Here is a 72,089-nt window from a genome sequence, read left to right as displayed (position 1 = left end):
CAAACTTTCAAACAGCTAGACTTGCTCTGTCCAAAGGTAACAAAATCCACCTACCAGCATCTTTAGGGGTCAATAGTTAACACGTTATATCTCATTTAGCACATACAAAAAAACTAAGTTTACAACTTCCTGGAGACTACTCTGGTTGTCTGGCAATTAAACACATATGTAACAGGGCTAGCCGTTTCCCCCCGTTTTTAGTGTTTATGCTAAGCTAACTAGCAGGGGGCCCCAGCTAAATACTTAGCACGCAGACATGAGAGTGGTTGTCTGGTCGTCGGTTTTAAATGTTAAATTGAAATCAATGGAGTAACTAACTATGAATCAAGTGTGTAACATGATACAGTTTTTACTTTGTCACTTTGTCATTGTGGGACATTTCCTGTAGATGTGTGATAATATGTCAGTTCATCTATGTGTATTTTTAAGTCCCATCACAACAACCTGCACAAAAGTCAAAGGCATATGGATATATTGCACTGTAACATGCTGACTACCAGTGCCAGAAATGGGCCGAAATTTAACAGTAGGCTACTGAGTACCGGTACTTCTTCTTTTTGTCCACGAGTAGCGTTACTTCTTACTGAGTACCACCACTTTCTGGCGGTGAGTAGGTACACTTATAGTAGTAGTAGTAGTAGTAGTAGTAGTAGTAGAGTACTAGGACTTATAAAACTAAGGAGACCGTTTTGGGCTTTAGTAGAAAGGGGGGAGGGACTGAGAAGCTGTTGATGTTCCCATTTGTTGGCTAAGTCCTGGATCTTCCCAAGCCTACCTACAGCACCTTTAATATGGATAATTTTATTGGATAAACATGTTATTGTAACCCTGATTGCTGGAACTACCGCCCGACACAGGAGGACACCTGTGATCCAGTACACAGCCCACGGCCGGAGCATGATCCGTCCGCCCAGACAGGCACCTAATCCCACACACCAGACTAGCAAGCCGCAGCATTGTGGCGAGTTCAGCCGAGGCAAGGGTTGCTTTTGTGGCAGAAAAACATTTTGACAAGAGGATTGTCAAAAAAGTAGACATTGTGCGCAGAAAGTCCGTTTCTCGTCACCTGCTGACTCCGCTTGAGCGATGTGCAAGTGTGTGCTCCAAAACACCTATGTGTTCAATTAATCTTGTCCACCCCTGCACCACTTATGCAATAAGATGCTATAGACCCTTTGCACGCGACGTCATGCTCCACTCGCGCGAATTATGAACGCCATGACAGACGGCAGAAGAGCTATGCTGTAGACAAGCTAAACGCGTACATTTTCGTTCGTTTGTGTTCTCACATTCCCAATCTGCAGAGTAATCCTCGCCAACACAAGCATGCAGAGTAATCCTCACCAACACAAGCATGTGTATGTATTGCCTTTCTGTTTTAAATGAGTGATAAATAAAATTATCCTCAACCAGCTAGCTAGCTGCCGTGCTAACCAGCTGTTCCTGCTTACAGGTCCAACCCGATGATGACCCACATAACTAACATCGGTTATTCACTGACCTAGCTACATATCCCAAAAAGAAAGCTGTTCCCTTGATCATTTAACTTAACACACATACAAAAAAATATCGGTTAAATTAAAGATGACATGGCACGGAAACTAGCTCCATAAATGCCAAAAAAACCCGAGTTAAATGCGGGTCTGCGGAGCTCCTACCCCGGCTAGCTGACAAGCTAGCTGCAGCTAGCTTTGGACTGCTAGCTAGCTGCTGCCCATCGCGACCGACCATGTCCTCTAAAAACATGAGCTACGTGTTATATACATTTTTACTTAAGTAAAGAATAGATGTTAATACAAAATAAACTAGATAAATAGATTGATGTCTTATCTTTGCCATTATGAGGTACCTCCCCCCGCCGTTAGCATAGCATTGCGTACCTGTAAGCCAGCCAGCTACAAATAACTGGTAAGCATCCAGACTTTTAAAAGTTTGAGATCAGCACCAGTATATGAGGATACCCCGTTTACCACATAGTGTTACAGATCGTGTGGACTACAGTCGGGCAGACTCGGTGATTTAAATGAGGTCCGTAAAAACGGACTCAAAACTCCCTCATTACCACCACTGAGGTGCCCTTGAGTAAGGCCCTTAACCCCAACCGCTCCAGTGGAGCTGCTCAGTGGCCAGCAGATCAGACTGTGGTTGTGCTGGGCAGCTTCCAGGTGTGAATGTGTAACTGTGTGAATGTTACACATTACACAGGCAGCCTCTTTTTTTCCTGCAAAAAAGAGGCTGCCTCTCAGTGAACCTCCCCTGAATAAATAAAGGTTAAATAAAAAAAAAAAAAAAAAAAGAATTAAGGGTCGGTATCTAATCCTGCTATCTCCAACTTCTCCATACTGCTCTTTGTGAGCACCTACCAGATGCCCTACCTCGACCGATTACGGCACGACAACTTGTTCAATAGATGAAGCCATGAAGCCATAAATACAGTTTATTTAGTGTTATGTATTTCAAACTGATTGAAACTATGAATCTTTCCGCTCGTCTACTACTGTTTACCCTGTGCTTCCGCCGTCCTTCATGGCGTCGTCAGGTGGTCGTGGTAACGTGTTTGCAAAGGGTCTGTAGGCATACTCTTTCAATGTCTGTGTGTTAATCGGTTGCATGTTTCCACATAAAAAGGAGCTTTACACAGAACCTTATCACAGCTGAATATTTCATCAGTGTTAGAGCCTACATTTTATGTAGTCTTGATTTAGGTTATTTTAGCTACATTTGAAAGGGTTGTCAATGTAGTTCTTCAAGTAATTTGCAGCAAACCACAGTCAACTTGAATCAAATAAACCTATAATAATAAAATTTCCCTCAAAATAGTGGCTAGTAAAAATGCTGCCTCACTGTGGAATACCACTATAGTGTGCGGCTTGTAAGCAAAAAAGTTAACGTCAAGCCCTGAATGTACAGTATGTAATGAAATAAAAATACATTTTAAGTGATATATTACCAAGACATGCGTATGAATATGAATATATCCAAGCCGCATGCTATTATCATGTCATGCAACTGCTGAATTAGAGTAATGGCACCTTTTTTGGTCCAATTCAGGCACTGCTGACTACACTGCATGCTAACATTGTTGCTCACTGTATGCACCGCATAACAGAAATAGCAAGCAAATTGCATCAAATGTGTTGCTTTTACATACGTATATTTGTTATTAAATCTAAAAATACACAAGGACACCGCCTGGGAAAGTTAAGTATTTGTGTGCAATCACACCAAAGCAGCAACTACCAAACTTTGTACCTTTCACCTTATCACATTATCACCAATTTACCACTTACTCTTTTTCCATCAAAATGTTTCAGCCATAACCTTTTGAAAGATTGAAATCAAAATGTCTGCTGTAGTGACACTGACAGCAATTATGTGATTTTGCCTGACTCGCACACTTAAATACAAAAGGTGTGGGTCTTTTTTCAGAGTGGGTCCTTTTCAGATTAGACTGGCTGTTTCATCAATGCATGCAGGGCACAAGAGAACCTAAACTGATTTATCTGGTAAATGCAAGGATGCCGTTTTCTCTGGGCCCTGACATTTAAGGAACTTAAGTGTTTATCAAGACTATATCTTTGTTATTAGTGCTGCAGGTAAAAACACTGCTTTAAAATGCTGGGCCTGCTGCTGGCGTAGACAGCTAGATGTGCAGGGAAAGTTGGGAGAACTTTGTTTTTAGCAAAAAAAAGCTTTGATTACCCCACTGTACACTTCCTGACCAGTACCAAACGGCAGACAGACAAAGTTAGCATCTAGCTGTGTAGGGGCGGGGCTAGAAGGGGGACACGGGGTGGCACCGCCCCCCCCCCCCAAAATATGATTATAAAAATATGATAAAATAAATGTGAACTTAATCATGAATGTGATGTTTTATTTAGCAGAATTACATTGTGTTGTTCTATCCTATCCAATACTTCCCATATTTCTAAGCAGATTTTCTATGCTGCCCCCCCCCCCCGACTGATTATTGGTCCCCCCTCTGCCACCCCACTTAAAAAATCCTGGAATCGCCCCTGTAGCTGTGGAGCATTTTCATCAGGAGTTGGTGAAGATAAAAAGAGAGCAAGAAGGAGAGTAAAAATTGGACATTTTGTCAGGTGGCCAGGGACACAACTTACAATAAATGATAATTAATCTGTTTCTGCTGGATGTGTAAAATAGGCAACTGCTGGCCAACATGTTAGCCATATCAAGTTTAAGGCTGCAATATCAATCAATCAATCAAATATTTAGCCTATGGAAGAGTTCTCCCTCAACTGGACAAAATAAATAAAATAAAATACTTAGTGCTGCTTTAAAAAGGAGGAATATGAATTAAAGGGTCAGTTCACAACTAAAATCGTTGAGTAAGTGGAACTGTATGGAGAAATAAGCCCCTCTGTGGGCTCTGGATAATACACTGATCTCACGGTCAACAGTGACAACGATACAGACAGTCTGTTCACAGATCTTTGGATTATCTAGAGAGTTTCTGGTGAGAAACATTGTAATTGAGTTTTCAAATCAATTGACCTTGTTTAGTTTGTTAAAGGCCCTTCAACTGAACTGCATATAGTGTTTTGAATATAGCTGCATCATGTGTTACAGGGCTATATGAGTAAACCTGACTTGACACAACAATAACTATGGCAACTTTTATTTTGACATTTTTTGCAAGACATTACATTACACAACGTTTCAGGCTGCCCTGCCAAAGTGATCTATTCACCTTCAAAATTGTTGGTTTGTTTATTGTATTCCCTAAAAAGCTGTCAATTTTTGCAAAAGGACACACAAACGTTGACTCAGTTATTTGGCTAAAAGAGCTGAAAGTAGAGTGGTAGCTTTTCCCTACACAATAACACTACAGAGAGAAGTGGGGCAATCAGAAAAAGAAAAAACGAAGAGAAGTGGTTAATAGAAATGAGGTCAATGAGTATGTATTCACCTCTGCCTTAAAATGGTATGGGCACAAAGAGGGCTAGGGTTATTAGGGGAGATGGTGACAGAGTTTTATACCTCTATCTCTAATAAAATCACTGGTCCATTTTTGGACAGCGTGGCTAAAGTGCCAGTCACCCGCATCGGGAAGTGCGAGAAGACAACCACTGCTGTGCTCACTTCATTAAAATTTCCATTTCTGCAACGGCAGGAGTCACAATGAGCCATGCTCTCGTGGCCTGCAGAGCAAACACATATATATATATGTGTGTGTGTGTGTGTGTGTGTGTGTGTGTGTGTGTGTGTGTTCATGCCTGCATCAGTATGGAGCTGGTTGTTTGAAAATGACTGAACAGTGACCCATAGGGGTGTGTGTGGGTGTGTGTGTGTGTGTGTGTGTGTGTGTGTGTGTGTGCGCGCGCGCGCATGCAGCATGATAGCAAGTGTTTGACAAGCCCAGATCGTTATGAAATATTTTACCTTCTTAAGTCAGGTACATATAACTGCTGTAAACAGAACATTAATACAGCGGTCAAGCGTGAGGCTGCTCTGTCGGTCACTCTATTTCCCTCTCTCCTAACTGTTATAGTCAGCATTGTGGAAGAGCCGCAGATTTGAAAAGATGATATGCGTTAGACAATTTTTTTTGCCATTACCAGCAGGGCCAACACAATTAACCCACTTCATATGTTTCATCTGAGGCCAAAAAAAAACAACAAAACAAGTTAATATGTCCCAAGCTGCAGGGACCTCACTTTATTAGTGCCAACGCAAACAAAGGAAGTTGGAAACCCATGCTCAAACGGTGCTTTATTGCCTTCCCTTTTCCAATTAGTGGCTGTCATCTTGAATCTTAACAGGTTCTGAAAGTATGGGCTGATTACCTATGCAAATGAGTGGAAAGCTATAATAAAGCTGTCAACAGAAATAAATGGGTTTAACAGAGGAGAGCATTGCAATCTTGAGCATTGCCCGCTGGGCTAAACAAAGAGCTACAACACTCCTGAGATGCTTAAAGTTAGAATGGGACAAAGTGACCATATGATTATAGCTTTGGAGTGGAGTTTGGCCAGGACTCAATTTACCCAGGACTAATAAGTGTACTTAAATGTAATCTAGTTTCTTGTTGTCGTTCGGGAGCATGCTTGGAGCAAAGTTTCCTCTTTGTTTTAGTTATTTAAAAGTGCCTCTTTTGCTAAATAAAGAGAAGAAAATAAACGTTGCAGTAATAATTGGAATCACTATCAATCATTCACTTATGTAGGCGACATATGGACCATAACCAATTACAGATTCTAATTTTAGTATTTAAATTTAATTTCATTGTATTATGTGATTGTAATTGCTGACAATAAACAAGACTAATAATGAAACCAGCAGAATATTTAACCTGCAATAACTGATTGTTTTGGCCACTTGGGAACAGCGCAAACAAGTTGTGAACACAACATTGACATATCATTGCCTTTTAAGTTGATATGCACAGTCGTTAGCCAACAGTTGACCATTTCCAAATCAAGAAGATATAGAGAGACATCATTTATTTGGATATTCAATTTTGAGTCCAATATTCACTCTTTTAGGTCTGTTTTTAGTCTCCACTATCTTTTTGTCTGTCTGCTGTTTAGTGCTGCACAGGTAGTGTACTTAAACAATGAGCTCACTAAAGCTGCAGATTCATGTAAAGTTCTCTGTAGGTTCATAACTACACGGTGAGTCCTTTGCCACTTGTCTTCACATTGTCATTTGATGCAGTCCCGTGCACCTTAAAAAACTCGAGTGAAGATAATTACCTCTTCTTTTTACCTTTATTTTTTTTTTTTTTTTAAATCACACTGTCCTCCTTAGCTGCTAGCAACTGCATCGAGGAGGGGTGGGGGCACGTGCGCGATCACATAAAGGCTTGTATCATGTGGACGCGCCGACAGTGTTGTTGTGAGCCTGCTAATGATACTCAGCGTAAATTCTTTCAGGAAGACTTCTATTCTTCACATTTCTCTATCTCCCAACCTAATCAGCTGCATTGTCATCAGCTGAATGTGGGCGTTTCCTCTTTCAGTTAAACCAACCAGATTTGCCGCAATCTCCATGAGCTATTCTGCCCTACAAAGCAAAAAGGCAGTAACTACGCAGAGTGCAGAACTGAGAAAAATGACTTTAAAGTTATCCTGTCATCCAGCTAAGTAGTTGTAGGTAGATTATTGGACATGGGCTGTTTTTGTTACTTTATATTAGCTTATTCTTTGTACATATCAATCCTCATATTTAATTTGATATTTTACCCCTATTTTGCAGTTACTGTATTCTTGCTTTGTATTACTTACCAAAAACGTGGCACCATACCAAGGTAAAAGGCAGTAACTAGAGATTCTCCAAAAACTATTTTGCCACAACTTGGGCTCTGGGTGTGTTAGATACACTGTATTTAAAATAATTGGAACCATTTGTTTTCCTGAACATGGATATACCAAAACCAAAACTAATTTGACCATTTTAGGGCAATATTTTCCACCCGGAAGCTGTTCTGGTGCTGAAACAGCTGCTTAAAGTCTCACATTGCTAAGCTGTATCAAGTTATCCTGTCATCCAGCTAAGTAGTTGTAGGTAGATTATTGGACATGTGGATTGATATGTACAAAGAATAAGCTAATATAAAGTAACAATACTTTATATTAGCTTATTCTTTGTACATATCAATCCTCATATTTAATTTGATAAGTTACCCCTATTTTGCAGTTACTGTATTCATGCTTTGTTTCACTAGGGCTTTTTGCAGTTACTGTACAAATGACTACCATTTTTCTCCAAAACGACACACATTTGAGATAAGATGTTTTGTCACATAACAAAGGATGCCTTGAATGTCATGAAAATGATAACTCATTTTTGACCAAAAATGCAGTTACTGCCTTTTTGTTTTGTAGGGCAGTATTGCATTGTTGCATTCAAACTTTAAATCTGTTCTACTCTCTGCTGCTGTCAATTGTCATTTCAGGCTAAATCAATGCAAGCCTCCTCCACCCCATTCACCTCCAGTTCTCATCATATCCAGCACCAAGGGTTCCTCCATCAGAAGCCCCCCTTCACATCACATCCATAGAGATCTTCAGGCTTCCTTTATCCCTTCATCACCTCCACCAGTGTCTAGACTCCATCGGGGGGATATTCCTCTATATCCACGGCCTCCATACCCCTTATAAACTTACATTGCGATGGAGTCTAATCAGCAAAGACTCTAACATATCAACCTATTATGCACCATGTGCATTAAACTTATTTCACTCTTAAATGAAGTCTCTCCTAAATAAATTGCACTGGCTGACAAGTATCTTCATGAACATGGGCTCTGTTGTTATTTTGAGTTGATCCCACATGATCCGTCCTGCTTTGAATACTCACTACAGCACCAAATTTGAATCTGAAAACCATCCCCAACAAATAGACTGAAGCAATTTTGCAATAGTTTTCTGATTTAGTTGTTAAAATTTAGTTGGTTCAATGTTGGTTTCTAGCTTTAGTGATTATGATGTCTATGATGAATTCTGTATTTACTTACCTTAAAGAACAATTCCAGCGCAAAACGAACCTAGGGGTTAATAACAGATGTGTACCCACTCTGTCGCTCTCTGGGACATGTTATCATGGTAATTGATTGTGTTTGGAGCTTGAACGAAGCTAGTGTGGACTGCTGGTTAGCTTACAACGCTAGTATTCGAGGCACAGGGAAAGTAAAAACAAATCGCTATTTATACCACTATAAAGGCTCAAAATATCACCAAACTTCAATGGTAGCATAGTGAGGGTCCCTGCATGTTAACCGAAGTATTGAGAACTTTGTAAGTGTACCGACAGTTTATTGAACGAAGAGCTGTGGGAGCTCCGTGAAAGGGCTACAAGAGAGAGAGCTATGGCAATGAGTACTAGCCAATCAGAGGCAGAGTAGGGCAGGACATTCATTTGCCTTCCTAGGAAATGCAAATTCGCACCCTGAACAAACTGGTACACAAAACTGGTAAAATGTTACATATTGAAATTGAAGTGTATGTAAGGGTTGGTGGTTCAATTTAGATCCTTCTTGCCAGCATTTTGAAGTGTTCTTGGCCAACCCCAAAATGCCAGACCGTTGAACAGAACGTTGCCTGGCAGTTCTTTTTGCCAAAGCTATGTATGCATGGGTGAATATGAGACTCCGTAAAGCGATTTGTACTGCTTTCACATTAAAAAGCGCTATAAAAAAGTGTAGTCCATTTATCAGCCCTTTATTTTATTTAAAATAAAAGGCTTGAGGAGGTGGGCTGCCCACTCTCTATTAATACAATGAAATGATTTACTGTTGTGTAGATGACTTCCTTCAGTCAAGCTGAGCCAATCCCAGACATTCAGAGACATGTTGTGAGAATACGGGGGACAAAAATCACTTCATATTCAGAAATGAAATAACCTTCTCCAGTCTGCCAGGGGGCACATGTTTTTACTTTGGTCTGAAAAAAAAAAATTGAACTTATTGGATTAACATGTTTGCTTTCATCAGGAATTTAATTTCTTTCAAGTTTGTCTGTCTGTGTGAGAGAACACTGCCTCAGTAGATGTGCTGTCAGTGGGAGGCTTATATTAGTGTTTTTGCAAAGTACATTCACACCTTCAAGGGAAGTGTTATGCTAAAAATCATATGTAGCTTATATCTATACCTCTAAGGCATGTATGCATCCATGAAGACACACACACACACACACACACACACACACACACACACACACACACACACACACACACACACACACACACACACACACACACACACACACACACACACACACACACACACACACACACACACACACACACACACACACACACACAGCTTTAGTTAGGCACATTGCATTACTTTTAAATGAGAATAAGCAAAACATAATCCCTACCTATGTTGGGATTGAAATGAATGTGTGCTTATGTGCAATGACAAGGTATAAATTGTGTGTTAATTATCATAATCATTTTATTGGTTGACTTTAAATGCACTGTGTTCACTGTAGGGCTGAAACGATTCCAGAGTAACTCAAAGAATTCGATTACTAAAAATCCTCGATGCAAAATTATTTGCCTCAAATATTTGTTTAATCAATGTAACTAACGTTGTATGCTCACTGTGTTTCCACATGGATGATTATTACAAGCGCACAACGGGCTGACACTGGACACAAGACTGACGCATGGATGTATTAAGAGAACAGATTGACGGCGCAGATTACAATGAAGTAAGGCAACGAAAATAGAGAAGAGACAGGCAAGCGAAAACAAAAGAAAGTTTGGGATCATTTAAGCTGCAAAAAAACTCTGCACAGTGAGTTTATTGTAAAATGAACTAGCTTACCACAATAGCAGGACCTCAATGCTACATCATCATCATCCCAGTTGAAAACATCCAGTCTACTCCTCCATTCCACGGAGCGAACCCGACTCACGTCTGCTGCTCTCGTCCACTGCGCTGTTTTACACAACCAGCCTACAGCATGCTACTCTGCATATAGCAATGTTTTACAAACAAGCTAAAACAAAAGCTGTCAGTTTGTGGTCTAACTGTTTATTAGTTTGCTACTAATCTTGAAATTTGGACAAATTCTTGTAAATTTAGCTGCTGCCGGAAACAAACCAGCCCCTCCCCGCTGGAGTGTTAACCTCATGGCTACTTAATATGCATGTGAATGACGTCATTGGACCATGCCGGTGATGTCTGCATTCTTTATTCTTTCTCCTCACTCAGTATTAGCCTTCTTAAAATGTGTCCCCCTGATGTGTAGTTGAATAGCCCTGCTGTAAGCTTTGTACAGTCACATTTACCCGGGCTTAGTGAACAGCTCTTTTGCATATCCAGTGTAAAGAGCCAGAGGCAAGAAGGGGGAGGGGACAAAAAAGATTTACATTTGGGCCAATAAAAATGTACTTTTGCCAACAGAATAAGGGGCTTGGTGGCCCATGCGGCCAGTGCTTAAAAATATTAGCATCTATCCCTGTTATTGTATGCAATTTAGGCAATAAAAATGTTGCTTTTTCTAAAAAAGGAAACCTCTCTTTTGTATATTTTCTGCTGCTGTTCACTATAAAGCAAAAGTATTTCTTATCCGATTATTTGATTAATCAATGAAATAATCGGTAGAATACTCCAATACTAAAATAATCGATAGCTGCAGCCCTAGTTTACTGACATGTAACTTTAGACTGTAGTGAGACAGGACAACAGGCGGACATGGGTAGACCGAAACGCCACTTCTGCAGTGTCAGACGAGAGGCTCCAATACTATGTCTATGGTCATTTGTTCACTTTTGACCTCCGCCTACAGTAAGATAGCTGAAAAAGACACCAGAGTAGCGAGAGAAACATATTGCTCATAACCTTAATGTTAGGAGGTTATTTAAAAAGGTGTAACCAGAATACTGTATGTAAGCAGAAAGAGAACAATACAGTAGAAAGTCACTATGGATTTTAAGATGCTGAACCGTATGCATCTCCCGGTACCATGTGTTCAAATAAAGCTGCATCTAATTTGAAGACATCTGTCATCTTTCAAGTCTCCTCATTCCACAACCCGATATCTCCACCTGCTCAAATTGCATCATGCAATTCCCAGAGATGACAGATAAGCACTGTACCAGATGATTAAACGCTTCAAGAGAGACAGGGGAGTTGAACATGCGCTGTACGCCATGATGTGGAATAGCATGGTGCAAAAACAATGACACTTAGCTGGATGGTTAGGCGATTGGGTGATTCGTTAGATTCAAAAAGAGGGAAAGGAGGGAGGGAGGGAGGGAAAATTGGGAGCTGAGGTGTGAAAGAAGAAACAGGTGATGGAGAATATGTGCAAGCAGAGAGGTAGCTGCAAAGTAGAAGGGGGGGTAAGAAAGAGAGAAGTGAGAGAAATTGTGATGCATGGAATAACAAGAACAAGGTGAGAGAAAGTGAGTCAGGGTAGCTGCGAGAGATGAAGTATGGAAAGGTAGAGTGAGGCGGAGAAGACAAGTGAGATGGAGAAAGAATCTAGTAAATCTACTTGACATGTTTGTCTCTCTATGCTTTTAAGGTGTGTGTGTGTGTGTGTGTGTGTGTGTGTGTGTGTGTGTGTGTGTGTTAGAGCTGTCAATCTTCCTCTTCTTTAATAATATTCAAATATTTATGCTCAAATGCAGGCATGTTATAATATGTACTACACTACTCAGGATTATGCACTGTCAATGCCATTATCAGAATGTGGTTGTTGTTACACGTTCTGTCCACTGAAGGACCTTCCAACATTAGCCTGGCCTTGAAGAGGATCTAAGTCATGGCGCATTGCATTTCTGGCACGCCGCTCTGTTTACATTTTCCACCATGAACACACAGCGACAAACCAAAATCAACAGAGAACTCTGTAATGTAACATTATCTAACAAGTGTATTGAAGAGGCTCTGTTTATTAAGGCTAACGGTGCTCGGTTAGCACAATGACATCATGTTAGAAAGCACAGCCGAAACAATTTGTCATAAACTAATTAATAGTGTTAGCCACAATGTTAACGGCATTAATAACTAGCTAAGCAAACGGTCACTATTTTAATGATTTATAAGCAACCTGTTTCTTGCAGATTGTCACGTTACTGAGACTACAGCTGTTAGAAGGAAACGTTAATATATGAAGTCAAAGCTAACTCTGACAGCTGTAGGGCAGCTAACATTTAACTTAACTTTAACTGTCTCCATGAAGCTCCCAGCTAAGCTAACGTTACTATAACTTGCGACGCAGTTGGGAAACAAGAACGAACTAACTAATGATAACGTAAGCATGGCTCGGTGGATGTCGATATTTCCCATCGTTCTTCCGATTTACAGCCGCAGCTTGTAACCACCACCCCCACCGAATAGTAATTTCAGCATTCGAATAGTATTGATTTTTTTACTATTCAAATTATATTCGACTTTCGGAATTCATTCCAACAGCCCTTGTGTGTGTGGGAGTTCAGTTTCTCTGTGCTTGCAGTGTATTTGAGAATAAATGTGTTTTTGTGTTTGTGTGAATCCATGTATTGTAGGATACCCGCGTGGATTTGGTCATGCTGTTGTGTTTTACAGGACAAGGTCCTACGAGCTGGTGGACAAATTGTTGATAGTAGCAGATTGCAAACTGTGATTGTCATTTTAAAGCATTATGAGGCAAGGTGACTGTGACCTACAGCAGGCCTCATCTTTGCTGACCAAAAGGAAATGCTGTGGGCAAGGGACACATGGGATACAAAACACTGTATGGAGTTAAAGGGATTTTCTGTTTCATACAACCAGGGTAATATGTTCTTAGTTTCCTATCCGCAATTAACTCTGCGAGTACAATGTTATTATTACGAAGATCTGGGAATGCTGTAACATTGCTACACAGAAGTCAGACATTGCAAGAAACACAAGCTGTTAGCATTGGCGATTTTAGACCATTTTTAGGGGGGCTCAAGGGGGGTTAACACTTTTGCAAGGCACTGTATCCGTGTCACATTCTCATAAGGGGCTGAGCCCTCCTAAAAGTCTGATCCTAGAATCGCCCCTGGCTGTTAGACAGGTTTAGCCAAATGTATTTATTTTAAACTGTAATTAACCAGAATTTATCTTTAAACGCACAGAATGTGATTTCTGCCACTAGGGGTCTCTCAATTAAAACAAAAGATGGACTTTAGCGTCGTGGAGTAGGGAGGGATCATGGGAGTTGTCTTCATTGTTAAACAACCTGCTTATCGTGACTCCGACAGAAATGATATGTTCACGGACAAGTTAATGTATAGACTTTTTATTCAAGCTACATTTAGTCACTTTTATTCATGTTATGTCATTTCAGTCTGATGAAATGGCCGCAAGCCACGTTAGATAACGTAAAATTTACTTGCTAAATTATTAGATGAGTCAAATACCCATACAGCTACTGTAGCTAATGTTATGTGGCAAATTCAAATGTGGGGTAGCCCAGCGTTGTTATCTGTGGTCAAAAACATTCATACTAAAAATAAATTCATGAGTGTGTTGAAGGTTGTAACATTACCGTATGCATTAGCTTGGTGGCTGGCATTAGCCACTTTGTCACCACGTCATAGTAGCACACCGTAATAAGCTGGATCGATATTGAAATATATAAATAAATTAGGTCTTTACTGGGTTTAAAAATGATGCTGAATGGTAGAAAAATGCTGTATTAGTTAGTGAGTATAATTCTGTGACATTTTATGATTTACAATTACTTTCTGACGTATCATCTGGTGTTTCCCATGTTTCCCTGGAAGTTAAATTAACTATAGGGGTCAAAAGGTTATATGACGTCATAGACAGGAGAACAAATGAAAAGCACCGTTACCTTGAATAACATTCCAAATTTCTCTGGGTTTGAACATTGTTGGAAACATTTTGGGGAAAATGTAAGTACACAACTCAACTAAAAATAGTATTTTTTAGACCTTTTTTAAATGTTACATATTATACTTTTAACAGAAGCAACACACACAATCTCCAGTGAAGAGAAAATATTTTCAGCACTGAATCAGTAACACCCAACCCTGGGCACTTCACCCCAGTTCTTCACTTTCACTCTTCCTTCCCATCATTCACATCAACACCTATTTAGATGCCACCCACAATACTGAAACAAAATACCCCCACTGGCTTTAGCACAGTGTCTCATCACCTCAGTGACTCCCATCCTGGCTACCTTTATCAGTGACAGACCTGCTCCTTGGTAAAAGTGCAACACTGAAGGAAGAAAAAAAATGTCAAGGCTGCCTTGGCTTTTCCTCCCCTTCACATTCTCCTTGCCAAGCTTATGCTCTGCCATTTCCATCCAAGCTGCCGACTCATAGCCCAGCCCACTACCATCTTTAGTGCCGGCCAGGAAAAGTAGATTACAGAAAGAACATGTCATAAACTCTATGGAGAGGAAGCATAGGTTGTCAATTATACATGTGCCACTGTGCTGCTATCTCTGACTCTCTTTCTCCACCCACTCCAAGTGACTTGGCCAAGGCTGGCGCACTCTCCGCCTCTCCATGCTATCTCTGTCTAGGTCTGACATCTGTCTTTTATCACATTGCCACATGCACACTCAAACATACACCATCCCACATGGTTGCCGGAGGAGTGACAGTTGCCACAACCAAACCCAAAATATTCTGACAGGTTAGAATCCAGCATGGTTGGAGCAGTGAGGGAATAGAGAGTTGTGTTGCAGGAGATGGAAGCATATATGTCTACATGCAGATGCCTCTAAAAATAAACAACCTCACAGGAACCCACAGAGAAAGATGAATCTAGTGCAAAGAGCATGGCTTTGCTTCTAATAAAAAGGCAGCTTCAGTAGGATTTCTTCAAGGACTTTTTTTTCAAAATCTAGACTGCTTTGGTTTGGTTTATCTGTGTAGTCATGAACAAAATAATGCATACAATAAATAAACACAATACATATACAGTGGTTAAAAGATCCCACAGGTCCCAATTTGGCAAGCTTCTCATTAGGTCTGTGAAAAAGGATGAATGCATTTTCACTAAATAAACTGTCAGTTATGCAAAAACAGTGTGTTCCTAGAAAAGGCTGCCAAGGGTGCAACTAAGCTAGCTTTAACATTTGAGCTAAGGTTTGGGAATGCTCGCTAGTTAAAAATAAGCACGCACTGAATAAAAAAGTGAATATGTTGTAGATAGACTGAAACCAGTCTCATATTGTAGGTGCAACAACAAAATAAACTTAAGATGTAAATGAATATACTTTTATTTCATAAGCTATAATAGCTAAGAAAAAGCCTACAGAACACACGATAAAAATACTACCAGAGATGCAGGAGGTCACATCATTTCTTTTTTTTCTTTAATAAGCAATGTAACCACAGAAATACACATACATATATCTATACTGCTAGAATCAATGCAACTTACTCCTTCCAGAGATGAGAAGATCTGCGACGTCCATCAAGGACAAACATCCATAAATCCATTTAGAACTCAATCAGACAAAAAGGGTGCTCCTTGTAACTTCAGATATGGTTCACGTAATCATCAGTTTTTCTAAAGGTGATTGTTTTCTGTGCAGTGCAATCAGGAACTGCTAGCAGCAGACTTTTCACGGTGCCGATTTGCAAAAAGGTCAAGGGAATAGAGGAAACAGGCATAGAAATACAGAGAGGTGTGGAGAGTTTTAAACAAGCAGGCCAGCAGAAAAAAAAGGTTGGCTGACAAAGACAAAAGCACAATAGTAAACTGACAGGGGACAGAGGGGAAATGGCCTGTATATACTGACGGAGTTGATTAAGGGGAATGGGGAACAGGTGTGTAGGAAGCTGGAGATCGGGATAGTGGAAGGATCGGAGGACAACTGTTGGAAGGTGAGAAGTAAAACGTGGCAGGTACACAGGCAATGGGCAAAAAAATCAAACTGATATTAAGAGCTGGTTGAACTTTTCAAAACAGCAGAGTTGTTGAGCAGTGCAGGATGAAGTTTGAATTATGTTGCACAGGTGTTTATGTTTTACCTCATGTTGTATGTACTGTTTTTGTCAATAGTTTTATTTATTTATGTATTTGTCATGAACACATACATATTATGTTTGCCTGGACATATTCCCATTGCACGCACAACCAATTTTATTTGTTTATGTATTTTGTGATGATATAACACAGCCCAATGAGTAAATATGGCATGTTTTTTTGTCATTAGCATAATAATTTCTTTATCACAAACACACAGATCAACTCTTCCATTATATACACACCTTACAGTTTTTTAGAGAAATATCACAAAATGGCCTAATGTGCAACTCTGACTTTTATTTACCACTGTTAAAACCTTATGTTTTATTCCCATTATTTATTTCACCCCCACCTTTCAGACTTACACATTTATACTTCCTTTATTTCTTTTTATAGAGGAAGATAGATCATGCTTTTTTTTTTTTGGATTAATATAGGTATATGGCTCAAATATTGTGTTGCTTAGTATATAGAATGTTGATGATGAATTTCCATCAACTTGCTGTGTTTATTGCTTACCACTTTCAGTGTAAATCTGATAACAGATAAGAATATAGATAGAAAGATGGACAGTTTTGTGAAATTAAAACTGAGCAATGATCAGAGTGTGTCTAAAAACAAGCAAAATATAGAATTCCTATATCCACCCAACTCTAATAAACTGAAGAATTGTGCAGGTATGTCTACTTTATCTTTTTTTCCCCGAAAAAGCACTCAGCATACAAATTAAGCTGCTTCACAACATTCCTCTTTGTCTGTTTGAGGTGTTATCAGAAAGGTCTAGTGATTGACACTGAGCGCTGAGAAGTCACTTCAACATGTTTCATAACAGCGTGCTACATTGATTGTGATAATTACACTGATTCAAGTGTAGCCAGATCTATTGTTGAGAAGTGACATGGAAAATAAATGTGCATTTCTATAAGAAATATAGAAATGTGCTCATGAGAATATGATAACATACACAATATGTTTTTCTCCCAGGTTTACTCTCCAGTATGTTTTTAAAGGCTGTTTTTTCACAGACATCCTAGGATCCAGCATTTTCTGTAGTTTAATTATCATCTGGGTTGTGTAGACCTTCTGCTTTACAGGGTAAAGGTTAACTTGCTGTGAAATCCATCTGCACACTAGGACACAGTAGTACACTGTCAAGATTTCTGTCTGTGAAGTTTATACAAATTAAAGGGCGCGGTCACGGAAGGCTTGTATCATGTGGATGCGCCAACAGTTTTGTTGTCATTACTAAGAATTCCTCATGGGGACAACAGAAACTACACACTATAGCTTTAAGGTTTGATTTATCACTTTCCGTTGACAGAAATGTGTCTAAAAACTTTTAAAAGGCCAAAATATCCTGACTTTTAGTCCTTAGTATGGGACAAGCTACAAAACACCAAATTCCACATTTACCATAATGCAGCCAACATCTTTTAGATAGAGCCTCCCTGTCTGGTCAATGGCCAAACTTTCAGTCTACAATTCAATTCAATTCAATTTTATTTATAGTATCAAATCATAACAACACTTTATAGATAGAGTAGGTCTAGACCGCACTCTATAATTTACCCTATACATTTTACTAATAATAATAATAATAATAATAATAATAATAATAATAATAAATTTACTCTATAAAGACTCAACAATTCCAATAATTACACCTAGAGCAAGCTTTTAGTGCAACAGTGGTGAGGAAAGACTTCCTTTTAGGCAGAAACCTCGGACAAACCCAGGCTCTTGGTGTTCGGTTGTCTTACGGTGCCGGCTGGGGGTACGATGAACAGTGGAAATTATAGTCACAATAAAGATAATGGAACTATGATTAGAAATAGTAGTTGGAGTAGTTCATGGCGTAGCAGGGCACTGCAGGGCGTAGCAGGGTGTAGCAGGGCGTAGCAGGGTGTTGAGCAGGACCACGGTGTCAGCTGCAACCATGATTTAGGTGCCACAGTAATCCAAGGAAAACTGCGGGTTTATCACAAAGCTTATTGTTAAATCCTGTATTGGATTATCCTGCAAAATGGTGGATTATGTTAAAAAAAAATGTGTTTTCAAAATCCTCACTTTCTACAATATCAGCGCATGACAACTATGGTTAAGGTTAGGGAAAGATCATAGTTATGGTTGACAAAAAGACAAATCAAGTTTGTGATGAGATGCAAACTCTAAATCTCCTCCATGTTAGTCAGACGTGCTACATGGTCATCTATTTGCCTAAATGACTACAACCTACAACAGTTACAGAGTCATATTACTACAGCAGGAAACTACAGCAAATATTTATCTGGCATTAAATCTCAATGCAGTGCAGAGTCAGGATGCTGTGGCTTCATTAATGTGGCAGGGCTCAGTACATCTGCAAACTGGTCGGTCATGCTTAGGAACCTTTTCTCACTGCTGTATATTTCCAACAGGTTACTGCGTTCTTTAAAAACTCTTTCCCTACTTATTACTCGCTCCACAATATTGTTAGCAAACCACAAATTATGAGCCATGTTTTCCTCTTTTTGTCATTTGATGCCACTGGTCAGCAGGTGTGACTAATTGTTACCATGGTGACAATAAACTTAGTTCTGAATAACCTGACTTTTGACTCTTTATTATTGTGAAACTGTTTAAATTGCATTAGACTGGCCAAACACTGCAGACGAGTCTAAATTCTCTTTGTGAAACTGGTCCCTAGCAATATGAGGCTGGTTAATTTTCTTAACCAGCCTCATATTGTCTTAATGTCTTCAAGCATGACATCATCAGTGTTACTGTCTCAGACTTTGGAAAACTCCTCGAGAGCTAAAAAAGACATTGTACACATTTGAGGAAGTGTTTTTACAGGCTGAGTAGTAGTTCCCTGAGTAGAGTTCCCCTTGAAGAAACTGCTATTCTACTACTGTTAAAGGATGTTGACCCACTATTATCATGATAAGGAAGAGTGGAGTAGATCCCATTGAAGATATCTTTATTTTCAAAACAAAAGATTAGAATAATAGATGAAATAGTACTACAGTATAAAAACATGCAATGTGAATTGAAAAAATGTTTTCTATTTCTTTGGGCTGTGGTTGTGGCTGGCAGTCTTATTTGCAGGATGTCTTTGTTAGAAGCAAAGCAGAACAGAGCAGAGCACAGAGGTTTAGGGCAAGCTAGATGGGGGAGATAGACAAGAGTGACAAAAAGAGCAGATCTCTGTATGCAACTCATCAGTGTAGCCATCTTTCTCTATTTACAAGTAAGTAGGACTAATTTGCCATGAATTCTGGGTACACTAAGAGTTTTTTCCAAACTAAAAACATGGCTGACTAAGCAACTGCGTCAAACCCCTGAGCTCAATTCACTCAAATGAAGAAAATTGTTGCCTTCTGAAAAAATCCAACCGTTACAGAATCATATTACCGGAAAACTACAGCAAATATTTATCTGGCATTAAATCTCAATGCAGTGCAGAGTCAGGATGCTGTGGCTTCTTAATGTGGCAGGGCTCAGTACATCTGCAAACTGGTCGGTCAGGCTTAGGAACCTTTTCTCACTGCTGTATATTTCCAACAGGTTATTGCGTTCTTTAAAAACTCTTTCCCTACTGATTACTCGCTCCACAATATTGTTAGCAAAGCACAAATTATGAGCCATGTTTTCCTCTTTTTGTCATTTGATGCCACTGGTCAGCAGGTGTGACTAATTGTTACCATGGAGACAATAAACTTAGTTCAGAATAACCTGACTTTTGACTCTTTGTTATTGTGAAACTGTTTAAATTGCATTAGACTGGCCAAACCCTGCAGACGAGTCTAAAATCTCTTCGTGAAACCGGTCCCTAGCAATATGAGGCTGGTTAATTTGAAGTCTTCAAGCATGACATCATCAGTGTTACTGTCCCAGACTTTAGAAAACTCCTTGAGAGCCAAAAAAGACATTGTACAAATTTGAGGAAGTGTTTTTACAGGCTGAGTAGTAGTCCCCTGAGTAGAGTTCCCCTTGAAGAAACTGCTATTCTACTACTGTTAAAGGATGTTGACCCACTATTATCATGATAAGGAAGAGTGGAGTAGATCTCATTGAAGATATCTTTATTTTCAAAACAAAAGATTAGAATAATAGATGAAATAGTACTACAGTATAAAAACATGTAATGTGAATTGAAAAAAATGTTTTCTATTTCTTTGGGCTGTGGTTGTGGCTGGCAGTCTTATTTGCAGGATGTCTTTGTTAGAAGCAAAGCAGAACAGAGCAGAGCACAGAGGTTTAGGGCAAGCTAAATGGGGGAGATAGACAAGAGTGACAAAAAGAGCAGATCTCTGTATGCAACTCATCAGTGTAGCCATCTTTCTCTATTTACAACATAGTGTGTGTGTGCAGGATTCCAGCTGTCAGTGAGTGATAGGTTTGCTTTACAAAAAAACCAAGCTCCTAAGTCTGTCAGGGTTTCGACTTCTTTTCACATCGCTCTTACATCTCGCATCTGACTGCTGAGCAAATGCCAGTGCAGTCAGAAGAGCCATACTGTATAGTGCACTGAAACAGATATTTTGCTGAACTAACTTCTGCAGGGACACTCGATAGTGAGAGATGTTCAACCGCTTGCGTTTTTTGTTTTACTGAACTCATCCAGTGATTTCACAGTAGAAGGAGCAAGATAACTGCTACAACATGGGGTGAATTCCTCATTATGGTTGGTGCTGGAGTGAATCACACGCCTACCTGTGTGTGTGTGTGTGTGTGTGTGTGTGTGTGTGTGGGTGGATGGGTGGGTGGATGTGTGTCCATTACAGTTTAGTAGATACACATCCTCTGTCTTCCCTGCAGCATGTACATAGTCTAACGATCTGTCACTCTGAAGCTGGAGCCAGCCCGTTCACTGGCCCGACCACGGTGACACGCTCATATGGATGATCTACTGTACTTCGCCCCTCCAGCCACACAATACACATGTACACACACGCACACACACTTAATAAATTGGACTACCACTACAGACACAAAGGCCCGATGTGATAAGCATTGATCGTGGTGTTCGGCTCATATTACTAATAGATGTACTATGGTCCAGTGTCGTTGTTTCCAAATGATCTCCCTGGTTATGACACTAAAGGGCCAGTCCAATACAAAACCACAGAGATAAATCCTTACCCCGCTATCCACTATTGGCCAACACTGGCATCATCTGTCATGGTGCTGCAGCTACGCCTCTATAATACCCTTTATACCTTCTGGAACGATTCCAGTTCCTAAAATAATGTCAGGGACTTGGATGAAGGTACGGTGCACTAAGAGAAAAGGAAACGAAGGGGAAGACAAGAGAGAATATGTAAGGGAGGAAAAATGTCTGCGGTAATGTGGGTAAAGAGAGCTCCTCTTAGGGCAGTGGAGGGAGAAATATTGGCCAGTGTAGCCCCGTACCATTTGTCCTCTTCAGGATCTTAAATAGAATCGGGATCAATTATTCATAGGGTCTATAACTGGCAATAAATGTTAGCTGTGACAGTGCAGCCTGGGCCAGAAGAGAGACAGAAAAGTGGGGTTAGAAGCAGTTAAAGAGGGCCAAGTTTAAAATTCTGGACAAAACAACTGAATAACCAATTATAGTTTAAAACTAGAAGTGACATTTAAAAGGCCTTTCGCTTGTTTGTTCCCCCTTCAACTGCATAATAATCTGTGAAAACACAATTCAGCCTTGAATCCAAAATAACCACAACATAGATTCAGCTAAGCATGGATAATACTGCTGAAGGCTAACAGTACCACACATACGCCTCAAAACTCATCATTTGGCTCAGGAGTAGTGCATTATGCCAGGTTAATGTACAGACTTCTGTGCTTTCTTGCAGTTTTATTGCAGCTTCATTTACACTTAAAAACATAGATGGAATAGGTGTGACATGTCAAGTTTGTACATTGTGATAAGAATGTAAAGTAGAGACCAAAATCACTCATTTGTCCTTGATGGATTACTAACATCACAAAAACAGTAGACATAAAAGAGTGTCATAAGCTGTGGACTTTTACAGCAACCGAAGGACCAAGGACACGTTCCTATGGATACCATACCAACTATCATAATTATTTGTAACCTCAACACAGTACAGCTGACCTGGTATTTCTCTTCATTGGCAATACAGTGGAATCAACAGTCAATCAGGTATCAGCTAATGACACAATGTATTAATGTCTTCTTACACTCGGTACAGAGAGCTACATGACGTACAGAACATTTAAACAAATATACCTCGGAGATACCTGGTTTGATTACATGTTCATCAGTGTTTACAAGTGGAGCATTGTAAATAGGAACGTCTCACATTTTTTGTATGGGTGTAAAACACCAGAAATTATTTTTAAATGTATAATTCTTATTTAATAAAATTAAAATAGTCTCAACTGAACATTCACTACTTTTTCTGAGCTTCGGCTGTGATCATGTGACTTTTGGATGTGTGATAACAGGTGTTCACATGTGTGAGGGAGATCCTAAAGCATGTCTATTTAGTGGCAGATATATAAATCAAACTCAAATATAATCCTTAAAGGGATGGTTCTGACTTTTTGAAGTGGGGTTGTATGAGGTACTTATCCATAGACAGTGTATTACGTACAGTAGATGGAGGTCGGCCCTTCCCCAGATTGGAGAAGCAGGCAGGAGTCCTGGCACAAAAGATAAGCAATGTACTGCTGTACGGGGGCAGCAGTTAAACGTATTTTAGCAAGCTAACAAAAATTAATATCAGTTTAAAACCAACAAAACTAACAAACAAACTAACCGATAGAGGCAGTGGTAGACCAGCATCTCCAACACATTCTCATCAACGGGTTACTATAGTATTGTAGGAAAACGTATGCCAACAATTCACATGATATCTTACAAATTTGCGGAGACTGGTCACCTTTAGGCCACCTGACAGTTAAGTTTAGCCAACAAAAAGTGATTTTGAAATGGCTACTGGTCACCGTTAGGTGACAGATGTGACAGCAGTCTTGACAGCTACATTTAGGCACCAAAACAACTATTATATAGCATTTTCAGGATTATACTTGCATTTTGTGTTAGTACTAGAACATGGTTACATGCTTTAATGTTAAAAAAAACCCACATTTTTTTCCATACTGCCCATGGCTGCTGCACCTGTATTCACCCTCTGTATGAGATGCTCTGTAGGAGCGCCTGTCTCTTTAAGCCCTCCTCCCAAAAAAGCCCAGTCTGCTCTGACTGGCCAGCAATAGTGGTGTGCAATACTGTGAAACTTGGTATTGATCCGATACCAAGTAAATACAGGTAGATACCGATACTTTTAATAACTAAGGTGGATTCATCATCAAATTGCTAAATTTGAATGAATTTTCATGACCTTTAAGTGTTGTTGTGATTTTTCCTGTGGATTATTAGTAAGTTAAAACCCAGGACAGAATTTTCATATGCTTGTATAAATTTGTTGTGTTAACACTGTATCTTACAGCCTTTTAAAAATGATACAGCTTGCCATTGTTTCATTTTTGGAACCACACAGCGCTCCTCTTCCTCTCTGCCATTCTTCTGCTCCGTCTCTGTCCTGCTTGTGTGTGTGCTGCTGCTGGCCGATGCCGGGCCTGGCTGCTTGCTTGCTTGTTTGCCTGGCGCCGCTGAGTCATGTGACGGTACAACATTAAATCACAAGAGGGTGGAGAGGGAGCAAAGTGCGCCTGCTCTGCGCTGTGACAGGAGCGGCACTCGAAAGCAGCGGCACTTACCAAGACATAGACAGCCAGGTTGCCTCTTTGATGAAACCGCAGCAGTGCACACTGGAGAGAAACTAACACTAAAGTATCAATCTTATTACACTGGTATTGATAAATATCAATACCAACGTTAGTATCGATATTATCGACTTTGTACTGTGAAAAATCACCAATAAAGTCTTCTAAACCAAATATTACACAACCAGACATGTCCCAGCAGTAAAGTGACCGGAATTTCGGGAGAAATGACCAGCATTGGCCAAGATTACAGCTATGTTGCGTTAGCATGTAGCTGCTTAATAGTTAGCAGTATGCTAACATTAGATTGTAGTGGAACGAAGCAGCACTTTCTACTATGAAAAATCGCAGATAAAGGCTTCTGAACCAAACACTACCCAATCGGACATGTTTCAGCAGTAATGCGACCCAGAATTGGGGAGAATTTACTAACATTGGCAGCCCAGATGACAATGTTTACTGCCGTTAGCCATGTAGCTACTATAGTTAGCAGTGGGCACTAGTAATAGAATATAGCAGCAATTTCTACAGTCAAAATCACAAATACAGTGAGGAAAATAAGTATTTGAACACCCTGCTATTTTGCAAGTTCTCCCATTTAGAAATCATGGAGGGGTCTGAAATTGTCATCATAGGTGCATGTCCACTGTGAGAGACATCTAAAAAAAAAAAAATCCAGAAATCACAATGTACGATTTTTTAACTATTTATTTGTATGATACAGCTGCAAATAAGTATTTGAACACCTGAGAAAATCAATGTTAATATTTCGTACAGTAGCCTTTGTTTGCAATTACAGAGGTCAAACGTTTCCTGTAGTTTTTCACCAGGTTTGCACACACTGCAGGAGGGATTTTGGCCCACTCCTCCACACAGATCTTCTCTAGATCAGTCAGGTTTCTGGGCTGTCGCTGAGAAACATGGAGTTTGAGGTCCCTCCAAAGATTCTCTATTGGGTTTAGGTCTGGAGACTGGCTAGGCCACGCCAGAACCTTGATATGCTTCTTACAGAGCCACTCCTTGGTTATCCTGGCTGTGTGCTTCGGGTCATTGTCATGTTGGAAGACCCAGCCTCGACCCATCTTCAATGCTCTAACAGAGGGAAGGAGGTTGTTCCCCAAAATCTCGCAATACATGGCCCCGGTCATCCTCTCCTTAATACAGTGCAGTCGCCCTGTCCCATGTGCAGAAAAACACCCCCAAAGCATGATGCTACCACCCCCATGCTTCACAGTAGGGATGGTGTTCTTGGGATGGTACTCATCATTCTTCTTCCTCCAAACACGGTTAGTGGAATTATGACCAAAAAGTTCTATTTTGGTCTCATCTGACCACATGACTTTATCCCATGACTCCTCTGGATCATCCAAATGGTCATTGGCAAACTTAAGACGGGCCTTGACATGTGCTGGTTTAAGCAGGGGAACCTTCCGTGCCATGCATGATTTCAAACCATGACGTCTTAGTGTATTACCAACAGTAACCTTGGAAACGGTGGTCCCAGCTCTTTTCAGGTCATTGACCAGCTCCTCCCATGTAATTCTGAGCTGATTTCTCACCTTTCTTAGGATCATTGAGACCCTACGAGGTGAGATCTTGCATGGAGCCCCAGTCCGAGGGAGATTGACAGTCATGTTTAGCTTCTTCCATTTTCTAATGATTGCTCCAACAGTGGACCTTTTTTCACCAAGCTGCTTGGCAATTTCCCCGTAGCCCTTTCCAGCCTTGTGGAGGTGGACAATTTTGTCTCTAGTGTCTTTGGACAGCTCTTTGGTCTTGGCCATGTTAGTAGTTGGATTCTTACTGATTGTATGGGGTGGACAGGTGTCTTTATGCAGCTAACGACCTCAAACAGGTGCATCTAATTTAGGATAATAAATGGAGTGGAGGTGGACATTTTAAAGGCAGACTAACAGGTCTTTGAGGGTCAGAATTCTAGCTGATAGACAGGTGTTCAAATACTTATTTGCAGCTGTATCATACAAATAAATAGTTAAAAAATCATATATTGTGATTTCTGGATTTTTTTTTTTAAGATTATGTCTCTCACAGTGGACATGCACCTACGATGACAATTTCAGACCCCTCCATGATTTCTAAGTGGGAGAACTTGCAAAATAGCAGGGTGTTCAAATACTTATTTTCCTCACTGTAAATAATAAATAAATAAATCGCAAAGATTCTTTTGTACCTTAAAATAATGTTTCCAAAATCATTTCAGTGGTTCATCAACTCGTAACAGGGTAAACGGCACTTCTGCATTCGATTTGCGACCCTTTATCGGCTATAACCGCACTATGCAAGTTTGCCAGATCGGGTAGCGGATCTGTAGTTCGAATGAGACATAAGAGTAATAGTAATGCACAATTCTGCTTCCAACCTGCAGGGGGACCGAAGAGGAAAAGTGCTTTGGTGTTGCTTTAAATCAAATACTCCATAAACAGAAAATATTTCAGGAGTAATGTGACCTGGAATTGGGGAGAATTTAACGACACTGGCAGCCGAGATGACATATTTTACTGCCGTTAGCATGTAGTTACATGCGACAATGTTAACACTGCAGTGGTTTAAAAAAAAAAAATACTCCAATCCTGCCTACTTGGAGCAGATGACCAATCATAGAAAGCCAGCTTAGAGTTGCGTAAGACTTAGCCGAGAGTAGAAAAAACTGTTGAAACCGGAGCGTTCAGAATAGTTGGAAATCTGAACGTTTTAGCTCACAGGGATTTGTGTAAAATACATTCACCTTAAAATTTGTTTTGGCCATGTTTAACATGAAAATCCAACATTATAACATTGTAGATAAGACAGAAAACACGGAAAAGCATAATATTTCCGCTTTAAGATTAGAAAAATGTTTGTGGTTTGAGTAAAACACCAGTCCCCTTAAGTAGTACTTCTGTGACAAAAACATTTTTCCAGGGTGAAGTCTTGTGATTTCCCCTTAAGCAAAAACCTTTTAGAACCAAGACGCCCCAACTCAGAGTCATTTGCTGTATCTGCTTCACGTGGGCTTCACCACTGACATGCCTCTTTAGGAGACTAGTGGCAGGTCCTGAGTGTATTGATTCCAATGGGAGAAGTGAACGTGAACAAAGATTATGACCAATTCCTTCGCCCCAAAGTAAATATTGGACACATTTTTCACAAGCCACATATCTCCCGAACATTCTGACACTAAAATGACAGACAAATCAGGAGAAAATGTACTTTGTTTGATACCTGATTCTGTCTCAGGAACAAACTTGTGAGACCTGGCAACACAGATAAGCTAGCGTCAACTAACATTCGCGAACGGCGTAACATAACAAATTTTCATCATAATTTTCATCAGTCATATCTACTCAGTGTATTTGTATGCGGTAATTATGTAACGCGATCAACTAAAGTCGGTGGAAGCGCAGATTTCACTTCAATTCAATTATGACTTCAGCATTACTGAGTCGGATGACTTTGTTGACTGTTTTCTTCGGTGTTCTTCATTAAAACAATGTGATGTGATGACTCAAACTTCCTATAAATTATGTTTATATACCACTAATTTGTTTTCCCAAATTACCTTGCTGCAGTGTTTTTCAATATTTAACCAAGACCAGGTCTTTCTTATCCGAGTGCTGTGAGTGCCTAAACATAACACCAAAAAACATTAATCATTCTTCAGTTGCTACATCCGGATATTGTATTGCAAGAGCATTTCCACAAAAGTATATAAATGTAATTCCAGGATACGGGTTGGATTAATCTTCTTGGCCCACAATTGTTTTGGCTGTGCTCTAGTGTGAGTATGGAGCAGTGATGACTGAATAATAGTTTGAAATCTGTACTCAAAACCTCCATCAAAATGTCCCTTGTATACCCATCCTGGCTCAGAGACACAAGCCTGCGGCGTGAATTATCACACAGAGACAGTTCTGTTGATAATTGACTGAAGAAATGCCAGACACTTACTGATGAACATGGAAACACTCCACTGTGCATCTCCAAATGGCTTTAGCGAGCTAATGGTGGTGTGGGAAAAATGAGCAGGGGAAGTAATGTAGCTTCCAGCTCAGCTCATTTTCTCGAAATGAAAGAGATAATCTGGACCCCCTGAAGGCCTCTGAGATTGAAAGCTTCACAAGCGGAAAGGCCAAATAACTAAGAGAAATTAGACGTGAACCTGGGCCAAAGTTTTCTCATTCCACCCACCTCACATCACAAGCCTTACAGTGAGGAATAATTGTGAAGTAACAATCTACCTTTTCCTTTATTTTGTTTCCTTGATCTCCTTCTTACTTGTTTCCTTCATTTCTGCCTTCCTTCTCTCTTTCTTACTCTGCCTTACATCACTTCTTCTTTTCTCATCTTTTTCTCATTAGTGTTTGTTATAGAAGGCACAGACAGAAATGCAGAATGTTTGTGACAACTGGAGCACTTTCCATCTCTACCCAGATGGACTGGCAGCCAACTGTCTAAACAGAACAGGCTTTCATTCTCACAGCTCCTCTTCCTTCCCCTCTCCTCGCCTAAACCTCCACAACCAGTGTGCTAAAGGGTTTGAAAGCAGGAACCAAGAGAATGATAAGTATTTGTTGGGAATTCTTAGGAAATACATAACATGACATTACTAGTTGTTTCCAAGCTGAGATATCCCTGATACATCCATACTGTGTGTAATAATGATGTGTAGCCTACAAAACATGCACAGGCAAAGAAAGTTCATGTGACTATATTATATCACGTGACCCAGTCAAGATCCACACCAAGGACACATAATAAAGCCTAAGCATTTTGATCGTGGATCACCTGGGAGAGCTGTTGCTGAAATTGCACAGAAGGACATTGAACCGCACAGGATAAACATGCTCTGCACTCATGCAACACATTATCGGCCCAGAGATGCAGCACAAGCTTCTATAGGATATCGTGGAAGAAGTAGTTTTCAATGAATGTACTAACGTGGGCATGCAAACATACAGGGCCCTATTTGAACGATCTAAGCACACGGCGTTAAACTCCTGGCGCAGGTGCGATACGGGTGTGTATGGATCCACTTTTGCTAGTTTAACGGCGGAAAAAGGGTCTGTGTGCCAGGCGCATGGTTCAAAAGGGTTGTACTTAGTATCTTAATTAATCATAGGTGTGTTTGGGGCGTAACATGCAATAAACCAATCAGAGTGTCATCTCCCATTCCCTTTAAAGCCAGGCGTGCTTGTACCTTGGCACATTGCTATTATGATGCCGGATTTGCTAAGCAGGAAGGAGAGATTTTCAGGAGAAGAAACTGATCTGCTCATGCGTGAAGTGAAAGCGTACAAGATCATAATACTATTTCACATTGTAGTATTTTTATTTTTTATCTTTTGCATGTTTGTGTGCTGCTGCGTGTCCCTGTGTGTGTAACAAGCATAGTGTGCGCGCACTGTGCATAAGCCTAGGCACATTTTACTAATTTGATGTTAAAATAACAATGAAATGCTGCACTATTGACTTTAGACCAGGTTTTTGTTGGTCAATGGCACAATCACTTTCCACTGCCTCAAAATAACAAGCCTGAGAATGCACCTGAACACACCTCCCTGTAAGACCAGTATGCCCGTGGGCGCACAGATGGGCGCAAGTGCATTTGCTATTTAAACGACGTGGGTGCTGGACGGGAAACTGACAACTGAGTCGGTCTTAAACTAGCAAAGAAACTTGCGTCGGTACTATTCGATACTACAGCCAAACACAACAGCAATGTCTACTTTTGCCAATTCAATGACTGACACATTACTGAATTTTGTGCAAGAATCCGAGCTGTGTCCAAAACAATGCATCGGGCTAAAGAGAGAGCTACAGCAGCTTCCCTTTGTGTATTCTGGATTTTGGAAAAGAAGAAAAGGCCATTCACAGACTCTGACCATGAAAATAAAGTGCATGCTGGTCATTGTGGATGAGGTGATAAATGACTAAATTAAAAAGTGTGACATCCGCTATTAAAATATGTACCCTTGACACTTCAACTATTTGCAGGGTTGATCACAGATCTTTTGAAACATTAGAAGAACTTGAAAAAAAAGCTGTTGTCATGTCTTTAGCAGTCGATGAGTCTGATACTGCACAATTGTGCATATATGTTCAATTTTTTGACAGCAAATGCTTCAGAGAGAAATTTCTCCACATCAAGTCTCCAACATCGCTTATTTCGACAGGTACTTTCAGAAATGTCGGCTGAGCATCACAGTCTGCTTTTGTACAGTGACTTAAGGTCTGAGCAAAGGCAAAGCACTGAATCGTTTCCTGCACAGCAGCAAGCACAAAAAAGTGGAAACACACTTGACTCGACTGCTGAATGACCACTTAATGGCTGAAGTTTGCTTTTTGAGTGACATATTCCATACCGTGAATTTCCTAAATGTGGGACAGAGACAAAACTGTCTTGATCTTAATGTAGTGTTGCTAATCCCCAACACTGACCTTGAGATGTAGTTGAAAGCTCCAAAAGGTAAGTGGACCTTTGAGCTGATATTATTTTTCTCACACGAACTGAGAAATTGTGTGGAAGGGAGCCACAAAGTAAAAAAGCATGCCTGTGAAGGTCATGTGAGCCACTACACTCTAGCTCTAAAACCACCCACTAACAGGTGAAAATGACAGCATATAAGTGTGTTTTCGCCTGTCACAGCTATGTCTGTGCCTCCTGTTATTCCTTGTTTCTTGTGTTTCCCTTTCCCTTGTGTATCCTGTCTTTTCCTGTTTGTTTCTCTCTAGACGTGATTGAGAAGACTTTGGGCGTGCCTCGAAGGTAAACGAGAGTGGCCGAATGCAGATGGGGGAGAAAAAGCGTGTAAAGCACAAATTTGATGTGACTTCAGTGTCTGTTCATTAAAACAAAACAACAGGGGCATTGAATCCCGCAAATGTTTACTGTCGCTGTTACTTAAAGTAGGCTGATAAATCTCTATGGATGGTTGCCGAGAAAAGATACAGGAAATGTAATTTTCTGTTCACGTGAACGGGGCATGTTAAAATCAGTTGATAGAGACGGAGGAGCGGAAGAACTCGAAAAGCTGTGACGCTGGCTACAGCTCCGTCGTATCAGCACCAGTTGGTAATTGAGTTACCCGAGAATAGGGGTCTTTCAGTCAGGTACAGAGCACCGTGAGCTGCCGGTCGTTTCGGTGGACTTTAAGGCCCTGTTTACACGATGACGCTCGCGGTTGAAAACGACAAAGTATTTTATCAGATGTGCATTTCGTTTATACGGCGACGGCGTTTTTGGGGCTTAAAAACTCCAAAAAGTCTGTTGTTATAGGCTAAAAATCTAGACGCACCCTAGCGTGATGTGGATCTGGCTTGTCAGGCTACTGTTGTTATGGAGTAGGCTACAGAAAAAGGCTCCTGTTATCTAAAATATTTCCAATGTAATGGCTCAATATTTAAATGATTTATACAATGTGGATAAGGTTGTTATAGTTCGATGACCATATGTAGGCTACTCATTTGAGCCAGAGTAGGCTACAACGTTGTGGATGAAGAGAAAGAGAGAGAGTGAGAGGCAGCGGGCAGAGGAGGGTCTGCTTCACCCTCCTCTGCCCGCTGCCTCTCGCTCTCAAGCAGCGGCTGAAGGGCTGCGAGGCTCAGGATATTGGTAGTGCTCCCGTGGGTCCTGTGCTGTGGCTTATCACGGTTGACTGTGTCGGTCATCATCAGACAAACATGCAACTCCGCCTTCTCGTCTGTCCAGACAAAATTGTCAGCTTTTGTTGTTCGCTTCGCCATGTTTTGGTTTTGCGCTACTAAGGAGAGAAGTAGAAGAAGGAAGGTTCTACGCAGGCGCGCAGACTTGGTGGTGTTGTGTGGCAGTGCTTCACACTACCACCTAGCTGCCTGGTGTGCATACTACATCGAATTTCACACACTTTTGCGTCACCATTTGCACGCAGATTTCCCCCCCAAAACTCTTGTGTAAATGCGGAATAAAAAGTGAGAACGTAACGCCACTTTTGCGTTTTCTCTTCAGATCCTTTCCATCTAAACATAGCCTAAGTTTAGGCAACAAAAAGTAAGCGTTATGCGGCGAAGTTTAGGCACCAAAACGACTAGTTAAGTTTAAGAAGAAGAAAAAGATTGTGGTTTGGATTAAAACACTCCCAAGGAACGCATTTCCGGGGGGGAAAGTCCTTTGTTTCTCCTGCCAGGAATGTATGTGCGGAGGGGCCATACCTTACTCTGCAGCGCTGTGGAAACAGTTTTGGCAATGCGAGATTAGTCAAGTCAAGTCAAGTCAAGTTTATTTATATAGCACATTTAAAACAACCAAAGTTGACCAAAGTACTGTACAAATTGAAAATGAATAAAAAAAAAAATAAATAAATAAATAAAATAATAATAATAATAATAATAATAAAAAAAAAAAAAAAGCAAGAAATGCATGAAATACAGTACAATATCATCTCAAGATGCTACAAACCTCTAAGATCAACCAAAGGCCTTTGAGAACAAATATGTCTTGAGATGTGTTTTAAAACTGTCAATGGAGGGGGAACATCTGAGACAAAGTGGGAGACTATTCCAAAGCTTTGGAGCTGCCACAGAAAAGGCACGATCTCCCTTACCCACTAACCTCGATCTAGGAAGTTAAAAATAATTGATTCGCGGATCTAAGAGGCCTGGATTTGGAGTAGGGGCTGAGGAGTTCTGAAATATAGTGAGGAGCCTGACCACGAATGGCTTTAAAAACAAATAAAAGAATCTTAAAATCAATCCTGTATTTAATATATGTCATCAGAAGACAGGATGGTCTTCAGTTTGGCAATATTCCAGAGTTGAAAAAAGCAACTTTTGACCACGGAATTGATCTGTTTCTCAAAACGAAGTGATGAATCAAAGATGACACCGAGATTCCTTGAAGGTTAAGAGACAGCGGACCCAGGTGGCTAGCTATGCTTGCTGTGGTGATTGGGGGACCAAGAAGAATCACCTCTGTTTTAGAGTCATTCAGCTGTAAGTAGTTTTTGGCCATCCAGCATTTCACATCCTGGAGGCAGTTAAGAATGGATGTAATCGAGTTTGAATCCCCCAGATTTAACGGCAAATAGATTTGTGTATCATCGGCATAGCAGTGGAAAGAGACATTGTGTTGGCGGAATATATTGCCCAAAGGGAGCATATACAGAGCAAATAAAATAGTTTACTAGATTACCATCAAGCATTTAACTCCTGCAGCTCGTGGAGAGAAACTGCGGCGCCTCGCTCTCAAGACCACCAGCAGTCGAGCCTTCAGAGCAAGTCTCTCTTCCCTGTGCTCCAGGATCATTGCCTGCCTGCCTGTTTGCTCTCCAACCCACCACCTGTTACCTCCAGCCAGCCCACGCCATTCTCCCTCATTTATCCACCCTGCTCCAGCTGTTTCAGCCAGCTACCTCCCCACGCATTCCACCTCCATTCTCTGCTACCCTTCCAATGAATCCAGTTCTTCAATCATCTTTCTCCTATGTCTATGTCTGAATTTGGGTCCACACAGCAAAATGATCAACCATCCACCTGTTTTTATGAACATTTTCTATTTGAGCTTTAAAAAAAAAAACTGAACAGAGATGCCAGATTTAACAATAAAAAAAGGAAGTTGTATAATCACAAAAGAGCTTCACTTAGCTGAGGTGGAAAAGTTAGTGTCTCAAGAAAAGCAGAATTCGATGAAGAACATAGGAAATCAACGTGGCGAAAGAATCACGACATACATGACGCTTCCAGTCCACTGAAGAGACGAAAAATGGCAACAGATGAAAACATCAGATCTGTGTGGAGCGATGAGGAGACTTCCTCAAATTAACACGACACAAACGTAGATGCCATATTTCCAAAAATATGTCTCTTTAAATATGCTTCCAATGTGTACAACATTGGAAGCATATTATATATCACAATTTACAGGAGTATATGGCAGTAATCTGTACCACTAACACAAAAACACAGGAGTGCATACAGGGCAAAGTAATCTTTTTCTCCATCTCCTTTCCATTTTATGTGCCCGGCCCTACACTGCAGAATGCAGAATCTGGACACCTTTCCCTGGCTGATCCCTCAGGACCCACAGCCCTTTCCAGCTCCACATAGGAAGCCCCATGCATTATGCATCACCATCCAGGCTTATTTTGGAGCAGAGAAGCAAAAAATAGAGAGGAACACAGAGCTTCCCGGGCTCCTTCAATCAGTCCCACAGTTGCTCATGTTTCTGTGGAAAACGAGGTCTCATTCCGACTGTACGCAATTACCAAGAGGAAAACATGAAATATTTAGCATTGTCCTCCCCTTCTTCCCCTCTTTATTTTCCAGCTCAAACTTCCAGAGGGAAAAAGAAACTTTACAAAAAATAGTGAGAGCTTACAGTATGTTTTTTCCTCTGGATGTTCCTTTCCGGTGGTGGATGGGTGAGGAAGCACCACATGGTGGATTGGTGGAGGTCAGGATCGCAAGATTTCCCCTCAGGGGACAGGATGACACACGCAGAGGTGGAACATGGGATTTGATTTATGCTCCATGGAAGTGGTGGGGAGAATGGGCTTGGATGCAGGCTGGTATAGGTCGGATCAAAGCAGGCGTCCTGGAGAGAGATGATGGTCAGGCACGGCAAGGCATTTAGCATGCATAAATGAACAAACAACCACAGGCAAGCGCGTACAGTACATGCATACATTCATGACAGGATAAAAATGCACAGGCCGCAGAGCTTTTCTTTCTTTTTTGAAAGCACCACATGGTGACCTTGACACAAAAACATGTCCACAGGTACCTTGCTCTGAGAATGTGTGTGTGTGTGTGTGTGGGCATGCATTCCTTCTGTACGTGTAACCCCCCCCCTAACATGGCTACTTTTCATCTGGTACTGACGCATGTAACACCACTGCTGTGCTTCTTCTTTCTTTTTTTTCTAAAAGGCTTCCATAAAGGAGGATAAAAGTAAAACTCATTCAATTGTGTGGGAACACTGGAGCCCTTTCAATTCTCACTGGGACATCAAAGCACACAGCAAGACGCTGCACTATCAGAGTCCATGGGTGGGATGAAAATACATTACAAATATATCTACTTTCTGCTGAAATCCATGACTAGGGTTTCATAACAAAGAGCAGACTTCTCTCAATCAATTGTCGCCTCTGAGGATTGTGATTAATCTAACCTTTGATGTTTTGAAACAACGGGGAGGAGGAAAAGATGGGAGACATGAGGGGGGGCCCGCTGGGGGAGCTGCATGGGGATGTAAAGACTTAATAATGTACTGCTTCGAATGCCACGCTAATGAAGCAAATTGAATTGACTCATACAGGATATTGAAACTGTATTGCGGAGAGTGACACAGCATGCAAGCACAATGCACAACAGCATATTGTTAAAAGATTAGGCTGAGACAGAGGGATGAAAAAAAGTCAACTCTCAGAGCGAGAGAGAGGGCAGAAATGAAGAGTTGCAGGAAATAAACACACAGGATTACTTGCCGCCCACTGTATATGATGCGTGTTTAAAATAAGATGCCGTGGGTATCAACATACACATCTGCTCTTGTAATACACAGGGTAGATACACTGGAAGGTATTCAACACTGACGCGCAGACATGTGATCAACTCACAGACAAAACAACAACGCAGAGTGTGTATGTGCGGGCGTGTGTTTGTGTGTGCCTCCAAGGTTATGGGGCGCAGGAAGTGCCATTAGGTGTGAATTAGGCAGAATTAAAAATGAATCCGCTGTCATGCATTATTAAAGCTACCCTAATTGCATTTGCATAAGTCTATGAGATGCTGTGTGCAAGCATGTGTGTGCATGTGCAAGTGGACGCAATCCGTCTAGGATTATGTGTAATTTTCTAAATCATTTAAGTGTAATTTCAAATCCTCGTCTTTGTCTTGATGATTACTGTAAAGTGGTTATTGCCTCTCTTCAATCTGTTCTTACAGCTTACAAATTCCCTCCAATTCACCTGACAAAAGCAACAACCCACAGAGAACATTTCTCCACCAAGTCGTCCCTCGGTTACCTGATGGCTCTGTGTCATCTTAACTTTGATCCCAGTATAACATGTGGTAGTGTTTTGCACAGAGAAAAAGAAAAAAAGCAATACCTTGTGATTGCTTTCTCTTTTTTTACGAGGAGTTTTGACTTATGTAGCAACATTGCCCCTGTGTGGTGAAAGGAACAAAATAGTCATCCAACCCTGAAGACAAGCAATCCCCATGTCAAAATGTGTGTTTGGTGGTTTAATTAAAGAATCATTCTTTTTCTTTCTTTTTTTTAAGATTATTTATTTGGGAATTACCGCCTTCCATGGACAAGACAGCTCAAATATGAAAGGAAAGAGAGATGGAGAAGACATGCAAGAAACCGTCTGGACATGCAAGAAACCTGGTTCTTAAACTACGGTAGAAGTACCACTGGTGGTACGCAAGCTCCCTCTAGTGGTACGTGGATGAAATCTCATATAGGTATATATATATATATATATATATAGATATATAAATTCATTCATTTAAAAACAATACTATATAAAATGCTACATTTTCAATAATCAAATAATTCAATAATCGAAGTAGTATAGTATTGCGATATTTTCTGTGGCAATACTGTATCGATACATGGACGCCAATATCGATCTTTTATTATATAAATTGCACATGACAATTTAACCTTTTGGTACTAGAATAATAAGACCAATTGCTTTTTCAGTCCACTAGATGGAAAATTGATGTGAGATGAACAAACCAATTTTTTTTTTTTAGACAAAACAGATGTTGACAAAGTTTTACTTTGGGGATATAATTTGAAGTTGGAAAAAATACAATTTATCGCAGAATATCGCAATATATTTAAAACCGCATTAATATCGTATCATATGTAATATAAGTATTGGGATAATATGGGGCCTCTGGTGATTCCCACCCCTAGTTGAAACTACAGTGGACGAGCATAAGTGCCAGTCGCTACTGAAGCAGCGGCGGAGAAATCTCTACAGCACCTGCTAGCATAGCAAACGGTGAGGAGATATGACCCGAGTTTTGATTCAGTTAGAGCGGGACGGAGGAATTAATGTTATAGCGTGGCTGTCAACAATAACTATTGTTTTTTGGAATAAACCAGCCTCCTGCATTAACTGTCCGTAGCTAAATAAGATGGGCCTGTGCTACTCTATTTTAAAGTGGGCCATAATGGTGGTACTTAGAGAGCCTAATATTTTCTGAAGTGGTAGGTGGTGTAAAAAGTTTGAGAAACACTGAGATACAGCATTCTATTGTACGTTACAAATCACAACAATGAAAATGACTTTATAGTCTCTGAAGATCTATTTATCTATCTATTTATCTAACATTAAATATTGGTGATTTAATGAGTAAGCAACATGCTTGCAGGTAAGATTAAAATGTGTGTATAAATCAATGCATCTTATCAGCGCTGATAAACCATGACACACACCTTTGACCCTCCACATACATTATCTCAACATATCAAATTAGTGTCGCTGTCAGTTATAGCACTGTACTGTAGTTGCACTTGCAAAACCATATCGTAGACGCAGCACTTTTTACTATATGCTTTTTGTGAGCAAACTGTCTTGATTATTGCTGCTGCTGAGTGACTGCCTTTGTCAAAGTCTGAGATAAGAAACATAAAAGGTATAGGAGGGCACTTCAAGATCAATTTCACGTCCTAAACTGGTAAAGTGGTAAGACTGTAACCTCGAAACAAACCAACCAGCGACTTTGCATAGACCAACACTAAGCAGCTCAGATGTTTCACACACAAACACATTAGTATAAATTTGTGAACATATATATGCTCACAATCTCTTGCTGATAAAGCAGCTCCAGCTGATTCAAGCATACGTAATGTGTTTTATCTTGAATTCATTCTTAAAGAGAGCTAAAAGTCAAGAATCTTGACAGACACTTCTGCAAAAAAAAAAAAGGCTTTAACTGGTAAATACTGCTGTGGAGTTGCATTTGAGTCAACAAAATATCTTCCCTTGAACTTTGTTCTTTGATATGAAACCAGAGAGGAATCTTTCAACTGCAGGCCCAGAAAAAGACTGGAAAAGGAATGCACTTGTGCAGGCAGCTTACGTAATCAGCACTCATCTCTGTCCCTGCTCCACTCTATCTTACCTCCATTCCCGGCACATTAGAATAAGTAATTGCTGAAGCCGGCTTTGTTGGTAGGAAACAATGATTGAAGTAACGTGCAAAAGACTAAGTTTTATTGATCCCCTCTAAGTTGTATTAGAAACCAATACACACAGGACCTATTTATGCACAAATGGAGAGATGTCAGAGTGAGTGGGCTGCCAGTGTTAGACCAGCACCCTGAGCGGTGGGGGGGGGTACGGTGACTTGCTTAAGAGCGCCCAGAGGAGTGCCCAGGAGGTGAATTGGCATCTCTCCAGCTACCAATCCACACTCCGTACTTTGGTAAGTACGGGGACTTGAACCAGCGACCCTCCGGTTCCCAACCCAAGTGAGCTACTGCATCCCCTAAAATGTATGTACATGTATACAGTGAAGGCATTTATTGACAATGCACAATGTAAACCAGAACATACCGTTTTTGCCAATTGCTTACACACTGAAAGTGAATGCTTAGACAAAAGCATCAAAACCTTAACTTTTGTAACCATGCCTTAAACAAAAGGAACCAAAGGTACAAACACGTGTTCTGCTTTGCACTTTGTTTGCAATTCTGCAACACACTTCTTGCAAAACACTACACACTGTTTCTCACATTAGACACTTTGTTCAAGATTGAAAACTCTTGCAATCATTGGGAAAACACTTCTGTTCAAAATGCAAAATACTATTTGAAATTGGGGAAATATCCCCTTGTGTGCCGCCATTACGTAGTCTGCAAGGAGTTCTCCATCACCATGCCGCTCTAGGTCCCATTTCTCAATCCGATTGAGGAATTATTTTCGGCTTGGCGTTGGAAAGTTTAGTAATGGAAGAGTCATCTGGAGACATTGAGGTGGGGTCAGTCCAGGGTTGGATACAGCATGCAAGGCGATATTCCTCCATTGCCTGGCCAGGGATGATACTGCTTGTGATGTGAATGAGGTGATGTGGCCAGACCCTAACAGAAGGCGGGATCCAGAAACCATACACCCCATCCTTAGTCTCGCTTTGCCAGACCATCCACACTCCGCGGAGCGGAGGTGGGTCTGGCTAGTCCACATAGCATTCTGGGATGAGAGAAAAACTTGCTCTGGTTTATTGGCATTTCTTTAAACCAATCACAATCGTCATGGGCGGAGCTAAGCTCCGCACGGAGCCACTGTAAAATAGTCGTGCGAGAAAACTCAATTTGACAGATAGTCAAGCTAGCTGTCTGGATTTACCCTGCAGGCATCTGAGGAGCAGTTAACCGTAGTCCTCATAAATCCACCAGAGTTTAAAAAGCCAACACAAAGAAAGCGGAAGGAAACGGACATCCGCGAAAAGACATGCATCCGGTGGAATTTCCTGCGGCACCGGAGCAATCCCGGAAGTGGAACGTCAAGGCTATAGACTACCCCATCCTTAACAACACATTTTTTAGTTTACCATTGCACTGTAATTTTACCGACATTATTTTTGTTTTTGTTTGTTTACAGCAACATATTGTATGGATTAGTGTTATTCTACTTTTAGTTTTTTGTTGTAAAAAACAGCAATGGGAAACAATAAACTGTATTTAATTCTTTCTGAAACCTTTCTATTTTTGCATTCATTGAAAAGTAAGTAGATGTTCTGTACTAAAACAATCTTTCACAAGAGCCTGTAAGAGAACATAGGTATACAAGGTAGAGAGAGCAGTGTTTTGTATAAAGTACATCAGTGTGTTGTTGCTGCTTTGAAAGAGTCATTCAAGAGGTGCATGTGTGTATCATTTTGTTGCAAAGATGCCATTTTGAAAAAGGATTGTTACGTTTTGATTGCAGAGTTTCACCTTGACATAGAAGTGAGATGTTTATCTCATCAAGTGTTGTGTCTTCTTTGGCTTGTGTGAAGAGTTTCGACATAATGAGCCACATTCTGCAAGAAGTGTGTATGCAATCGACAAAAACGTATACACAAACACACACACACACACACACACACACACACTGTCCTGAGGGAATTATCAGGCGGACCCTGTCCTTTGGACACACACACACACACACACACACACACAGTATATAAAGGGCTGGGCTTAAACTGTCTCTCTCAGTGTGACAAGCATAAGAGGCAAAACTGCTACCTCCACTCACAAACCATTCAAAAATGCCTGCAGACTACAATGGACGTTGGGAGATGGTGAGCAATGAGAACTTTGAGGACACCATGAAGGCCATCGGTAAGTAGCTCGTTAAAATCAGGAGTCAATTAGAAGGCTGCTTTTCAAAGATGCAGCCAATAGGGAGGGAGGCCTGAGTGGAACATTTGGAAGGAGAGTGACAGAAAGAGTGAGAGAGCAGCAGTGTGAGGGAATAGAGAGAGAGAGAGAGAGAGAGAGAGAGAGAGAGATATGAAAAAAGAGGAATGCTGTGGCACTGCTTCATTTCCTCATTGAGCTGCTGTCAGGCTAAGTTAACCCCGACTCTGTGAGCGGTTGCCGTCTGTTACCACGCCAAATACATATTGATTCACTTCCTTTCTGCATTTTCATCCTCCTGATCCGCAGAAAAGGAAGCCAGATTCCGACCCTGGATCAGGCAGCGGGCCAGCTCGTCATTAAAATAAAGAGCGAGAGAGAGAGACCACGGCTTGTCTCTCCTCCTTTTAGTGCGTCATTGATCAGGCCCAGAAACACTTTCATTATTCACGACTCTATCTGCAATTCATAAAACAACCCCGATACACTCTGCTGACAAAAAATCCGGGAAATCCTGAATGCCTCCACCTCATTTCCATCGAGCGGATAGGAAAATGACATCCTTATGGAAATGGGTCAAAAATATTATTTAGATGGGTAAATATAGGGACCTCATCTGTAAGAGCGATGGGAAGAAATTGAATTTTTACATTAAGGCAAATGGGATATGAATATCTAAACGGTCGGGGGTGGGTGGCTCTCAGGACCCAATGCTGAACAGGGCGGAGGAACTCACTTGACTCGAAGCAAGGTCATTTTTAAAAGGTAAATGAGACTGTCAAAAGGACCAGCAGGAGAGGAATCATAATAAGTGGCCTGGGGTGTCATGTGTGTCTGTGGATGTGTGCTTTGAAGTGTCTGTGTACATAAGGATTTAGTCTGTAAAGAAGTCCAGCTACACACCAAAATGACAGATTTATACTGCTACCACTGACTCACTTTAATCTCATTTGTTCTTTCTTGCAGACATTGACTTTGCTACCAGAAAGATAGCTGCCCACCTGCATCAGACAAAGGTGATCGTCCAGAATGGAGACAAGTTTGAAACAAAGACCCTGAGCACCTTCAGAAACTATGAGGTCAATTTCACCGTGGGAGAGGAGTTTGAAGAGTTCACAAAGGGCCTGGACAACCGAAAACTCAAGGTGAGGCGTTTTCTTGTACTTTACACCGAACTGCACGAGGAAAGTGCTATTCATGACTTGTAGTTATATAATTATGGTTAAAAGCAACCATAGATTTATTGACCATCATTACAAAAACACAATTTTTGAATAATAATAATAACCAATACAATTTTGCCTGTGTGTTTGTGCGGTGATATCAGACACTGGTTACCTGGGATGGGGACAAGCTGGTGTGTGTTCAGAAGGGGGAGAAAGCTAATCGTGGCTGGACACACTGGATTGAGGGAGACCTGCTACACCTGGTGAGAGAAAGTGCGACACACTGGTTAAATCATAGGAGAGCTGTAAATGTTGTGCCATTTTTGCCAGGAAATCAGAAGTATGATCAAAATTGTCTCAAGTCGGCCACATGAAGTAAAGAAAAAATGCTTTACCCCTTTACTTGCTTGATGTAATATTTCCCAACCCTCGATTAGACCAGACTATCGCAATAGCAATAAACAAGATAATGAATCACTATCTAAAATATATAGATGTAAGCTCTGCCTGGTTATGTAACTAAGAGAGACATTTGTTGCATCATGTTGGACTGCAGTCTAAAGGTCTGTGTTCTCTTTCAGGAAATTACTGTGCTGGACAAAGTCTGCCACCAAGTATTTAAGAAGGCCTAAAAAGTCAAACCTTATCTGCAAAAACTGTCTGTCATGTCTTGCATGTTTCTGCCTATTTATAATGTAATTGTGAAGACCTGTAATAAATTGACTTAATACTACTGTTGTTTTTTTACTGTGTTTTTATGTACCCTATGTATGTACAATATGTACTTATGTAGGTATGCATTTATGTATGGGCACAAAAAAACCTTTTCCTTCATTCCGGACAGTCACATCAAATCTTAATTTTTCAAGGTTAGGCATTCAGATTTAAAAACTGACCTTTGCATTGAAAGTTTTCTCTTATATGAAAACTATGTTTTGGATATTTGTACAAAGTTACGTAATAGTGCTGATGATGCACTGCAAACAATGTCAAAATATATAACTAGTTTAAGTTTCATGTTCAACCTAAAGTTCTCTGAAAGATTTGCACGAGAAAACGGACCAAAAGGCCATTTTAATCCATGCTCATTTTTTTCCATTCACTTAAACGTCTTCCGCAAAGGTGTCAGTCTCGAGGTCTCAGTCGATATTATTGACTTTTGATGACTTGTGAAGTTGTGCGGTGGGATCATGGTAATTGTTGTCTTCATTGTTAACCACCATTGCAGATTAAAATGTATTTGTTCACATAGAGAGTTAATCTGTTGAATTTGTATAATGTTACCTTTAGTAACATTTATTTATGTCATGTTCTAATGAAATAGCAGCAGTTTTTTAGATAAATACTTAGATTCTATTAGTGGTGGTAGCTGACCGGGTGTAACCTCATAAAGTTACGGTATGGTTTAGCCACCAAGCCTTAGCATGAGCCTCTTGTCAACATATTGTAGTAAGCTGGATCGATATTGAAATATCATATCAATAAATCAGGTCTGTGTAGAAAGGTGGCATGGAATTAATGAAAAAATGATGCTGTGTGGTAGAAATAGAAATCTTTGATTTACAATTCATCTCTAACGAACTGTATAATCTGGTGTTCCCCCTGTTTTGCCATAAATTGGAGCAACTTTCACTGTTTTTTGTGAATTTTCGTGTAAAAAACAGTAAACAACTAGTAGCAGGGTTGCCATTATGTTACTGTAAAATTAACATTGGCTTACTGTCACTAAAATGAACGGTTTTGTACTGTTAATGCAAAATACAGTATGAACTGTTTTTTCATACTTTCACAGTATTCTACAGTCAAAAATACATTATATAACTGTTTTTTTCTTTTTCTTTTACAGTATCCTGCAGTTTCTTTAGTTTGTATTATTTACATAATAAACATATTTTTAAACTAAATGAATACTGACTTAGCCGATTATACATAGGAATAGTCACACAACATACAATTACATGTATTTTTGTTAGGAAAAAGGCTATTATAGATTTTACTGGTTGTTACTCTTCTCAAAATATCTGTCCAAAGCCATGGCTACAAAGAATTATCCCACACCCTGAACTAACCCCACAGATAGCCAAATGTTAGCCAAATTATCCCAGCTTGGAACATCCAAACAGAAGAAGTTGTATGTGCATTTTCAAAAACAGAACACAAATACAACAGACTGTAAAAAGTTTGCATTGTCAAGACGTTCATTATGCTTCATGAATTCACTGGTAAAATACAGTGTGCACATCCTTGGATATTTATAAATTAAAATGAGCTGGTTTTACTTAGACAATCAACTCTGATATTCTAGCTGCTGAATCGTATCATGACATACACTAGCCTTCAAATGCAAACAAACTGGAAAGGTCCCTGATATTATTAACACCAATTTATGAATTAAATAAAAGTGCTAACGGTAGGCTATACGTCAGTTTAGTGTCCCAAATTATTTTCCAAAAACTGAGTGTCCCAAATGATGAGGGTCTTATTGAGACAGGTTGCCCTAACCCTAACCCTAACCTGCTAAACAGATGGTTTAGCAGGTTCATAATTAAGGACATTGTATGGGGAACTTGGGACACTAAACTGCACGTATACCAGTGCTAACGTCACTCACCAAATAACCATTTAGATAGTGAAGGATGAAAAAAAGAACGGATCCAGCTCTCAGTTCAGGTGAAGTTGATTACCAAAATGCATACTGCATGATACTGTTACTTAAGATATATGGACGGTGATTAGCAGTTGATTGCTGTATTTTAGAAATACATCATAGTTCTGTTAAGACACGGTCAATAGAGCGTTATTTAACAGATTTTTGTTAAACATAAAGCGCTTTAGGTCTATCAATAACAGGTTGAAATCCTGCTGTAAAAAAACAGCAACCATTAGGGGCCAAAGGTTATGACTGTTACGACGATTTCTCTGGGTTTGAACGTTGTTTGAATGTTGTTGGAAACATTTGAGATAATGCAACGTTACACAAACATATATCATTAACATAGGTATAGGCCATATCTTTGAATTGTAGGGTTTAAGACTCACAAGTAAACTTGGTGGGTTGTTTCAGTGAAGCATGTGTTTTTTTGCAGTGTAGCACGAACTTACAGGTACAACCTATGGGTACAGCATGTTCTCCTTCTCTGCCGGATCTTGAGCTACTCCCCACAGGAAGCGCTGGAGGATCCACGTCGCCAAAAGAAGCTGCGTCAAGTCAGACAGCGACAGAGAGATTTTAACCGGAAAATTGTCGTATTGTCTTCAAAATAAAGGCCTTACAATAAACCCCAAAAGAAAAAAGTATTTTAAAATGTTGAAATATTAAATTAAACAGCGTCAAAACTTATTAGCAAGTGGTCACCACAAAATTACATCTTTGAGAGACTTACATATGCATGTATATTACAGTTTGATATACACGTTGTGCAACATCCATTAAATAAAATACCATCAAATGTAAATAAGCACCTACTTTATAGGTAGCTTTTTACATTGTTAACACAGCCAGCCATACACCCTTGCACAATATGCACCCTTTAAAACTGAATAAACTGAGAAAAAAAATCAGTTTGACTTTTATGTAGGCAATGCATATGCATAGTTTGGGGGCATGTCTTTCTATCTTACTAAAGATGCATATAAACTGTGTGCTTTTTCTTATTCGTTGAATACACTTTTCCACACTGGGCTGCTGTGCCTTTTGTGAAATTGTGTACTCCTATATTCTTGCAAGTTTATAATAAAATACAAAAACCTAACTTGGCTTAGTCTTTGACAAAAACCTACACCTGCTGCAAACAAGAAAAGTTTCCACCTCAGTCTTCATGAGTAGGAAGGTCCTGTAGGGTAAGTTCTGTCAAGGACTCCTGGAAGATGCTCAGTTGTGATCCAGCAATTAGGTAAACCATTTACAGGTAACATTAGTCAGCTTAGATGAACACACACAACCATGCCACAGCTGTGATGGAACCACGGATCTGGTGTGAATGTTGTATATGTTACCATATTAATGTAATTATATATAGTGCATGGTTGTAAAATGCATTGAATGTCTTGTATAGTTTAATTGTTTATATATACAGTATATACATATATACTGTCATGGACCTTTCACACTATTGATCATCGTCCCTGAGTCACCACAGCGCTGGTTCCAGGCCAGGTGAACATTATCCAAAGCTCAGGTTCCATATCATTCACATTCTCTTTACAACTGACCTGTCAGAGGTATTACATATCACAGCTTCACCTCAGCAATAACAGATAACTTTATATATATATATATATATATATATATTTTTTTTTTATGTGTGTGTGAATGTTACTATGAATTTAAGTTTTGTTAACCATTAATTTAACAAGTTAAATTAATTTGTTGTAGGCCTACTTTGTTATACTGTTGTCTTGTCATTCGTGTAGATCTGATTGTTACTGCTTGTTTGTAAATGTTTGTTTGTTATTTACCTGAAGTCGTTCCTGGTTATCTAATGAAATAGTTTCAGACATTTATAAATAATAAATAAATAAAAGATAAATCCTTTTGTAAACCTAACACGTGTCAGTGTCTCTTTATTCTTGTTTTCATAGTAGAATGAAGCACACAGAGAAGCAGTCACCATCAGCTAGTCTGTATTACAGCTTTTTCTTTCTTCCCCACAATTGATTTTGCTTCTTCAGAGTATAAATTCATCTCATATGTAGCTATGCATCATGCTTAGGTGGTTAAAACATGTTATTTTTGCTACATGACCATTTACATCTGTGTATTTTTGGGTCAGATATCAAATCAAGAAATGAAAACATCATACTCTTCAAAGATTATACTTGTTACTGCAAATCACAGTAACAAGTATAATTGCAGTCAGAAACGTGTTAAGGGAACATGCTAAAGGTTAGTTGAAGGTAAAAAAATGCAACCTTAACAGAACTTTTAGAGAACGTTCCCTGGAGGTTATTTCAAGGTTCTACAAAACTAACCTTTACAGAACCTTTAGGGAACGTTCCTAGAAGGTTAGCTGAAGGTAAAAAAAAAAATAATAACCTTAAGAGAACCTTTAGGGAACGTTCCCTAAAGGTTCTTTACAAGTTCAACAAAAAAACAACTTTAAGAGAACGTTCCAGGAAGGTTAGCTGAAGGTTCCAAAATATTTTACCTTTAGGGAACGTTCTGGGAAGGTTCCCTAAAGGTATTACCTTCAGAGAACCTTTAGGGAACGTTCCCTAAAGGGTATGTGTTTGCTGGGATGTTCATGTCCATTTGCTGTTTATATAACTAAACAAACTAACTATTACTTCACTGTTCTTCTTGTAACTCTGTACATTAATAAGAGCTAGTGAAAGCTGGAGTCAAATTTCTTGTTTGCATTCTTGGCTAATAAAGCTGGTTCTGATTTTGATTATTACAATGCTGACAATTAATTCCCTGCTAATAATAATAATAATAATAATAATAATAATAATAGCCAATTGTTATTATTATAATTAAAATTAAAAATTTAACATTTACATTTAATTTTGCTGATTAATGGTGAACTACAAGATTATATTTGGACTATTAGATTAAAAGTTTAGGTTTTGCTAAATCTTGCCGTCCTTTCATATAGGATAGTAATATAGTTTTTTGTAATTTGTTAAATGTTTCAGCTTCGAGGTTTATTGTGAAAATAAATACCGGAAGTTGCTCTGTTTTTATTCTTGTACGCTTGGTTACAAACTTTCTCCACCACCGAGTTCCCCGAGTCGAAGTCTGCCCGTCGAGGGCAACAGGGAAGCCGGTCAATTTACTGGACAGCACTGCAGAGACTCGCTGACGTGGAAACATGGTAGGCGGAAAAAAGACACAAAATGCTTTACCATAACTTTGTTTATTTATTGGTTTCTGTTCATGTGCCCCATGTGCGTACTATCACTATCCATAAACCACATTACATGTGGAAACTCCATTCAAAACACAGTATACGTACACGCAGCAACAACATAAGCGAAAAAAACTGCACATATGTTATGATCAACAAAGACCAGCACAGAAAAACATTTTTAATTTTACGTTGTATGAAAAAGTTTTATATTTTTTTATGGCAGATTTTTAACATGCAGTAATCCCATTACAAGAAAACAAATAAAAAAGCCTACTAATGCTCATTGACATGATTAGACTTGAAAGGACCAGTCATTCTGGAGCAGGCGTCATGCATGTAATTGTGCAATGGGAAGTATCAACAGACACACCCCCTCCATTACTCTAAAACTTCAAACAGAATTAAAAAAAAATGTTTCCTCCTTACAATATGTATGTCAAGTCTGAATTAAAAGGGCCTACAATGCAAAACATGCCATACATATACTATAAAATTCAAAATACAGGCTGCTTATTGACTGTTTTTACAATCTTCTGGCAAAGAACTTCCACCATTGTTGAGATGAGCTGATTAGTTACCTGATTAGATTGATGCTGATTAATATATATATTTTTTGTTTAATCATCATTCTTTCTGTTTTTTCTTATTTTATATCATAGCCTCTGCGGTTGGACATCAAGCGGAAGCTGACTGCTCGGTCTGACCGAGTGAAGAGTGTGGATCTGCACCCCACTGAGCCCTGGATGGTGGCTAGCCTCTACAGCGGCACTGTGGTGGTCTGGAACCATGAGACACAGGTCCTTTACAAATGAATCACTCAATCACTTCTTTGATCAGTCACCCATTCGCTCATTGAGCTATTCCTTCACATACACAATCACTTCATATTTCTTCATCCAAGCTTTTGATTATCCGATGGAAATGAAGTCTGTATAATATTAATCTGGTCTGACTCCTGTGTGTGTAGATGATGGTGAAAACCTTTGAACTGTGTGACCTGCCTGTCCGAGTAGCCAAGTTTGTGGCCAGGAAACACTGGGTCATTGCTGGTGCAGTAAGTATTGTGACTCAATTGTAGCATTAATGTATGTATTCAAATTACATTTCATGTCAGTTACCTTCTTTTCAGCAGTGGTGGAAGAAGTATTCAGATTCTTTAATTAAATAAAAGTACTAACACCACACTGTAAAAATACTGTTTATTAAAAGTCCTGTACTGAAAATGTTACTTAAGTAAAAGTATGTGCAGTAAGTATCATCAGTAAAATGTTCTAAAAAAAAAAAAAGTATTAAAAGTAGTAGTTGTCCATGCAGAAAAATCCTCACATTTTAGAAACTGGAAACAATCCAAACTGTCTAATCGGCGAATCATTTCAGCTGGACTTGTAGGCCGTTATATTGTTTGGTAGTTTAATTTTAAGAAAACATCAGATTTTATAAACTACATGTGTTTTGTGTGCAAAAATCTTAACTTGTAAAGTAACTAGTAACTAAAGCTATCAGATGAATGTAGTGGAGTAAAAAGTACGAAAATTCTCTCTGAAATGTAGTGGAGTAGAAGTAGAAAGTGGCATGAAAAGAAAAGACTCAAGTAAAGTACAAGTACCTCAAATTTGTACTTAGTACTTGAGTAAATGTACTTAGTTACATTCCACTGCTGCTTTTCAGTATGTTAATTGACAAGAAATTAAAGTTTAAATGAACTGGTAATGAGCATAATAATCTCTTTTCAGTAACTCAAGTCAGTTCAATTTATCTGTATTTTTCCTCCTAGAATAAAGAGTCATTTTGAATGCGTAAAATATTTTTAAATGTTTGAATGTACAAAGATAGTTGCATTTCTTTGTTGTTTACACTGAAATCGGTAGAAAGCTATTGAGCCTTCAATCAAACCCAAGACAAGTTACTGTAATCGAAATATGGACATAAGGTTTCTGCTCTAGCTCTTTTTTAACGTACGTGTCATTGTTATGTTACTCATTATTAATTATACTCTATGTGGATTCTTTGCCGTTGCGAACGTCATGCACGTCGTTTTGTACGACTAACAATACATGTGTGACAGTTTTAAGGTCAAACCTGAGCGTGTTGTTTTCTAACAGTGGGTCAATATAACCCATTGTCTTGGGCTGGATTGGTGACCCAATGGTTTTCTACCCATGGGTTGCACTACAGTGCATTAAGCAGCACTGTTCTGTTGCCACTCCTCTTTGGAGGCAGAGACGTTAGCCAGGTAAATCAGTGTTTTGTGTTTTGTTTAGGGCCAAATGCACTTGTCATTTTCTCTGTCTGTCCCCAGGATGATATGCAGATCCGAGTGTTTAATTACAACACTCTGGAGCGAGTTCACATGTTTGAGGCTCACTCTGACTACATCCGCTGTATCGTTGTCCACCCTACACAGCCCTACATCCTCACCAGCAGTGGTAGGAAAGATGTACTTATGAAAAGAATGCTTTTTTTTAAAACCTAATTTAATAACGAGGAGTTCTAAAACTTCCAGCATTCCTAACTGTAGTGTGTGTGTGTGTGTGTGTGTGTGTGTGTGTGTTTTCAGATGACATGTTGATCAAGCTGTGGGACTGGGACAGAAAATGGTCGTGTGGTCAAGTGTTTGAGGGACACACTCACTACGTCATGCAGATTGTCATTAACCCCAAAGACAACAACCAGTTTGCCAGCGCCTCTCTGGACAGAACTGTTAAGGTACACACACACACACACACACACATGCACACATGCAAATGCTTGTAAGAACATACAATAGAAATTTGCTTGAGGGCACAAACAGACGAAGGTGGTGGGTGTTCTTCCAGTTTAAATGAAGGTAAAAGAGACAGAAAGGAGAAACAGGCGGGGACATTTCCTTCACAGCCAGATGTAACAGGGTTCATGGGAAATATTGTCTCAATTTCTTAAGTAACACTACCACTAACAACACCACTTCTATGAGATAGAGGCTTTCAATCATCTCCATCGAGGCCTCATTTGCTTACACTATTTAGAAAATAACATTGATATACTGATACTACAGTGCTCTACAAAGCATCCTTTAATCATTCTATTACTCATGAAATGCATCAACTTTTCCTTGGTTGCTCACTGCATGGTTCTACTCTGCCTGCTGTAGGTGTGGCAGCTGGGCTCCAAGACTCCCAACTTCACTCTGGAGGGCCATGAGAAGGGGGTGAACTGCATTGATTACTACAGCGGAGGAGACAAGCCCTACCTCATTTCAGGGGCCGATGACCGCCTGGTCAAGATCTGGGATTATCAGGTACCAAATGAACTGTACAAGAATTAATTCAAGCCTAAAGTTAATCCTTATAATGGGCTTTTTTCCTCATCTCCCAGGCTTGCTCCAAGTAACTCTGATTTATTTGTTTCGTATGTGAACTGCCAACTCAATCTTTGTGCATCATCAATATGTATTTATATTACTAAACAAGTATTCCACAGTGCCTTGTGTAAAGGACAATAGAAAACAAAATTGATCTAATCATTCAGACCACACATTGAGCAAATCCACTTTTCTTCTTCCAGACTGAAAAACCGTCCAGTTTTAACATCAAGTGGTAAAATACCAGATCTCAACTGGGCACGTAAAGCTCTTTACCTTTTAGGTCATTATATACAACATCATTTTCAGAACCATATTCTTATGTTATCATCCTAAATGTACACTCTGATCTAACAGACAAATGTTGATCTTTACATTGTAATGCCTCACCAAAGTTGTAGAACAATGTCGTTTGACCGAGAGTCAGAAATGTGTTTATCCCAAACAAATATCTTTCTTGTCAGCCCGCTCTCTTCCATAACTGAGCTGCTACATATCTTCCAGCGAGTCTCCCATGATTCTCATTGCATATAAATGTAAGGACAGCAGAAATAGTAGGTGTAGTTGTGTCTGTAGTGAAAGCAGTAACAGGACTGTATTTCTACGATGCAACGTTTCAATTTTCAAAAATAAAACAAATTTAGCAAGGCTTCATCATGTAGTATTCTGAAAACTCAAAATTGTTATGATTTTGTCAATCATGCATTAAATATCTTGCATACACTCCTGTGTAGCAGATTGTAGTGCATATTATTCCTAACGCGAATATTCAATGTTACATATTAACACGCACACCTGAGCAGTTTTGATATAAAAAGCATAGTACAGTATTGTCGGTAGGGTTGCACGATATTGACAAAATGTGATATTGCGATATCGATTATGAATATTGTGATATCTACATTAATTTCAATATTTTTAAACATATGTAAAATTACAAAAGTTACGGGAAACTCATCAAAATAGATTCATAACAAATTAAACAGTCAGTCATATTGGACTGGTACAACATGAATAAATAAATAAGGACCATGTCTACAGAACAGGACATGTTTTACTGGTTGTACAATATAAAATATATATATATATATATATATATATATATATATATATATATATATATATATAAATAAAAAGAACAGGACACAACTTTTCTTTCTCTTCTCTGATTCGTTCCGTTTTGTTGTCTCTATCTATTTCTTCACTTGCACTGTCACTCTGTCGAAATTTGCACACACGTCACATGGTTCGCTCCATAGGGATTGTCACGTAGTGGACCCAAGTGTGCAAGTGGCACAGTAACTGGCCAATGAAACCTGATCATTATAGCGTTTCAAACTAGCTCTAAATCAAACACAACTAAGCCACACAGCCAACGGACGGGACGCAGCGCTCCACAAAATAAAAAAAAAAATTGCATACTTATTACGACACTTTCGATATATTGCGATAACGATATTGAGTCGATATATCTTGCACCCCTAATTGTCGGTGACATTATATGACAAGTGCATGTGCTGTGTGTCTTTATCTACCAGAACAAAACCTGTGTTCAGACCCTGGAGGGCCACGCCCAGAATGTGACCTGTGTCTGTTTCCATCCTGAGCTGCCAATCATCCTCACAGGCTCTGAGGATGGTAGGTTGTGTATTTCAATGAAACAGTTTAAAGCTGCATAACACACCTGCCCAAAATCACCACAGCATCTTGGTTCAATTTGACCTCTATGTTGTTTTCCGTAGGCACTGTTCGAGTTTGGCACTCCAACACCTACCGACTGGAAAACACACTCAACTATAGCATGGAGAGGGTGTGGTGTATATGTGGCCAGCCTGGCTCCAACAGTGTGGCTTTGGGCTATGATGAAGGCAGCATCATCATCAAGGTATACTGTGTTGTTGTTGTTTAATATATAGCACTATCTCCCAGAAAGTTTTACATTTTCATATATTTCATCTTAAGCACTATAATACTTTACTGTTTTCCCTAATTCCTCACGTAGATGACTTAAATAACAAATGGCCAATTCTAACAAATACAAAGGTCATGGTTTTGGTAAACATGTAGGAGCAGACTGATATGAGCCACTCATCTCAGAAAACATATATAACATATATTTTCTTTTATTATTCTGCTGCTTTCAACCTCTGAACAAGGCCCAATCAATAGGCTCTTGGAAGCCCTTATTTTGTCGATAGGGCCTTGAGGACAGCAGCTGGAAACCACTGACTGATGAAATAATGTCAATAATCTCCTGTTAACAGAACATGTAACGTTCAATTTTAAACTGGAAACACCACGTCAGGTTATTAAAACCCACGATTCCCATGAAATAGAGGACGCAGCCTGTCTTGCGTCATGTAATACGCCCTCATTTGGAATATATTATTTAGCAGATTGCATCGTGTAAGCCGAAGGAATATCTCTTGACCTGCCCTTCCTTTACACCACCAAACCTGCCCCTCATCCTCCTGTTTCCTCTCCTTCTCTGTCTCAGCTGGGTCGGGAGGAGCCAGCCATGTCCATGGACTCCAGTGGGAAGATCATATGGGCTCACCACTCTGAAGTGCAGCAGGCCAACCTGAAGTCCATGGGGGAGACCATGGGTGAGATCAGAGATGGAGAGCGGCTGTCGCTGGGTGTTAAAGACATGGGCAGCTGTGAGATCTTCCCCCAGACCATCCAACACAGCCCTAACGGGAGGTGAGTCAGTGGGCTGTGGGTGGAAGCAGCGGTGATAAAAGGTTATGTGTGTATGTATATATATATATATATATATATATATATACACACACATAACCTTATAACATAACATAACATTATATATATATATATATATATATATATATGTGTGTGTGTATGTATGTATATATATATATATATATATATATGTATATATGTATATATATATGTATATGTGTGTGTATGTGTGTATATATATATATATATATATATGTATATATGTATGTGTGTGTGTGTGTGTGTGTGTGTGTGTGTGTGTATATTATATATATATATATATAGATAGATAGATAGATAGATAGATAGATAGATAGATAGATAGATAGATAGATAGATAGATAGATAGATTTCCTTTCCTTTTCCATTTACCAAAATGTGCACTTTGTCCCCTGACACAGATTGTTGGTCTGTGTTGATTTACTTCTGAGACTGTACAAGTCACTATAACCCTGTTCATATTCATATACACCCACACTTACCAGAAAAATTGGAAAGGATAACGAGCTCCTGATAACGTGTACTTTGGCGTTCCATATCTGTATACCACGATATCTGTGGGAGTGCTGGCAAGGGTTTTTTTTTTTTTAAAGGAAGGTGAAGATGATCAACCTGTCCATTATTATATGGAGTGAATTTGGGACAGAAATTTTAAGAAGTTGCTAAATAATGGTATGATCTCTTCTGGCGAAGTTACATTCATCTTCTACACATTAAATATCCATATCCATCATGTGTGAAGGCCTTTTATTTGACAAGCATTCTAGAGCAAATTATGGACATCTCTTATACAGTTGTTATGTATGTTGCTGTACAAAATGCATATCATAGGGTTGATTTTTTTTAAATGTATCTCCTGGTTTGAGCTATTGAGATATAGTTTTTATATGATTTGGAGTAACAACACAATTACGTTTCTGGACTGTACTGTACTGTATGCTTGTGTCTAACCACAGTGTAACTACCCAGGACACAGGTGAGTACAGGTTTTAAAAGAAAGTGGTGCCTACCTGATACTTTTGGAGTGAGAGTTGTGTGTATCAGCCTTAGTCTGGGTTTCAAAATGTTATATCCAGATATGTATGTTTTGTGTATTTACAGATTTGTAGTGGTGTGCGGAGATGGGGAGTATATCATCTACACTGCCATGGCCCTGAGGAACAAGAGCTTTGGCTCAGCTCAAGAGTTTGTCTGGGCCCATGATTCTTCACAGTAAGTACTTAAAGGAATAGTTCGACATTTGGGTAAATACAGTTATTTGCTTTCTTGCCGAGAGTTAGATGAGAAGATTGATACTAGTCTCATGTCTGTATGCCAAATATGAAGGCAGAGGGAGCAGGTGATTAGCTTTGCATAAAGATGTTTTTTTATTTTTATATTGGACAGAGACGGGGTAGCTGTTTACCCCTGCTTCCAGTCTTTATAGTATGCTAAGCTAGGCGAACGTCTCTTGGCTTTAGCTTCATATTAGGCGTGTGGACATGAGGGTGGCATTGATTTAATTATGTTTCCCAAAATGTCGAACTATTCCTTCAACTAGTTATAACTGTGAAATATATGTAATAAAAGTAATTAACTTCCCTCTTTGATGTGGTCAGGCACATTATAATTAAGTGTGTACATTATTTTCATAGGTATGCCATAAGGGAAGGCAGCAGTATGGTCAGAATATTTAAGAACTTCAAAGAGAAGAAGGCTTTTAAACCTGACTTTGGGACTGAAGGTGAGTTTTATTTCCTATTTTGTCATTTGACACCACAAGTTTTTGTGTGTGTAGGTGCAGTATGTATATGTGTGTGTATAGTCTAATGCTTGGTATCCTGTCCCACAGGTATCTTTGGTGGCTTCTTACTGGGCGTGAGGTCAAACAGTGGCTTGGCTTTCTACGACTGGGAGAGTGGTGAACTGATCCGCCGTATCGAGATCCAACCTAAACATGTGGGTCATATACTGTTATGGCTCTTACTAGGGATAGACCGATTATCAACCCTGGCCGATTATCAGGCCGTTATTTGGCAGTTTGCAGATTATCTGTATCAGCGTTTTATTTGCCTGTTAACCGATAAAGTTAATTAATTAAAAAGTGTGCTACTTTGACTGCGCTACAGCTCTGTGTCTGTCCCTCTGCTTCGCTTTCACTCACCACTGAGTCTGACTTAATGTCCCGCCCACAACACTGACTATCTTTTACTGTGTATTATGTTGAAAGTTTATAAATGATTCAATTATTGCTTAAAGCTTTTAAACAAAGTTTTTGCTGTAGTTTGTAACATTCCAAAATCTTAATTTTGACTTAAAGATTTTAATTTTCACTCTAAATGCATATTGGTTATCGGTTTCATTGGCTACTAATAATCAGTATCGGTATCTTAAAAAAAACAGTGTAGGTCGATCCCGAGCTCTTACACCTGCAGCCCTCTGTCTATAATATCTTGTCTTACTGTCTTTAGATCTTCTGGTCCGACTCTGGGGAGCTTGTGTGTATCGGTACAGATGAGTCTTTCTTTGTGCTGCGCTACCTACCAGAGAAAGTGGCAGCGGCCCAGGAGTCCAAGGAAGAGATAACAGAGGATGGGATAGAAGGCGCCTTTGAGGTCAGTGACCCGTAGTAGTGTATTTCCTGAACAAATGTGCAGAGATGTCATTTGCAGAACATAATCTCCAGAAACACATGATGAAAATACAAAAAAAAAATGTATTACCTACTACATGTCAATTAAAAAGAATCCAGCCTTTGGTGTCTTATTTTTGTTGTTAAAGCTTTAGTGCGTAACTTTTTGATATTAATGAACGTCAATTACATTCAAGCCATTGCCAAATGAGTTGCTACAAAGCAAATCAAGACTATCAGCTCCACACAACTCTCTCTGTATTTCTCAGTATGTCCAGAAGATTGTGTCGTCCGGCGACTTTCGCGCACAGAAACTCAAGTGAAGATAATTACCTCTTCTGAAGAGTCTATCATGTTTTTTTAATCCTCCATGTCCTCCTTGGCTACTAGCAACGGCGTAGAGGAGGGGTGGGTGTGGTGCGCTATCACTGAAGGCTTGTATCATGTGGACGCGCCGACAGTTTTGTTGTCATTACTCATCGCCTCATGGGGGCGACAAAAACTACGCACCATAGCTTTAAATTGATCCTACATCCACTTTATAGTAACATTGTACAGTCTGCTGAGGAATTATGTCTATTTTGTTGTTGTTGAAGTTTTAAGAATTGTTAAACAATTATTTCCAATGATTATTTGTGTCTTTCTTGTTTCTTCCTGCTGACCAGGTGCTGGGGGAGGTGCCAGAGATAGTGAAGACAGGGGTTTGGGTGGGAGACTGCTTCATCTACACCAGCTCTCTCAACAGACTAAACTACTATGTTGGAGGAGAGATCATCACCATTGCTCACCTCGACAGGTACAATGCATGTTTACATGTAAATTTACAAAGATGTACCCATCTTGGGTGTATTCATCTCGGCACTTGATTTAACTTAACATTTATTTCTTTACTGTGCTGTTTCTAATGTTTTTAGTTTTTTTAGCTTCTGGTTCAGTGTGCCAGGTGTACCTTGTTTTTATTTGTGGTGTAGAATTTGTCTGTATTTGTAGCTGTTGTCAATATGTTTGTCGACCCAGTTATGATTTGATGCCTGCTGCAGATCCAATGTTCTTCGGGATGATAAAGTTAAAGTTGTTTAGCTGTTGCACTTAGGGATTGACCGATACTGTTTTTTCAAGGCAGATATAAATACCGATTATTAGAAGTTAATGAAACAGAAAACCAATATTTGGAACCCATATGCATTTACAGTGAAAATTAAAATGCTTAAGTCAAAAAGAATGTTCCAAACTCCCATACAAAACTTTGTTTAAATGGGTTATGCAATTATTTAATAAATTAGAAACATAGTAAAAGATAGTCAGTCAGATAGTAGACACTTTTTAATTAATTAACTTTATCGGTTAACAGGCATATAAAACACCGATACAGATAATCTGCAAACTGCCATCTACCCCTACCGTCTACCCCTAGTTGCACTCTGCCATCATCCTCGTTACAGCCATGCCCCTGGCATGCTGGGAAAATCTGCTGTATGGCTTTTAATCTCTCACTTGATGACACTTGATGTCTCATGCCGTCCACCTTTCTCTTGCTGTCCATTTCTATCCAGTAAATTAGAGATACCATGAACAAAATCTCAAAGAAGTGCCTTTAAAACAGATCTTTCTCATGTGTAGGACCATGTATCTGCTGGGCTACATCCCCAAGGACGATCGTCTCTACCTCGGAGACAAGGAGCTGAATGTCATCAGCTACTCCCTGCTGCTGTCAGTGCTGGAGTACCAGACAGCTGTCATGAGGAGGGACTTCAGCACGGCCGACAAGGTTCTACCCACAATCCCCAAGGAGCAGAGGGCCAGGGTAGCCCACTTTTTGGAGAAACAGGTACATTTGACTTGCAATCTCTGTGCATCTCGGTGCTTTTCTTTTTGCTTGAACTGCCTATAAATTCAGGATTTGGCTATGGAGCTCATACTTTACAGAACAGCAGGCAGCCAGATGGAATAGAACCTCTGGGCAGAATTCTTCTGTTTTTCTTATATTTATCAAGGGAATGGTTTTGCTTCTCGTGAAGTCTCTTTGAAACACTTTTTCAAATTCACATAGTTTCACATATCTTATCTTCCACTGTTGGACAGAGCAGAATATATGGAATAAAATATGTATTTAACTGTTTATTGTGTTTTCTTGCATTGTGTAGGGCTTTAGACAGCAGGCCCTGGCTGTGACCACTGACCCAGAACACAAGTTTGAACTGGCCCTGCAGCTGGGAGAGCTCAAGATAGCCTACCAACTGGCCTCAGAGGCAGAGGTCAGAGCACAAATACACACAAAACAAGACGAAAGCTGTCCCACATCCATACTACATAATAACTCTCTGTAAATTGTAGAGTGTGATCTAGACCTACTCTGTAAACTATCCTGAGATAACTTGAATTGAAATTGAATTGCAATATGCAGGATCATGTATATAGAATCATTTAAAAGTCATTTTTACTATATAAGTCTTACAGGGTGAGTCACAACCCTGGCCCGGCCTCCCATACTTAGTGACTGCTTCACAGTGTATTGTTGAGGTCCATGCTTTTCCTCCTGTGATAATCCTCTCTTCTGTCTCTTCGGCACCTTGGCATGGGGGACTCCAGTCAGAGCAGAAATGGAAGCAGCTGGCAGAGCTCGCTACTACAAAGTGCCAGTTTAGCTTGGCTCAGGAGTGTCTGCACCAAGCTCAGGATTATGGGGGATTATTGCTGTTGGCCACCGCCTCGGGCAACGTCAACATGGTGGGAAAATTGGCCGATGGGGCAGAGAAGGATGGGAAGACCAATGTGGCCTTTCTCACCTACTTCCTGCAGGGAAGGTGAGTGGAAGAAGAGGAGGGGGGAGGGGAAAGGGATCTATGTTCAAATCCAGATTTTAATCAACTTTTTTTTTTTTTCTATCATTTTAGTTTGTTATAATAATTTTGGCACATGACCACTTTCTGTATTTGCCCAGATTGGACAAATGTCTGGACCTTCTCATCGAAACAGATCGGTTGCCAGAGGCAGCATTTCTGGCAAGAACATATCTGCCCAGCCATGTGTCAAGGTAAAGCTGTTTCTATTGAATACACAACATATGTGCCTGAATGTTGTACTCCAGTGTACTGGCTGCGTCTGTGAGCATACATCAATCTGTTCCATATCAAAATCTCTTGAAAGGTTATGCAATTCCTGAAAGTTTTTGATAATGGGAATATCTATATCTGTGTGTATATTTACATTGTGCATCATTGGTGAGCCGTATATGCTTCCCTCCCTCCAGGGTGGTGAAGCTGTGGAAGGAGAGTCTGTCCAAGGTTAACCAGAAGGCAGCAGATGCTCTGGCTGACCCCTCCCAGTATAGCAACCTGTTCCCCGGCCTCCAGCAAGCCCTGCTGGCTGAGGAGTACCTGAAGGAGACTCATGTCAGGGTCAGGCCTGCTGCAGAATACCCACTCATCATGGTCAGTGGAAGTCAGAGCAACTCAACTTGAAAACTTTATTAGACGGAGGAGTGATTTTATCCTAAATGATGTACATAACTTTTTAACAGGTTCATTGTTGCACAAGTTGTAAAATGTTCTAGTTTTTTAGTCAGTTGTTGAATTTGGATTTGTTCTCTCAAATGCTGTTTTGCTAATTTATTATTATTGAATCATCAGAATCAACTGTCCATGCTTCGAGCATCTTGTTTGAGACTACATTTTGTCTGATTCTCTATTCTTCAGCCAAATGAGGACCGCGATGTCCTGAAGGAATCTGCAGCTTTTGTGCCCAAAGGAGAGATCACTAAGCCAGAGGTGAGGAACCTGCACCTCTACATCATTTGAGCTTTTACTGAACCTCTGACCAAAATTTTAAATATATGCTGCTACTGAATGAATATCTCAATGCCAAACAGCTTTTGGAAAAGAATGTTCTGCCTTCGATAGTGGCTGGTCTCTTAAAGGATAGGTTCACATCTTTTCAAGTGTGTCTTATATAGTGGAATAATACTGAAAGGCCCCTATCTACATTGAAACAATTATTGGTCACGGTACAAAAGATAAAAACAAATAAGTGTGGCAGAGCTTTGTTTTTTCTTCTTTCCTCTCTCAATAATAAAATCATGACCCCTCCGATTCATCTTGTGACACTATGGAGGGGACCAACCCGTAGGTTGGAAACCACTGGACTAAACTACATAACGCTATATTAAGTAGTTAAAACTAGCTCCACTTCCGGCAGCTACAACAGCAAAATGCTGCTTACACATTGATGCATCAGTATTTAAAATGTAATATATAAGTATAACAATTGTATTTCTGCTTGATCTATATACAGGAAGTGTTGAAGAGCATAAATGAAATCGTCACGGTAGCAGCAGTGATGGAGGCTGCACCTGCAGAAACCGCAGTAGTGGAGGAACCCATTCCACTAAAACAGGATATAATTAATCCTGTTTCAGCAACAGAAGAAGAATCCATCCCAACAGCAGCATCCTCTCTGCCTGTCACAGTAACAGAAGAGCATGTTGGAGCAAAGCAAGCAAAATCTGTGTCTTTTGAGGCGGACACCATCGCTAAATCAGAGGAGGCTTCAGTCTCTGTAGAGGAAGACATTTTGGAGTCCACCACAGAGATTGGCCCCGAAGAGCCAGAGATGGTTCAATCCAGTCCCGTGGAAGATGTCAGCTCATCAGCTGAGACAGATGTTCAGGACGTTTCTCCAGCAACTGATGCTGTGCCTGCTGCCTGTGTATCTGAAACATATCTAATCAAGACGAAATCCAAAACCGTCATGGCGACAGAAAAAACATCAAGTGAGACAGTGGCGACAAAAAACATAGCAACAGAGGATGTCCAAGTCAGCACTGTTCTGATAGGTGATACAGATGTAAGAGAATCTATAGCAAATGAAGAAATGCCTGTGTATGAAAAACTGGAAGAAGGTATTGTCTCCTCAGCACCAACCATCACAGATACAGCAGCAGAAGGGACTCTTGTTACTGAGGAACTTGTTGCAGAAACAGCAGCACTACCCGTCACAGTAGAGGAGCTCATCTCCTTTGAAACCACAGCCAGTCCAGTGCTGGATCTGCCTGTTCGAGTCCAAACTTTTCCAGATTTGGCCCTTGATCCACTGCTAGACCCACTCGAAGATACAATGCCAGCATTGAAGCCAGTCCCAGCACAAGAACCAGAACAAGAGGAACGCACCAAAGCACTCCCAGTAAAGCCAGAGGACAACGCGGAGCCTGCTGTGCCTCTGCAGGCTGAGCCAGAGGTTTTATCCCCACCGGCAGCTCCCGTAGAGGGGAAGGTAGCGGAGGAGGAGGCAGATCCTGAGGGAGCTGAGGAACTTGCAGAGGACCTCGAGGCAGAGATGAATGATGAGGTACATATCAGTTTTTAATCAAATAATATAAATAATATAAATGTACTAATATTGGCTAGAGCCCGACCGATAAAGGGTTTTTAAGGCCGATACTGATACAAATATTTGATGATTTAAAAATCCGATATTCCGATATATCTGCCGATATATATTTTTTTAAAAATTCAGTAATGCAGAAAAAAATGATTTCCTTAACATTAGTTATTTGAGTCCTCACTAAAATAATATGATAATGCAGTTTAAAAATAATAGTTTGTTTTATTGTCTCAACAGAACAGAGGAACATCAAAATATATTAAAACTGTGATAAATAAAATGTATAAAAATACAAACTTAAGATATGAAACTTAGTCCTTTGAACAAAAAGACAATAACAACAACAAAAAAAATCAAAGTGTGTTGCCAACAGGGATGTTGTAGAGTACCCTCTGGTGGACAAACTATGCAACGCCAACACTCATAACATGGTTGAAGGGTGTTTCGTCCGTTTTTTTTTGTTTTTTTTTAATATTCAATTATCAGTTGTCATTATAAATGATTCTGATGAATGAATATTTAAAAAAATATATATATATTTTTTATCGGCCATTATAAATGCAGATGCCGATAGTTTGGAAAATGCCTAATATCGGCCGATAATGTCGGCCCGCCGATATATTGGTCGGGCTCTAATATTGGCATGCTTATTAAATAAAATCCATCCAGTTGTAGCCATGAACTTCGTGTGTCCTTTAATGCAATGCCTACACTCATTTATTTTCTACCTGTAGATCCTGGATGATCTGGATCTGGACAATTTTGACCTAGAAGATATCGACACCACAGATATCAACCTGGATGAGGATTTTGAGTGAATAGGGAGAGGAATCTTTTGGGAGACAAACCTTTCTGTTTTACCAGTGACCAAAGAACACAAAAATACCCTTCAGGTTACATAAAAAGCATTTGCTTTCTTGGTTGTAAACTGACATGATATAATAAGAAGAACCTAGTCTGCCTTTTGTAAATGTGTGGTACTGTATGACTCCAAGAAGGTAAATTAGGCCACAATGAGCCTTGATTAACCATTCTGACATATCCAGGCTGTAAGTAAACTGATATATGAGACCAAGCCAATGCGGCCTTCTGTACTAAAGGGGAAATAGGGATAAGAAGTAGAAAGGTGTTTGTTTGGAAATATGGGATATATTACAGCCAGTTAAAATATCCAGTTCAGACGGTTGTTGGTAAAGTTTTTTATACTACACATTTGCTATTTCAACAATACTGCAACCATCACGACAGCTTGTGTTAGTTATTTCACATCACTAATTTAAATATCAGTTTACAATAAAAAAAATCCATATTTTTTTCATCTCTCAGTGATGTATACTTTACCAGCTGACTGTATATGCACCAGCATGTAATGAAGAATTACTCGGTACCTGTTCTTCTTCCTCATACAGTACACTACAACACTACTGTTGATCAGGGTCTTAGCCAAGCCATTTAGGAATTCTTCCAGTTTGAGTATTGCTTTTAGTCTTAAAGTGAAATGTAACTATTAATTTCCTCTAACATTCCTGTTAGCTAATCAGAGCAGTATTTTTGAATTTCGATCTGGGACAAGGCTGCCTGTGTCATGATTTTATTTTTCAAGTAATGCATTAAAAAATGTTGAACAAGCCTACGATTTGGAGAAATCCCCATTTAGTAATATTCAGTCTTTATTACCTCTTTGTTGTAGATTTCCTAAGTTGGTTGGATGTTTACTTCTCTAAGCTTGTATCAACATACTGCTGCTTGTATTTCATCAGATACAGTAAACATACACAATCTACAGAATTTTTCTCTTATAAGTGCCTTACGTGTTTTTTTTTTTTAAAAAAAGACTGTTCTTCCCTTTTCTTTAAAAAAAAAAAAAAAGGATAGATGGTACTGTCTAACCAGACTTGAAAAGTGAAATAAAACAAGCTTCAATCAATAAAGTCTTCGGTGTTATCCAGGCCTCAAGTTATTTTACTCCAACAATGTCACACGAGTACAAAGATCTTTGTTTTATTATGTTAAGTCAAATGATGATGTACATATCAGGTTTGACTCAAAAGTCCAAGTGTTTTATACAATTTCTCTCTGGATAAATGACTAACTTTGTGCATCTTACAAGAACTTTAAAAGCTAATTCTTCAAATTGTTGACTGTGACGTGCGGAGCTTTTCCTTTCAGTCAAAGAGCACGTACTACTCTTTGGCTCACACAGTGAAAGAATAGAAAGCTGTACTTTACATAGCGGAGGCAGTTTTCAGTCCTAGTTCCTCTGGTTATGGGAACCATTCCTCATTGTGAATAGGTTTGTATATTTCTATCTAAGAGTGGGCCAGTCAGGCAGCAGAGCTCTTAGCAGCCATCTGTTGATACGCCTGCAGGGCCAGCTCGATGTAGCCCGCCCTCTGGGACTCCTTTTGGGCATAGATCTAGAAGGACAAGGGTCAGAGGTCAGCAAAATTACTTTGAGGTTGGGGCTTTGCAAAAAAAAAAATAACAAGTACTAGCACAGTATTAATTATTTTAGTGGAAGACTAATAAAACACATCTAGGTTTGTGCTCCACTATCGAGCATGACTAAATGAGAGGCCTTGTGTGATAGTGACTGCAGCAGACAGACACACACCCGTGTCTCCTGCCGCTAACCTTTCACATTAAATGGCTGTCATTCTCAATGCCCCTCCCCACTGCTTCAAGGCCATGGGGCTGTGAGCGCTAATAAGACCTGATGTGTCCTGGGCTTGGCCCCACAGTTCCCACGCAGGAAACATTCCCAAACCCTCTCACATAGGAAACTTTAGATGAGACAGCCTTCACTTGACCTCTCAAGAGCTACACTGACTCCTGATTTTACTCTAATACCGGAGGGACACAATTTATATGACCTGGGAAATTTCTGGATCAAATGGCAATACATAATATACACAAAGCAAAAGTGAACAGTAGTGTATTATAGAGCGGTGAGTCAGCAGATATTTCCAGTCAATGTCGAGTTGTTCTCACCTTTAGCAGGTCGGCGCCAGTGGCCTGCTGGCTGGCAGCTTCCTGTGCTGACTCGCTGTGGGGGTGGACCATGTGGAACAGAGACACTAGGCTCACCGCATCGTGGAGCCTGGACCCACACACCACACACCACACACACCACACACCCCTTGGTGGTTAGGTCACAGCTCTTTGCCAGCAGGTACAGTGACCGTACAATTAAAAAAAAAAAACCAGTCCCTCATACCTGTATTAACCATGCACACATTCAACACACACACAAACTCACAGCTCTTTCTTCAGCATGTCCACTATAAGCCCGTCCACCCTTCGAGCGCTGAGCAGGTACCAGGCCATGCCTCCAAAATGTCTGGTGGAGCGCAGCAGCTCATACTTGCCGTGCTTGTCCAGGTCCTCATAGGTGGCTGCATGTACCTAGACACAAGGCACATAGAATGAACATAATAACTCCTAATATTACTCCAAATATTGTTTTACGCTTTGTATTTATTCTGTTGTTTTGATATTGTGTGTAATTTTAGTTTTAACTTTTTTTCTCTTTTATTTCAGTATTTTAGTTTCTTTCTATTTTTAATGGAGTATGCATTGGAGAGTGCCCAGATTAAGCCCCTCTAAGGTTTTTTTTGCATCTCTCCATCACAACTTTTATTGATTATGTGTATATTAATCTGTAGTATGTGTAAACGAAACTAAAGATCCTAAATTCACTGGACAGCCCAATGCCCTTCATAGCAAATTCATATACTTCCAATCCACACTTGTTCCATTTTACACGCCGTGTCAAGTGACCCAAAGAAAATATAGTACCGACTGTGGCAACGTCATGATTTATCAGGCTATATATACACAGTCTACTGCTTCCAGTGCAGTTGGTGATCAGGTCAAAATAACAGGAAAAGCAATGTCATCTTACCCTGATGTAGTCTGAGGAGTCTGGTTCAAATTGGACCAGACACAGGTCCAACACATCCTCATGACGGTCCTGGGAAAACACCATCTAATGGAGAGAGATGTTTAACTGGGTCAACAAATGTGAAAATGAAAGCCTCTCAACACTCACTGGACACCCACACAGGTGTTTTCACTTAATTTGCCCGATTGGCCCTTTTTGCAGGACTACGCTTTCACTATAATCAATGAAACAGGCTATGGAAAGACAAAAGTGACACAATTTGCCTATATTTGATCACGATTAACATTAAAACACCGATATATAAACACGCGTTATTCTCAGCGATTTTGAGAGGTGCGGCAAAACGCCACATTTTACGGCGTAATAAGCGCCGCTTTACGGCACCTCTCAAAATCAGTGTAAAAAGCGGTGTTTTTGGGACTTTTTCCAACGTAAAATGCGGCGTTTTGCCGCACCTCTCAAAAGCGCTGAGAATAACGGTATTGAAATGTATCAATAAATAAGGTCTCTGCTGTATTACTGTGTTGTAAGTGGCATGTAATCAATTGCACTATGATGCTGTGTGGCAGAAAGCAAGCTGTATTACGGTTACTGAGATTTATTCTTTCTGTGACATTGTATGATTTACAATTACTCTTGAACGTATCATCTGGGTTGCCGTGTTTTGACGGAAGTTAGAGGAACCAGAGGGGTCGAGGGTTTAATGACGCCACTGACAGGCGACTAAATGAAACGTCCCGTGTCATTAAAATAAAATAACAGATTTCTCTGAGTTTGAAAATTGTTGGAAAACACTTGGGATAGTGTAAGTAGACAACTCAACAAAATATAAAACATAGGTAAAGTCGTTTTTAGACAAAATGTTACACATTATACCTTTAAGTGTTTGGATGCCCTCAATGCTACAATTAACTGACAACATAAGTTATTCGAGTTACAGTTCTCAAGGACACACACACGGACGCGACAGCACAGTCTCTTTTTCCTTTCTCTCAACTTCGTTGCGCGTACCCGCTCGCGGTGTGAAGCGTGTGTCCGCGCTATTCTCGCACATGTAGGGAACCTCGTGAATTAACCTGCAACATGTCAGCTGTTTGGAAATTCGTCAGCGTGTGTGCAAAACATAACAAGTTTGCAATATGCAACACCTGCAAGGAAAAAGTAGGGCGTGGAGGGAAAAACCAAAATCACATTTTTTTTAGTTGGATATTGGATATGAAAAGAAGGAAATGGTTCCAACATTGCACTTTAGATGTGTGTGAATTTCCCACACCACGAGTAATTTATATAGTTCTATTTTATAGTGATCCATTATCTGTTCAAAAAATGTTCTATGTTCTGTGCAAAATGTTCTATTAAAGAAAAGATAGAAAATAAATATTTGTGTGTGCTGTAAAGTGGTGAGAGAAAATTAAATCGGAATCGGCTAAAATCGGTATCGGCTGGCCTAACTCAAAGAAAATCGGAATCGGCCTAGAAAATTGTAATCGATAATCACTCTATCATCTCTAATAATAATAATAATAATAATAATAATGTATATATTTCAAATTACAGTAGAGAATTCAGAAAAAGAAAGTGCCCAACATAACAGGCAGAAGATTTATTCAAAGCTAATAAGTTTGCTATTCACATCTTCAACACGTGGATAACGGAAACAATGTACCTGTATACAGACCTAAACAGGTGTACCGGTCTTAGCTATATTTAAAGCCAATTGGTTTTGCAGGTCAAATAGGCTGCAACAGCAGGAAAAAGGGGAAATTAAAAGTGGAGAGGAAAGAAAGAGGGTGTTGTTTGGGGAGACAGGCTAACAGTAATTTAGTCAATTTAGAAATTATGTATTTCATCTTTTTTGTATCCCCAAATATAGGAATGAGTATGAACTGCACACAACTGCTGGGCTCTATTTCTTCATAGGCAAAGCTTTATAGTCATGTGTTGTAATCCAAGTCTTCATGTCACCACAGGGAGGACAGATCCTAGTATCTAACCTTAAGGCTGTTTTATGCTTCTGCAGCAACTCCAAGCCATAGCTACGCCGTCGCTCCTACAGCGTCGTGACCCTTTCGGAGTTCTGCGTCGGGGGTTGAACGCATTTTCTTTGCATCACGGTGCATTTCACCGCCAGAACGCTAGGAGGTGTGTGGCTTCCGGAGGGTCAATCGCGAAACTCTGCCATTTCCGACGAAAGAGAGAGAGCCAGGTTATGTTATGTTAGCAAGCAAACTTTAGCACAACTGCCCACAAAGTACTGCTTGCTGGCTCAGTGCTAATTTCAAACCGTTAATGACCTATAGGCTAGACACTTTACAAATGGATAACCCCGTCATTGTAACCAAATATGTCTGAGCTTTATTTGCAAAACTAGCATGTTGCTACTCCCCACAGTAGGCTGCTTGAAACACCGACTATCAACACACAGGACGAGTTGACCAATCGCAGTCCTTGCGGTCTGCATCGCCTCGATGCGAAGTTACAAATTTTTGGAGGTGCGCGGCGAGCTACAGTGGAGGGCTCGGAGAGGGTTTTGCGTCAACGCAGAGGGGTCTGTGGGGGTACGCCGTCGATTCGACACAGAAGCATAAAACCTTTAGTACCTCCAAGTATAACTGGAGGAGGCAGCAGGCAGGGATAACAACAGCCTTTGATGATCATTAGACATTCCCTACCTTGAGGTTCTCCTCCTTGAAGATGAGAGGTGCAGAGAGTTTGCGTCCGTCCTTGGGGAAGTAGACCTGAATGAGCCGGTCTCTCTCCTCCCATTTCGCCTTTCTAAGGGTCCCGTTGGGCTCCCGTACAACAATGAACCTCTCCTGGGGTAAAACAAAGCGTGTAAAGTGTATATAGAAATACATTTAAGCAATGTCAAAGTCCAGAGTCCATTAACAAAGAACAAAATTGAGTTTCATCAATCACAATTTAAATCTGTATTATAGGGCTGTCCTCGACTAAAGAAATTCTTAGTCGACTAACACTTATATGATTTTGTCGATTAATCGATTAGTTGATGTAATCGACAGAGCTGTGCTCTTTGAGAGGTGGTTAAGACTAGAAAAGCACAATATAAATGTAGTTAATGAACCATCTGTAAAACTGAGTTTCTCCACAATTAATCCTGCAAAAGCACCACTTTAAATCTTGTGTTTACCAGAAATGTGCTCATTAGTTTCTTGGAAATGAGTAATTAAGCATGAATAAGCATAAAAAATGACTCATCAACTAAAGAAATCTTAGTCGACTGAGACCAAAACGACCGATTAGTCGACTAATCGACTAAGAGGTGGCAGCCCTACTGTATTATATCAAAAGGTAGAAAAGAGCTATTTGATTTTGCATGAAACAAAAGAAACACTGATGTCCAGTGAGCACATACACATTTGACATCAATGCCAAAAAAGCACCTGGAGTGATCTTCCAATTTAAAATAGTTTTCTTTTGTAATAGCAGCCTAAAATTAGCCCCCAACTGACTACGAAACTCAACATGCTTATACATTATACAATTATGTGAGCAACTACACAGCTTTCTAAGTCTGAACTGTCTTCTTCAGGCAACATTTGTAAGTCATTCAATCTGACCTGGGCTTATTATGTTCACGCTATAAAACCTACATTGACTCATTAATTGTACTGTGGTATGCTTCAAAAAATTACCCATCCAACCTCATTACACACATGGACACAAAAAAACATGTGTCTACCCTGTGTGGGATGTTGTAGGTGATGTCTGTGAAGACGTATTTGGCTGTGTCCATGCCATCCAGGATCTTGTCCTCAGACAGCACATCGTTAATGGGCTTCCTCTCTGGGAGAACGGGGGGCATCTGCAGCAACTTCTTAGCCTGCTCTGTGGCTAACTCCACTGCCTGGAAACACACAGGAGTGATTGGATTAAACATGTGTTAATTTGACATGTGTGCACAGGGGCTATTGGTTTATTTAAAGGACACCTGCGCCAGTTGCTCATCAGTCATGAGTTTATATGTGGGCGGCTTCAGCTCCTGTTTAATGGGTCGGAACACTTTCTGCAGGTCCAGGCCTGTTATCCTGGTGAGGATGTCCTGCACAGCTGGATCTGTGAACTGGGGTTTTGTTCGGTCTAAGAGGGCTGGAGAAAAGATTACACAAGTTAATCCCTTGCACAAACTATATGCCCTAAATGTTACCTATCTAGCTAATTTCAAATTGGTTGAAATTGTTTAACGTTACTGTTAAAGTACGGTCACGACTGGAATGTAAATATAACGTTAACGAGTTAGCTTTACAGAAGATCTAATACATGTTTTTTTTTCTTCTTCTAACTTGTAGTAAAAGAAAACAGACCAGACTGTTAACAAATTGCCATATTTGACTGTAAGTTAGGTGCCTTCCATATAGAAAAAGCTGTAGCTATTACTGGTTTACGACCTTTCGAAATGTAGCCCCTCTTCAAAACGACATGCAATTTGTACAGCAAGCTACAACTTGTGATTAAAACTCAACTTCCATCATTATTCTGACCGCAGTTTCTGCCATCTCTGTTAAAATTAACGTTGTTATCGATTGGAAAGGTATGCTAACGCTGTAGTCTGCTAGCGCTATGAACCATTAATATCATATTTAACTAGCTACAAAGCTGCTACCGTTTTATTAACTACAGTAACGCCGAATTTATAGAAATACTCTATTTGTTTGTACAATATATTTAACATTCTTCTAAACGGTCTATATCTTTGCAAATAACTATGGCAATCTTAAACTGGCCGATTTGAAAGTAACGAGGCTAACGAAACATGCTACAAGGTCAGTGTTATAGTTAAGAAAACAATGGAACTGCAATGATATTCATTGCATTTAAACATACCGTTATCTTGTGTTCCGCTACAAAGAGTCCTGACGCTACATCTGACCAGTATTTGCTTGCTCTTTTGAACATTTTTCACCCGAGAGTAGGTCCGAAATAAGCACCGTGCTGTACCGAGCGCCGCCATGTTTGTTATTACCTCATCAAGGCGGCCTGACCTTTCACCTCACAGTTCAACCGCCTAGCGATGGGATATGTAGTGTGGTGTGTTTTTGTGTATGTATTCATAGACTACACATTTAATTTGTTTATTTTTCTTTCCCACGGTCTATCATGGACCATTACATCAACAGTGTAATAGACAAAACAAGCAGACCAAAACAAGAAGAAACAGACTTTGGGTTTTCAGGGCTGCTGTGTATTTTTATTTATATCTGTGGCCCTATAAGCAAAGGAAAGGCGCTTTAACAAGCAAACATTTTCTTATGTAGTAGCCTACACGATTCAAAAAATGTTCAGACAAACATGTAAAACGCCACAAAACACCAGATAGTAACTGTAAAATAACAATAAAAGGTCATTATAATATTTGAACTTTAAAAAGTAGGTCTACTAAGAAATTAATTTGTTTGAATATGATTCTGTTTTGGGTAAAATGTCTGTAGTTCCTTGGTATTTGGTACCCACTTAAAATGAAATAATATAGTATAACAATACAAAGACTTAAATATAGTAGGCCTAAACCATTTAGAATAGGCTACTATTTTGATCACCAGGTGGCACTATGCTCCCAAATATCTTGAAAACCTGCAATGCCTGCTCAAGAGCACCAGTAACGCCTCTTACTCTTGCTCCCATTGAGGACAGTTAGAGATAAAGCTCATTTATACGTATTGTATGTCTCACTGCCTCTTTTGTCTATCTCCTTTGTGGCTGAACTTGGTGTAGCCTACACACATTCCTAACTTGTCATTACAGTGTGTTCTTCAATTGGCTGATAACTTTAAAATATGTCTGGACGATAAGAACCGTGCTAAGAAGATTAACGCTCCACTTATAAAGAGAAACACTCAGAAATGTACATGCTCTATCAAAACAGTTCTATTTGTCCACTCATTTATTTGAAATAAAAATATGAAATCATTTTTTAAAAATGTAAAAATATAAAAATGATTTATTAGTGTGTCACCAAAATGATGACATACTATTTACTACTAATCCATGACCGTAGCGATCTGTAAGCCTAGATAAATGCATATTGTATTCGGATAAAACACATTTATTTTCATTGATTATAAAATGATTAAGGTATGCTTTCAAATATTAAAGCATCATAACACACAGACACATATTTTTGTATCTATGTACAAAAGATACATTATTATTGTGTTGACTACGTTTGTGCATCTCTGAAGTGTTTGCTTGCTCTGGTTCAACATAAAAACTGACACAAAGTCTGACATTTTGTCATATTGCAATTTAATTAAAACAGATACAAATCTCTCTGTCTTACTGCAGTGCTTTAGGTAGACCAAAATGTCCCTGAACAATAGAAATACTGCACATCAGGATGTATAGCTTTGGGGTCATTTATGCTCTCAAAGCTTCAGTAATGATTCATCGTCATTGACACATACAATTAAAACACGTGTTAGCACATCCAACCTTGACTAAAAACCAAGTGATGTCCATCAGCAAAAGCTGTTTGATAGAAGAAGATATTAAGAAATGCTAAGAAAGACTAACCCCTACAGGAAGTGTTTAGCTTAGATTTAGCTGCGTTCATTAAACACGCCAGCCAGCAGTGAGTT

The 72,089-nt window shown here is 39.7% G+C and overlaps 3 protein-coding genes across 4 annotated transcripts; 2 read left to right on the top strand and 1 right to left on the bottom strand.

Annotated features, from left to right (window-relative positions):
* The first annotated feature begins 40,342 nt into the window (after positions 1 to 40,342).
* LOC116038978 (retinol-binding protein 2) lies at positions 40,343 to 42,401 on the top strand. The gene is made up of 4 exons (XM_031283716.2): positions 40,343 to 40,484; positions 41,469 to 41,647; positions 41,830 to 41,931; positions 42,250 to 42,401. Exons 1-4 carry the CDS (start codon positions 40,412 to 40,414, stop codon positions 42,298 to 42,300), a joined length of 405 nt encoding a protein of 134 aa, XP_031139576.1. The 5' UTR covers positions 40,343 to 40,411; the 3' UTR covers positions 42,301 to 42,401.
* Positions 42,402 to 47,358: 4,957 nt separating this feature from the next.
* On the top strand, positions 47,359 to 63,187 carry LOC116038945 (coatomer subunit beta'). Of its 2 annotated transcripts, none has more exons than XM_036001079.1 (22): positions 47,359 to 47,484; positions 48,180 to 48,317; positions 48,488 to 48,574; positions 49,820 to 49,946; positions 50,078 to 50,226; positions 50,651 to 50,797; positions 52,399 to 52,498; positions 52,603 to 52,745; positions 53,358 to 53,563; positions 54,701 to 54,811; positions 55,234 to 55,322; positions 55,431 to 55,537; positions 56,050 to 56,193; positions 56,876 to 57,006; positions 57,831 to 58,038; positions 58,355 to 58,465; positions 58,800 to 59,014; positions 59,152 to 59,244; positions 59,461 to 59,641; positions 59,906 to 59,977; positions 60,501 to 61,548; positions 62,322 to 63,187. In XM_036001079.1, exons 1-22 carry the CDS (start codon positions 47,482 to 47,484, stop codon positions 62,405 to 62,407), a joined length of 3,696 nt encoding a protein of 1,231 aa, XP_035856972.1. In that variant the 5' UTR covers positions 47,359 to 47,481; the 3' UTR covers positions 62,408 to 63,187. The 2 variants fall into 2 exon arrangements, with proteins under 2 accessions (XP_035856972.1, XP_031139529.1); XM_031283669.2 differs by having other exon boundaries at positions 60,501 to 61,553; positions 62,324 to 63,187.
* A 336-nt stretch (positions 63,188 to 63,523) lies between these two features.
* Positions 63,524 to 70,502, bottom strand: mrps22 (mitochondrial ribosomal protein S22). Its single transcript, XM_031283698.2, has 8 exons — positions 70,339 to 70,502; positions 69,446 to 69,603; positions 69,197 to 69,361; positions 68,166 to 68,309; positions 65,494 to 65,577; positions 64,849 to 64,994; positions 64,581 to 64,689; positions 63,524 to 64,006 (listed from the first exon to the last, which is right to left on the bottom strand). Exons 1-8 carry the CDS (start codon positions 70,463 to 70,465, stop codon positions 63,914 to 63,916), a joined length of 1,026 nt encoding a protein of 341 aa, XP_031139558.1. The 5' UTR covers positions 70,466 to 70,502; the 3' UTR covers positions 63,524 to 63,913.
* Positions 70,503 to 72,089: the final 1,587 nt, after the last annotated feature.

The sequence above is a fragment of the Sander lucioperca genome, chromosome 5 (assembly GCF_008315115.2).
Source record: "Sander lucioperca isolate FBNREF2018 chromosome 5, SLUC_FBN_1.2, whole genome shotgun sequence".
Classification (NCBI taxonomy): domain Eukaryota; kingdom Metazoa; phylum Chordata; class Actinopteri; order Perciformes; family Percidae; genus Sander; species Sander lucioperca.
The sequence above is the reverse complement of the archived record's forward strand: the minus strand, read 5'-3'. Positions and strand labels throughout refer to the sequence as shown.

Coding starts and splice junctions, on each gene's coding strand:
- mrps22 (XM_031283698.2), bottom strand. CDS start 70,465: ATGGCGGCGCTCGGTACAGCACGGTGCTTATTTCGGACCTACTCTCGG. Junction 68,310..69,196: donor CCTACAACATCCCACACAGG/GTAGACACATGT, acceptor GTTTTACCCCAG/GAGAGGTTCATTGTTGTACG. Junction 65,578..68,165: donor TCAAGGAGGAGAACCTCAAG/GTAGGGAATGTC, acceptor TCTCTCCATTAG/ATGGTGTTTTCCCAGGACCG.
- LOC116038945 (XM_031283669.2), top strand. Junction 50,798..52,398: donor TCAAGATCTGGGATTATCAG/GTACCAAATGAA, acceptor TTTATCTACCAG/AACAAAACCTGTGTTCAGAC. Junction 52,746..53,357: donor AAGGCAGCATCATCATCAAG/GTATACTGTGTT, acceptor TCTCTGTCTCAG/CTGGGTCGGGAGGAGCCAGC.
- LOC116038978 (XM_031283716.2), top strand. CDS start 40,412: ATGCCTGCAGACTACAATGGACGTTGGGAGATGGTGAGCAATGAGAAC. Junction 40,485..41,468: donor GGACACCATGAAGGCCATCG/GTAAGTAGCTCG, acceptor TCTTTCTTGCAG/ACATTGACTTTGCTACCAGA. Junction 41,932..42,249: donor AGGGAGACCTGCTACACCTG/GTGAGAGAAAGT, acceptor GTTCTCTTTCAG/GAAATTACTGTGCTGGACAA.